The following is a 70,544-nucleotide window of genomic DNA, read 5'->3' as shown; positions in this document are numbered from 1 at the left end:
GCATAGAATTAGCAAAAAAAGGTAAATCTAAAAGACTGCCTTATTTTATTTTAAGAAAAAGAGGACTTCCGACGGAATGATTGACAGCATTGAGAAAGAGTTGATGGAAATGAATTTTCACAAAAAAACTAAGCATGAAGGCTAGACTAAATAACTTTTTTCTCATATGTCAGATCCTTGAAAATAGAAAAAAAAAATTCTGTGTAAGAAATAGTTTGCATTTTTCTTTTGAAAAGTACACATCACTGAGATTTTAGGAATAATTTTAATTTAGTTTAGTGTTTACCTGTTGTTTTTTTAATGGCAGAAACTCGGCTAGGACTAATTGATCACTACGGTTAATTAATGTAAAACGACTGAATCATAATCCTTTATTGCACTAAGTAGTCGTTTTGAACTTGTTTCTTGGCTATTAATGGATCAAACTACGTAACTAGTACACATTTTGTCTTTGTGCTCTTTTTAGAAGATAATTGCGAGAAATTACGATTGGTCCAGAAAAAAAAACATGCACTTTCCAATTTCTATAAGTCTATTGCTTGCAATATTTCCTGTAATAATACTAAACAGATAGATAATAGTTCTCAAAATCCTTTGTCAAACATTTAGAACATGCATAATTTCTGTCGCTTACCTAATATGTAATTAAAAAGGTAATATTCTTTTCTGTAATAGATTTCAATAGGATATTATATGCTTCCCATCTGGAAATTGCTATGATTTTGTTTCAATAATTGCTAGCTGTTGCTTTCATTTGACGAGGTGACTGAAGTCACTGCGTGGGTACAAGCGGAGCGGGACATAGAGCAGAGATCAGCACGACGAAGGTCCCGCACACTTTCAGCGTGCGACTTAAGTTGCACTTGTGTCGCTAGCGGCCGGAAACTATTCGCATCTCGCGAGGAGAAAGGTCTCGCGGTTCATAAAAATCACCAGCACTCTCTCCCTCTCTCCTGGTCGACCGAAGATCTCACATGTCGCCGCGCCGTCGCTCACCTACCAAATACCACGCCCAAACAGTTGAATACGCCTCGAATAGTTCCCAGAAAATTCCTATTTATTTACTGTTCACACGTTGCTATGTGCTGATTTTAACCTTGAAAAGTGCTGAGAAAAAAAAAACCACGCTCTTATAAACAACAACAACACCCACCTGATCAAAATGCGTAAGCCGTTGGTAAGCGTCGAATGTTTTACCCCATTCTATACAGATCCTCATCTCTCGAATATTCCACATACGAATATCGTTCATTGATGCTGGATACAATTCCTTGAATACCGTGCTCGGCTAAAAGAGATCAGATTCGGATAAGCTCAATAGTTGTCCAAGAAACAGCTACAGCAATGTGTTGATATAAACATGTCACAAGAAACTTTGATCCAATCAATTGTTTAAATAGAAGAATGGTCCAAGATTACAAATTATACATATATTTAAAAAATAACAATTGAAAATAAATAATCAGGAAAAAATAACTTGACCTAGTTTACTAAAGCTTTGTTCTCCTCGAACACTACGGAGTGGAATGATTTTTGAAAAATTAGCAGAAGTGTTAGTACCGTAAACACATATAAAAACAAGTATAAAGCATGAGCATGATATTTTAGAGACTTTTTTTTTCTAAAATTTTCAGTTTATTTCTCTTAATAACGAATTCCGACCCCATTTTTGGAACCCGAAATCAAAAAAGTAGTATTTCTGGATTTTTGAGTCACAGAGCCTCGATGCGCCAAAGATTATGTTAAAGAAAGCTCTATTTCGCTACACTCTGGAAATATTTGTGAGAGATATTGATTTCACACGAAACGAGTGAAAAGCCAAAGTTTATATGAGATTCTAAAGTGCATGCAAATAAATCCAGGGTACAATCCATTAACGGATTTGGAGTGGCTCAACGCGAAAACCACTGTAGGAGCATATGGAGATTTCCATATGGATAATCCGAAAAAATGTTACTCTTTCTGAAAACTCACATCGATCGTCAATTCTTGCGTTTCAAAGAGGAGACATGGTGAGGATAAAGCTTGTTGAACTGTAGACACATCCCGCATAATACATCTTCGTAATTCTTGACACAATCCTTCAACTTGAGTCAAATGTTCAACGATTTCCTGGAAAGAATCGCATAATTCAGTTATTTTAGTAAATTCTACTTAGTTACAAATTGTTGCTATTGATGATTATTTGATGCGAGAGTCAGCACTAATAAATCTAGTGGAAATGCATCTAAGAAATTCGCTTAGATCCAGAAGAAACAACGATTAATTAAAATTCCCTAGCTTCTATCGCTCTCGAGAAGTTTGCTCCAGATCATTCTTATACAACTCCAAGTCTCTGCGTGTCCATGAATTATGGGAGCGTATCAACTGTCTATTTTACAGGTGACTTTTCGCATCCAAAATCTATTATTTCCAAGAGATAGAGAGTCAGCATCGAAGAGACTCCATGTTTCTAAATATTTCACTCATCTTAAAGACTTTTACAAAAATATGATCAAACATTCGGGGAGAAAACGCTCACGCGCGAAGAAAAATGGAATCACTGGAAGAAAAATCAATTTTTTGTAGACCAACTAGGTTTTTAGGGAATCAATCGTCATGTTCTTGCTAGTCGATACAGTACAAAGTGATACCGTACTAAACAAAAGCGTGGGTAGAGTTGAGATTTCATATATATGTAATTTTTAATTTAGAATTAGAGCGACCAGAATATAAGCAAAATTGAGGTGGATGTAGCGCAGTTGGTAAGAGGTTCGGCTGCATGGGCACCGTCCATGGAACAAAATCCCTCTCTGGGCAAACCAATCCCTTCATCACTGCAGAGTCCAGAGTCCATAAAAAAAGTCAAATTCTTGTCTGGGAGATAGAGAAATACTAACTTGATGCTTTAGCCAACCGCCAAAATTCATTGTATAGGCCGGATGTGCGTTCATTACCCCCGATAACTCTGAATTGAGGTTGAACTCCTTGACTGATATCAAGCAGATTGATTGAACACTTCATTCTTTGTCTTTAGAAGCAAAAAATTTCCGAGGAATTAGGAATTAAAGAGACAAAGAAAAACCTGCAGAAAAACCAGGCGAATTTTATACTATGCTCACCGGATGTTTTTGATGTATGGAATTTATGCGGAACTCATAAGTAAGGAATTAGCGTAGGAGCTGCCACAATTTCCAGAAATATGTGTTTACACGAACATGGACATTCTAGAGAAAATATCCGGGATACCGCTACTGAACGTTCACCCAAGATAGCACTTCTGCTTAATGATACTGTGAATTTTACTTCAAAATACTTGGGGAATGTTATCGTAATATTTCTTTTTTTTTCTGTGCGCTTAAGCAGTCGAAGCGCTTGATTTACTGATAAACTTTCGGCAAAATAGTAGTGAAGCAGTAACAATAACATAGAGAATTGACTGTTACATCTTTAGAAAATCAATAGCTGGATATTACTACTAGTTTTGTTTTCCAAGCTTCTCAGTACAACTCACGATTGTGTCTACCTGATCTTGCATCCGATGCGGTGTGATCGCTTGATCCTCATCCGAACCGCTGCTCAATTTCGCTTTTTTTGTTGGACCTATTCGATCTCGATCGTTTTGAATAGCTGGGAATTAAAAAAAATCGTGCTAGTGAAAAAAAAATGGATGAAATTTTGTTGGAAAAAAAAATATTCGCTATATTCGATTAGAAATACCTTTTGCATCCATTCCAACTGCCAAACATTTGTTGAATCGACAATGTCGACATGCACATCGTATGTCTGAACAGAAAAAAAAAAACTATTGAAATGAAGAAAAATTCTTCCCTATCTGCTTCGTAAAGATGATCTGATCATAATCAGATGTCATTTCGTCAGAAATCATCAACTATCGCTAATGCATTTGGAAGTTTCTTTTGTGAAGACCATAATTTTTTCCCATTTTTTTTCATCTCGGTCTCGTTCGCTCATCATTCGAACAGATTTTTTTTTGCCGTTCTGTTTATGCAACGAGCGCTGGTGCCGCTAGTGCTGTGTATGTGTATGTGAGTGTGTGTGTGTGTGTGTGTGGTTGTTTACGCGGTGAACCGGTCACCTGATAACCCACAGCATAGAAAATGAAACTTGTCATTTCAATTAAGGCTATGATACGAGTATAGAATTTTGTATTATCACAATATTAACAATGCAAACAGTATAGTATCTTACAAAGTAACATTTAAGTGAACACATACGATTACTGTATTATATGTATGTATGTATGTATGTATGTTCATGATCGTTTCACTCTTTCAGCCGTCTCAATAACAATGCATTACGAGAATAATAAGTATTACTGGTAATTATACACCGAATACTACCATGAAAACAACACTTACTCTTGTTGACATCGCAATTTCCGTTATACTGACAGATGAACGTTTGCTCGCTGACGATAGTCCTTCGAAAGAAGGTCTTGCTGAAAAATGTATTCGATTCGAATAGCGATTAAACGAGTATTCGCTTGACTAAAATCCCCAGTTCACTTCCGTGGCGACGGTGATCTATGGTACTATTTCGTTCAACTCAGTACGTCACCAGCTGATTGTTGTTGTGTGCGAGCTCGCTGCCGGCAGCACGTTCAACGCGCGCTCATCGCCTCACGCACATCACTTCCCCCTCGATGCTACTCAAAGAAAAACAAAAAACAATCGATAAAATCGATAAGGGGGGAACATGCTATGATGAGAACGCGTCAATGCTTTGTTCGGAAAAAAACATGTGGAGAAGTCGAAGGGGTGAAGTAGAAGAAGTTTTTCGGGTGTTGGAAGTGATAATGTGAAGAGCAGCCAGACTCATAAATCGTTGGATAAACAACGGCGAATTGATTCAGTGTTTCTCTTCGAGGAATCTTTCAACGTTCTCAAGTGGCGCTGAATGAGCGTGCAGAGTTGAAAACATACGGCGGGAAAAAAAAAGAGGAACATCGCGGAAAACATCACTTCATAAATTCCAAACAACATCCAACGGAAATTACCATGTCTCTGCATCTGTTTACTTGACTTCCGCATAGATAGTAGTTACAAAAGCGAATAGCTTGCTGCTTACAGCTCCTGACTAATTATCCTCGAAGCCTACTCCCCTCATCAAGATGCGCTCATACATAGAAAATATCCCGCACACAAAACGCATGATTTCATGTGACGATAACACTAAGAACTTGTTTACGAGGTACGTAGTTATAGAGAGAGAGAGAGTAGTCGATGAGGAAGCAACGAATAAGACAGAAACACTCACCAGCCGTTACAACTTGCTACACCATAGTGATAACCAGTTGCAAGATCTGAGCACACAGCGCATAGCTCACCTTCCGGGACTTTCCGTCCTGAAAAGGAACAATGAAGGAAAGAGAGCTGATCATACCAGAATATGTCCCAAAAAATGCAGTTAATATATGCGAACCAACATGTTTTCACTTCATTCTTCAGGATTTAACCAGAACATTGCGGACTTACATAGTATTGACTACATATGCAGAAACGATCGTAAAAGAATCAAAAATGGATGGGAGTGGGGGGTGGGGGGGGGGGACAAAAGTAGACCAAAAGACTGAAATGTAACCTAAATTAACAAAACATTGTTGTTTGCTCCAACCAAGTCTCACTCAACAAAAACATAGTTGTTTATCCTAAGTAAGTCGATCAAGTCTTGCCAAAGCTTTAGAATATCCACAAGAATTTGTGGTCTCTTTAGAGGAAGGAAGAGGAATCATTAGCAGTTTCATATGGCTCTCATCTATGGAATAGATTAAAAGTCCGAATACTGCTTAGTGACCTTTCCTTCTATCATACACTAAAAGATAGTGTCCATAAAAATGAATACAGGCCACAAATTGTAGAAAACAGGGGAATTAGCGCAAAAATATACTCTAACAAGACTTACGTTGTGCCATTCGCTTGTAGGATGGTGAAGGTGCGAACGGCTTAATGTCGACGCCATTCTGCAGATTCGCGTACGACAGCTGATTCTGCAGTTGGTCGGCAAGGTTGCCATTTAAGGCAGCCATGCTATAATACATCATTCCCATTGTTTCGGGGAATTAATTGGGATCACGTCGTACAAAAAATAAATACATATGAATACTTAGTGAATTGTCAGCGAGGTAGATAGTAGGAAGTACGGTGGGAGGTAGTCAATGAGGATAATTTACGAGCGATAAGGTGCAATAGGCGGTACTTCAGAATATGACGCAATGCGGACACGATCAGCGTGACGAGCGAGTAGAGGAGGAACGAGGAGCGGACGAGTGCCTGCCGCGAGCACAACAAACGCCGCCTAGGTATGGAGCTAGAGGCGGGGCGAAGTCGGCGACGAGGCCACAAAATCGAGGACTGCCACTGCTGCTGCCGTCGCTGCTGCCGACATGTGCTGGGGCCGGATGCCTGGATGGCTGGCTGGCCGGCCGGCCGACTGGCTATAGAAGATACCAATTTGGGCTGTGGATTGCAAACACACAACAACAAACGCCTGCATCGCTTCACCAGCTTGACGATTTCCGCTCAGAATCCCCACAAATGAAATAACGCCTATCCTCACACAACGATCCGCCAAACATTTTCAGCGCATTCGGCTGACCAACGAATTCACAGATCGAGCGTTGCACGATTGCGTGTCGTCGCTGACTTCGAACTGCCGTGATCGAGACGCTCATGTTTCATGGAGAAGTGGGTTGGACGTACATAAAAGACTCAAAGAACGCGAAAGAGCACGAAATACGAGTGACCGGCACGAACGCGTGTACGGACACTCATCGCCGTAAAAATCATATAGGAAGGGAGAGGAAAAATGAAAAGGTTTTAAGATTACGAGTACAATGAAGTAATAGACTCTCGTCTACTACTGGAGAACTTAATTATACATTCTGTCTTCGAATGTCAGCCATGGTTCACTGAATATTTGTTCAGATATTTAAAAAAAGCTTCTATGTTGATGCATTCCCAGATGCAGAAAGCGGAGGGAACAGGCGAAAGAGTTCAAAACGACTAAATCAGAAGCAGGAACAAATGCATTTTTCTGGTTCGATATCTCTCATCGAGCATATGAGATCAGATAAACAACTGTCCATCTTTTCATTCTTTTTTCTTTTCAGAAAATTTAAAATATAATAAGGATTTGCAAAAAAAACACACACACACATAAGGCAACACACAATTTACTGAAGATGTATAGTAAGTATATGTAGTAGCAAAAATTAGAAAATGGAAATAGTTGATCCGAACGTTTCTGTGTACGTAGGAGCCTCAAGCGACTCTTCTATTTCATTCTTAACTCATATTGGGAAAAACACCATGAAATGATGAGCGATTATTAACGTGGCACCATATCCTCCGAATTAGGTCCGGATTTTCCATATACTCAGTGCATTAAAGCTTTAAAATGAAAAGAATCGTGTAAGAAAGGAAGACAAATATCCATCTCCCATCACTTCCGCATATAATTATCTCTACGACAACTTCAGAAACTGAATACGGATGATCCGCAAATGCAAATCCTTGATCAACAAAGAATCCTATCCCGTCAACAAATACAGGGGATAAAAGAGCGCACAGAATAACAAATAGAGATAGATGATGGAAGTTTTCACAATGATGTAACGGAAAGAATTTCTGGAAAGCGAAAAAAAACTGAGAAAAGGCTACTCTCAAATGTCTCAAATATCACAACGTTTCATTCAAAATTGTTACTTAGAACAACTACAACAGTAATTTGTTAATGAAAATTCCAACGAGTTAAGATGTTTTAAGCATTTACAAAGAGAACTGTACACTGACACTTTTTAACATCGGGACCCCAAACATTCACATAAATAAATATAATTATAGTAATTTTTAAAGTCCCCTAGCAATGCTGAAATATTTGTTTCTATCTATCTATCTCTAAAAATATCAGATCCGACGTAACAGAGGCGCATTGTCAGTAAATGCAAACAATAACCAATCAAATATTCATATTTTACATTAGAATCACATAAATATAATGGTATTGTTGGGAAATTGATGAAAAATTAGTGGAAGGAGAGTTAAAAAAGATGCGCAATCTCTGCCAGGTAGCAAACAAAATCATAGACGTAGAGAGTTCTTCTACACAGAGAGCGAAAATAAAGATAATTTTTTTTCTTCTCAAAGAAATAAAAATATGAAATGAAATGATGATGTCATAAGTTAAAAATGACTTGTATAATAACACTAGAATAAGTGGGATTAGACAGGAAAGAAAAACGGAAGAAATATCGAAAGCTAGACGATTTCACCATGCAATTTCAGCTGAATTACATCGAATTTCAACGGGAATAAATGTCAGAGTCATTGCTTTAAATTGCAGCTGTACTCTGATAGATAGGTATTATTTTACAAATGGATTAAAATATAACAGAAATGTAAGATCCTATTAAAAATGCGTTGAATTCCAGACATTTCTATTCTCGACGAAAACGACGCGATCTGAAAACGCGTTGCTGCAAAGAGAAAAACGAAGAATGTCCTTTTGCGCTTCCAAAAAAAAACGTCCTTCGACTTTATCGAATTCTTCGTAAACAGTACAGGATGTATTTAAATGTAAGAAAAGAGAAGAGATGAGCGCCAGTTGAAATTAAAAACTTAAATTCGGACAGTGAATGCCAAACTGAATGTTTTACTTGTTATTTAGGCCTCTAGTGTTCAGTGTTGTACCATTCGGTGCGATGGGGCCTACAGGTAGAGGAAAATCTTTCTATGCTACACAAATAAACGCTTTTCCAGGGCTTTCAGGTAAAAATAAAGGTAGATAAGTTCCTGGGAAAGGGTATCCGAATTACATCAATTACATAAGGTAAAATTGTGATGCTATCACAGAAAATATTCTCAGTTGATCTAATTCAAGTACATGCAGAAACTTAGGATTGAGCAGAATATTCACAATATTTTCTGGCTGAGGAGCAAAAACTATATTTATTTTCAAGGCAGATCACGAAACATTCACCAGGAACTGATAAGAAATTCACCGATCGAAACCACTTATCGCTATCTTCGCCCAAATGACAGAAAAATTATTCAGTTAAAGTGCCCTGACCATTTTTTTATTTCAAACTGACTTCAATGTGCATAGTAATGATCAGAAATAAAAGCCGAATTTTAAATAGGTAGTAGAAAAAAGGTTGATGGTTTCAGAGATTATTTGATGAATAAATCAAATAATTATAAACGATATTACAAAAGATCAGTGAGCTTTTTGTTGACGAAGAGCAACTTACGGTCATTTCTAATCTAGTACTCGCTCCTTGCAGTTCACTGATAATGGAATACGTATTTCAAAGATTAGCACACGCACAATGGACCATGCTAGTATGGAATACCGTAAAAAGTAAATAGTAAAAAGTTAAGTAAATACCGCAAGAATCGAAACATATCAAAAAAGAGAAACAAACAAAACAAGCATTTAAGTTTCAAAAAAGTTTGAAACACCACCACTATGAAGGTTTGAATGCTTTTCTTCTGGAACAAGTACACGTAAATTTAAATAGTAATGTTTTCAAACATCTACTTCTCCAAATATTTAAAGAAAAACTTATTTTTCCTTCATGATTCCCTAGCTTTCCAAAACAATAATCGATAAATTGTAGCATGGCGTGGATCGTAAAAACCAGGATTCGAAATCGATTATGTATTATGCACCTAATAGAACACCTAATAGAAGCATGCTCTACATTGCAACTATGTATTAGCTATCTACAAATAATCAAAAATTAATGGAAATTATATTAATGGACTGGAATCTCTGGAAATCATATATGCTAACAAAGTATTTAGGAACTTTGCCTTAAATAATTGCAAGCAACAAAATTAAAATAGTTTGGTGACAAGTACTAAATCAAATACAAATTCAAGAATTTGCAAAAACAATGACATTTTATTTAACCTTCAAACTGTTTCATTACAAACATTTTTAAGGAGCTGAGTTTACAAATACTAGGACGAGACTTGTCCAAAAATATCCACAATTCCAACAAGTCATTTTCTGGGTGAAACGCCGAAGCTTCACGGAAAATTGTTCTTAAAAAAAAGTATTTGCAAATGCCCCACAAAATTGTGCTTCACAGTTTTTTTTTTGAATTTACAACTTTTGCGAATACTTTCTACTTATTTTTAACGGATTTTTAACTAAATCTATGCAAAAACACTAACTTCTCGAAGGTAGCACCATTTTCGAGGGGAATTTTTGCGATATACAGACAAGTAAATACATATAAGCAAAGTAAGTAAATTAATATATATGTGTGAGTTGATGTACACGTATATACATCCAGTAGCAGTCACTGGAATGTAATAAGCTGTGAGCATTGAACGTATTATACGGATATTACTGCTCACGTTAAGTACGATTTGTTTTTTTTTTCGATATACCCATTATTAAAAGGATGAATATGAATCGAAAAAGAGACAACCTCATTAACGACCGACAAATCCAGTTTGCATGAAATGAAATTAGTACCAAAAATTTTCTCCAATTATCATAAAGTGCACAAACTTAACAAGAAATCAAAATAAAGATTGAAAGCAATTAAATAAAATGAAAAGATAACTTCTTTTCATCAGAGAACGATCAGAAAAGCGCTTTTCTATGTACATTGCTTACTATCAGTGCTAAGATTTGTTAAATAGCAGCATAACAGTGACGAGATGTTAGCTCCAAGAAAATTGTAATTCCATGAACCGTTTAATTCCACATCTATAGCTAAACAACTCCAAGAACATAATCAAACGTTGTCATTCTATAAAAGTTGGAAGGAAAAACGTACTCGCAACGAAAATTCTCTCAATTGACACATTCTCTCAAATAATTAGTTTTATAAGAGTGTCGAGGGAACCCAGTAATTGAACTTCGAATTAATAAGAATTATTTCGTCAAGAAAGAGATGTTGAACTATCCGAGCAAAATCCAATTTTCGGACACTGAAACTGTCACAATCCTAGCATGCTTTCCTCATTCTCCATGTATTTGCACATATAAAATGAGATCCTGACAGCTAAATAATGAACGATGGAAAGGACAGGATCGTTGAAAAAGACCAACGTCATCCAGAAAATGAAAACATAGATTTCATGGAAAAATTGCATCAATATGAGATTTCCTATAATCTCCAATGAACCAACTTACAGTAGGATTTAATAGGGACTAGTTTTGCTTGTAAATAGCAAGTGGGTCTAAAAAATGGCAAATTAGTTTCTAAAACTACGCACAGCCACTCACCACAATTACGACAAGTTTTCAGAAAACAAAGAAGAAAAAAATCACTGTGAAAAGTCACGCATTTGAATGCCAGTTTCATTGTTTATCAGACATTATCGGTGTCACCTTTGTGAGTGTAAAGAGAAGTACAAGCTTAGCGTAACGAAGAGTTACGCATCACCGTAAATGCAAGAAAAGGGACAAAAACGTTTAAGATAACGGTTTAAAAGAAAAAAGAAGCTTTCCAAGATCGAATCGATTGAATAAGAATATTACAGCATTGCAAAGGGAACGAGTTTTACAGGAAAAAAAAGAAAATCAATAGAGACGTGGATGACTCTCACAATAGTTCACATCTTTGCGCATACATCAAACAGGATGTGGAAACAACTAAATATTTCGTGGAATGGGTGCGAAGTGACGAGTGGAATGTGGTTAACCGAGAACAAGTTAAATGAGAAGTCAAATGTACGCGGTTTTCGAGAGTACCGCCGAATGAACAAGTATCGACTTTAGTAAAGTGAAGTAACGAGTCTCGAGTAAACTTTACTAAAGTAAAGCTTGCTTGATTACTCGATACTCGTTCATTCGGCGGTCCTCTCGAATACAGCCTGAATTTGACTCGTTACATAGCTCGTTCTCGAGAAACCACGTTCTATGCGTCATTTCACATCTATTTCACTGAATTTTCAAGGGCAAAATGCAAAATTATTAGTGTTAACTAAACAGTTTTTCTACTTGCGAGTAAACATTGAGAAGGTACTTGCGCTCTCGTAATATGCGCACCCGGAGCGAAGCAGACACTTTAAAGGACAAGTTAGAGGAAAAAGAATGTTCAAGTACCGTTTTGTGTTCGTTGCACCTGCAGCTGTTAGATGTAGACCACCATATGAAGCGAGCTGTGCGCATAAATGCGATAGCGGGAGCCAGTGTTCCGACCTCCTTCACTTTTGGACCGTTGACGAACAGATCCTCTTCACTTGAGCCGTACCTCATTAGTCAGACCCCCATTCACCTGAGGAATGCACGGATCCTCCCTCTCGCACCTATGAGTCTGCGTAGGGTGAAAATCAATCAAGAAATCATGTTGCAGATCATATAAGAAAATCAATAAACAATAACGCTTAAGCGATACTCGCACAAAGGCAAAATGTACAAATAATCTGTCAATTGCCGTCACATATCTAAGCCAAGCCACGAATCAAAAAGGAGTAGTCTTGTAAGAAAGAAAAGTTGAAAAAAACGGGTAGAAGGACAGAAAAAATAATTTTCCAGACCTGAGGTATATTAGCTTTCGATAAGACAGTGAATTAAACCGACACACTTGGATTTCATGTATTTTTAAATGGACAACATTCAAGTTAACGTGGAATTTGATTTGCCATTAATTCAATGAATATTAACACTATTTATTGTCTATGTGAAATTTATGCTGTTCATGCTTTAATTATGTTGACAAGTCCATTTTTTCAAGGAAAGGTCCCTCAACGATGACAAATACATGTTCGACGGGAGTTCAGAAAATTTAGTCAGAATAGAACAGTAGAAAATCAGAAGAAAGCCGAAAATAGTCTTTTTTTCTATAAAACAACGTTTTGCAGGATATCTTCTTATCGTTTTACAGGATATCTATCTTAACAAAGCAGATAGTGTAATATGAAAGGATTTCTAAAGATTTTGCGTTTTTAAAATCGTCGTCCCTTAAAAATTACGAACAAACAACTAGCAATGCAGAATGAAAAGTAGGTTTTTTTTTTGCCAAAATTGACATGTAAAAATGAAATTACACTGAGCAAACGTATACAAATGTGGCTTTATTATAGTTTGAAAAATAAATTGCGAACAGCTTCAAAAAACAAAAATGGAAAAATGCTTCAATGGAATCCACAATCCTATGGAAATTATATGTATCAAAATTATGAAATAAAAAGTACCGATAAAGACCATGAAATATTACAAGTTGAGGGTAAAAAAAAATTGGAGAGACATATTCTCTGGTAAATGACAACAAATGGTCACGGACTTCTCTTGCACTCTACAATTAGGTCAGCACGTCGTGGAATCGACGAAGCTATCGACATCAAATTATGGAAAAAGAAAATGAGAAAATACAGGGAATACTTTCCTTCAAGGAAGCACTTGTCATATAGGTATCCAGCAGAACTACTTGAAATAGAATAATCTATAACTAAAAGAGCGTTACAACAGAGAAATGATAGGAAACAAGAATGATACCCTCTCATTTCACTGACCAAAAATGAAATCCAGCCTCGCAGTTGTTTATCGGATGAACATGCGGATAACGTTAGAGGAACCCAACATCTCGACGTAATTAGAGCTAGTAGTATGGTCTAGATCCACATAACCATGAAACAGGGAATTTTCGAAGGTTTCGTCAACAATTTCAGTTAATAAGTAGCACTAATTCACATTTTTCTTGCACTATAACATAAACCGAACAATTCATCCATACAGAATGGGTAGAATTGAACGTAAAAAGAAGAGTTAAAAGAAGAGTTCCTTAAAAGTAATTAGTGCATGGTTTTCAACGTTATGGACACACCGAAACAAGAGATTTTGAAATTTTATCGTGCGAATAGAAATGTTCATTCTTAAAAGCATCATTCCACGAATCTGAGGCTGTAAGGATTTCAGGTGGCTTCAGGCGTTCTGGGGCACTATTTCTTACAAGGAGTCCGATTGGAGCGCACCAGCCTTGTGCGCCGCATCATTCGGGCCGTTTTTACGGGAATTAGGAAGAAATGGACGGAATCACCCTCTTCTCCATAATCTACTATTCCTTATAAGAATACTCCACCTGAAATCTGCCTCATCTCAGATTCGTGGGGTGATGCCTTTAACTGTTTGATCCCTACCACATACATATGCAACAATTAGAAGTTAAGACTTTAAAAAATGGATAAAAATGGTTGCAATATTAAATAATTAGTTATGAATCCTACAGATAAGATTAACAGAAAATGATGCATGAAATCACACAGAGGAAACGTTTGTTTGAAAGGTACATCTTACCGAACATTACTATTGCAATATTTAAAATGATAATTTTAATCATTGAAATCGGAAATGGTTTAAGAATTGACGCAATACTATGTTTACAGTAAAGTAGAATCGAATTGCTGAGTGATGTATGAAGTGCAACTCCTCAAAAAGAAGCCCCTCATTTCCAAATCTCTGTTATCTAGATGAGTTTTCCACTCGGAATGTATTTACATGAGCCTTCATAACTAATTTTATTCTGTTCTCAGCTTTTTTCCAGACGAGAGATTAATGCAGTATGTCACGTAGTTGCACATATGTTATATTCAAATAAGTTCGGCATTTTCTTGATGATAATCCACTAAGAGTCCCATTACGTGATCGGATTGTAAATGACAATGTGTGCAACGAAAATGCGAACGAGGAAGTGGAAAAAACGAAGTAGTGGAAAAAGTATGAATATCTAAGGATCAAACAGTTATACTTCTTTTTTTTTCTCGACGAACACTAACGACATTAAAGAGAACGTTCTAGAGTTTCAACCATTCGGAGCTTAATAAGAAAGCAATGAATCTGAAACCACACACAACCACATAAATATCGGAAGAAAAAACGGGAAGGACGCGGAAAAAAAGTAACAATTTGCTACTTCCGTCGACGTGAATATAAAAAAAAAACTCCTACATAAGCTGAGATTTCTGAGCAGACATGTTTCTGTTAAAAGAGTGTAGTGCAAAAAAGACAAAAATAGGATGAATTTCTGGATTCTTAGTTCCCAGCGTCTAGTAGTAGGAGTTTCCGTTGAATAACGTCAATTAAAGAATTCATTGCAAATAAGGATCTTTGCTCTAATATGCTCATGGCGTTGCCATTCCCTTCGAAAACATCGGGATTTCCGAGCAACAATGATAAGCAGAAAAGTAAATAGAAATAAAATGTAGTCGCCTATACATCAATACCTTTTTCTACAACAACTGTCGAACATACCAGTAAAAGATGTGATTAAGTAGCAAGGAAAATAAAAATGCCAACGTTTAATCAGGAATGTTTCTCACAAGAACTGTTATATCTACATAAATACATATGATTTGTATAGTACAACAAATGATCCATTGACATGTAATAAACGGCGATCTAGCTTGTTATTAAAAATCACTTTAAAAAAAGAATTTTAAAAAAATGAATTTGTTCAAAAATTAGAATGTGAAAAAGACTTCACGAAATGATTGATGAATGTTGCTACATATAATATACGCGACGAGTGTTGTTTACGTGTCTGAGAAAAAACCCCGACGAGCACGGACGAAGTGTTGTGCACATGTGTGTGTGTGTGTGTGCGCATTTCTTTATGCTATTGGTAAGTGGGGATCGTTGTGTTCAAACACAGTAACAAAGAATTGAGAAGAAAAAAAGTGTCAGAAGAAGAACAATATGTCAAATGTAACATATTGGTTAATGAACTATGAATATTACGGGACTAATCATTGCCGAGAGAGTGTTTACACCCGGCTGGCGCTTACTTATCGATTGCTGCGTCTATTCCGCACATACACCACATATTCACACACACACACACATACACACATACACACATAGACACGTACATACACATACACGCACACAGGCATACATAACGTATTGTCGTTCACCAGACATCGTTTAGGCATTGTGTCAGTTTACGGCAACAAGAACCGGAACTTGCAGAGTGCACAGCGTGAATCGCGTACGGGGCTTTTCTTATCCACATTTCATAGCACTTTGAAAGAATCGTCGCGACGGGCAGCGACTTCTTCAAATCAGTCGTGATCTCCACGATTTTGACCACGGCAAATTTGATCTCCAATTGGTAGGCGACCACCCACGTCGGGTAGATCATGATATTCTGATTTGATCTCTATTACCTATGCAAACAGAACAACAATACAATTTATATTCTCTATAAACATAGAATTGAGAAACGCTTGATGTGTGTCTTATACCAAATAGTGAGTAAAGTATTATTATACAAGTGTATAGCTCGGAAAGGCGAAAACAATGAATAAAAACAAAATATACTAATTTAAAGAAATTAGACATGTTTTAAAATCCGTAAAATGTTAATATGAGATTTTAAAGTATTGCAGAATTTCTGATATCGAATTAAATTCATTAAAATAAAAGGTAGTAGAGCTGCGCCGGTAAGGATAGAACTAGGCGTGACAAAGTTCTTCGATCGGTGAATGATGTCAGGAGAAGCCAGAGAACATGCAGAGACATATTGACAAAGAGCGGAAGATCGCTATATGCAAACATGACGACAAACACCCACACAATTATAGGGAATAGAGGATATTTCATTCAGTAAAAACTGTAGTAGTGTTCATCGCAATTGAATTCAAACAATGATCTTCTATCGTTTCTTGAAGGTATGTACGATAGAGGAATTCTAAATAATGTGATTGCAACGTGTAATGCATGGCAAGGCCAAACATCACATGCGCTGGGCACGTGTTGCTAACTATTGCAGGAGGCGGAGGGTGAAATGAGGGCAATAATGACGAATAGTCGAAGTGCTGAGGAATTTGACTATTCTCAACCCCAATGTCTTAGTAGGTATCAGGATAATGATTGAAAAGAACGAAAAAAACATGTTTCAAACGAATTATTGAAGTGAACAGCGCTACGTGTAGAAACAATAGTCCTATTACAGTTGGTTAAATCGCGGTTCACTCCTAAAAACTCAAAACGGAATTTTAAACCGTTCTACGATATCTTAATACGTGGCTACAATTTCAGACATCATTTAACATTGCGTGAAATCCATTGTTGAAATCCGTGAAGTCTATTGTTCTGGACACACCAGCGAATGAGTTTGTCACGCCCATAACGATGTTTACACAGTGATCGTCGTTTTCGCCAGAAAATGGACTTTAACTAGAATCCAGTCGAATGAATGTATTCTTATTACTTATGATATACTATACACATATTATTATACTATTTATTATGATACGCTATTACGTGAATACTAAATATACCGTACAGTTCACTCTGAATCTTAAATACAGAAATGAAATGTAAGCAGGAAATACATATTTCCTATTTCACTATTTCTAAAAAATCGACAGCATGAAGAAATGACCACTTTTCCATTAGCTTGTTAGATGTCAAAAGTATTTCTCGTAGAAAAATTCCGTTTTTTCCCAACGACAGATATGTAAAATGAACGGAATGGGCAAAACCCAAAATTTGCTAGATTTTAATCCGAAATTTTACACCTAAGACTATGCAGAATCCAAAAATTTTTATTTTCAACTGTTTCTTTGGAAGAACTACCCAAAGGACGTTGAAAAAAATACGAAAAATACGCCTAAACTTCAAGCATACTGAAAAATGTTTTACAAAAAACTAAAAACAACCAAATTTCTTACTACAATATTATGATCAGAAAAGTGAACTCAAATTAGGAGGAAAATTTCTTAGTACGTGTAGTTTTGTGAACATTATTGCAAGCACTCGTTTTTATGATAAACGAGTCTTCACGCACAAAGATCTCTCCAGGAGAACAAATTTCATACCTATTCTATTCTTCTATTCTGGAATTCTGGAAGTTCTCCTATCAAAATTAATACAAACACCTTTCAAACAATGCAATTAAGTCTATTTAATGTGGTAGATCAGAAATAATCGCTAAACGTAACGGAAAACCTATCATTTCAAAAAAGTAGACTCCCGATGCATTTGTGCACTTTGTGCTATGCCTCAGCTATTCATTTCAAGCTACCTAAAAATTCATGTCCACGATCGATAATCCCGACTCCTAAAGTCCAAGCTCATTGAGAGCAAATGGGAGGCACATGAAAAGAGTTGCGAACACAGAGAAACCTCGCGGAGTTTCAACAGGGACAAGGACGAGGGCAAGTGAAAAGGAGGCAAAGAGGAGAGACCACACTGTTAAACTGCAGTATTGGCCCTCGTCGAAAAACATTATGATCTTTGATGAAAAAGTGAGGACTATGCTAGTTGAAATATCAACTTTATAAACTACTAAAATATGGAAATGAACAAGGATTTATATGAAATATGCAATAATTTAATAGTTTTGAAAACGAGGTCACTATCAGGATTCATAAGACGCAAAGTTAGCTGGCCACGCCCTCACTGTTAGCATCTCTGGTACAAGAAAGCAAAGTTAGTAATTCAGAAACAATAGAAAAAATAGATAAGCAAACCTTGTCTTCACTGATCTACGAATCCAAAATACTGTTATCATGAGTGATAATGTCGAGTCCTGTCTGTAACAGGGGAGAGTGAGGCGCTAAATAAAATATAAAACAATTTAAAATGATTCTATAGTACATAGTAATGCTTAGTGTGCGAATTAATCGATTAAAATTATAGGCAAGCGTAGGAAAAAAGAAAAAAATCTGTTCGCGTTTTTTTTTTTGAGACGCAATTATTATTAACAAGTGAGTTTCAAATTTGAATTACAATTTCAATCAACTTTGATTTGCACATGTGTTCATTTCTAATCTTTTTCGTCTTATTCGTGACACAATTTGTGGACATACTCAACATTTGAGACAGACAGTGCTGGATGAACGCCCTGCATTCAGCGAATAGACTGAAATATTTATCATTTATTCCTCATTTTTCCCGTGGAGAAGCCAAACAATTATGTTAATCGAGAAAACTTTGTTTTCCAGGAAAATTAGCATTCAGCGAATATGTTCCAAGTCAATTTGTATACTTCAATATCATGAGAAATTAATGCCAAAATGTCTGAAAACGTGATTTTTGGGTCCAGGAGTTGCGGTACATCCATCTCCAACAACACAGGTTTTTTGCACAAACTATAACTTCAGCAAATGGTTTTCTTTTACTGATGAAAAAGACGTTATGGATATCAAAAAGAAAAAAAAATAAAGCGATTGAAAAGACCGCCAGATGAGCTGAATTTTGTTATTGTAAAAAAAAATAATCAAAATTTACCGTTATTTCAAACCGAATTTGCCTACCTGTACGATACAACTTATTTGGCATTACCATCCCATACGAATTTCTACAATTCGTCCACAATTAGCGACCCAAAATTCCAGGCGCGAAGAATTTCAGTTTAGAAAAATTCACTTCAATATCCTAAACAAGCATAGCTTTTTAGAAATGTAAGAGCTATAGATCCTAGGAGATTGTTTTTTCTTTCATCAAAAAAGCAAGCATTTGGAAAAAAAAAAACTAAGATCGAAATTCAGGTCACATTATAATGAACCACAAAACTAACATTTTCGCGTGAAAAAACAACATCTTCTCTATGGATTCTAATAATTCCAGTAAACCAGTTTAGTAATGCAATTCAGTTACAATGAGAGTGCTATCACGAATCGTCAGATATTAGGGTACAAGAAAAAACTATAAAAGAAATTTTCTAGCGAATACTGTGACGGAATAGTGAACACAATTCAAAAGCAAGTTTGTAGTAGTTCTGAGGAAGCTGCCAATTTTTGTCTACCGTTTTCTCTAATTTTCCGATTGCATTACTTCTTAGTTTTTCCCAAAAATCGATTCATTTCCCACCAACTGAATCGCGTCGGTCGCGAGACAATTTGTGGCTTCATTTCAGCTTCGATATCCTTCTTTTCCTAAGCTTCACTTAGAAGAGATAATCAGAGGAGAAGAAAAGTTCTTGAAAAATGAGAAGGGTGGACATTATTGCGGATGAGTGGTTTGCTCGGAGACTTACCGTGCAATTATAACCGACGTCACGTTCGACATCGCTAAGGGAGAATGTTACTGCCGTCAGTTTTGTTGTAGAACAGGTGGAAACAGAAAAAAGAGGGAGACGGCGTATCACGTCCTCAAGATCGCAGCAACAGTATTTTGTGGTCGTCCTTCTTCTCCGCTCTCTCACTGCGTCCTTTCAAAACTCTCACCCCAACATTGACAATAAAACACGCATGACAAGCACCTTAGACGTTCGTAGAAATGTACATGATATCTCTTTACAATAAGATATCAAATAGGATTTTACTTTAGCATTTGCAGCAATATGGTTTATTGTTTTATTAATGTTACTTTCGATTGGCGTTTCCTAGGATTTTTGCAGGAACGTGGTACTAATTGAATCACAATCTCGGGAATTAAGACACACATAGAAGTGTAAAATGTTCCTGGACAACATCGCGCATGGTTCTGTTAGCCAAAAAGAACAGATGTGAGACTTATTAACCTACTACATCTAAAATAAACAATTTATGTACATACCTCCGTGACAATCATTTCTCGTTCACTTTATTTTCTTCTATCAAACAGGTCTTTCGAATAACTACCACTGAATGAAAGAATCTGATAGATCCAGTATTCAAATTAGTCGAATAAGTTGTTACTTGAATAGCAGGATATTCCAGTTTCCACTAACTACTTCAGGAAAACGTTTTCATTTGGAAACTTTTTACGGGACGTTAAGCACTCTACTTGAAAAGTGTCTTCTTCGGATCTAATAATAAAGTATGTTTCTTTCTTCTTGAAGCCAGAGACGGCTAAAGTCGACAAAAAAAATCAAAGGAAAAAAAAACAAAGGTTTTTGCAAAGTCCCTTTGAAGCTCGGGTTGAAAAATGATGCGAGTTCTAGCTTTCTCTTCCTTCAGGCAATAAATCTTTACCACAATTACTAATGATAAGTTGAAATATACAATGATTAAGTCTTAGGCCGTAGATATAATTCTAACCACTGGTCTTCGTTCTCCTCAAATTTACGACTTCAAGCGATGCTGATTAAGGCTTTTGCTAAAAATTCATCCGTATCACCAAACAACAACAAGATTTGGATGCACTATAGCAAACAAACAGGGCAAATCCATCTATCCGAAACTTTACGAGAGAGAAATTGGATTGGAGGTCTACATGCACATCTTTGTTCGCCAAAGAAATACATCGAACTCGCGACTATTATCTATGACTTTATATGATATAAACGAAATCGTCGAAGAAAGTTCCCGGCAAAATATGCACAAATCACAGTCACAAAATAAATGTAACCATGACATGGAACAATGCTGTGAATGTAAATAGAGGAACATCCACTTACACATAAAAACAACCAGCCAAGAAATAAGGAACATAACAATTGTTCATCAAAAACCTAAAGAATGCATGCATCATGATACTGTAGCCAAAATCTCGCCTAAATTTAGCGCTAGAAACTACTAAGACTATAGTTCTGCGAGGATACTTTCTTTCCGATGAAAATCCACACGTAGGAGTGGCTATATTTCTATTTGTATATACAGAAAAAACATAGTAACCGGTCTAAAGTTCACTGAGTGAGAAAATTTGATATATTAAAAAGGAAAGAAACACATACAAAGTGAATGAAAGAATGTTCTTAACTAAAAAAAAAACACAGAAATCAGCGAATATTAACAAGATGACGAGTACTCTTCAGTGGCTTTCCTCATCAAGAATTCGTATGATTCTTCGAATGTTTCCGATGAATCCACCGAGGCCAAATAAACGTGAAATCTGGTCAGAAAGAGTTAAGAATGGTGAAGAAAAAAGAACTATAAAAAGATGAAACTGGATACCTGTAGGCAATATCCTCATATGGGGATATGGCAGACAGCAAGCAACTAGCTACAGCTCGGTCATCTCTGGATGAAATTGGTTTTGTTTGTAGACGTGAAATTACTTGCTGTGCAAACACCATCATTGACGAAAGACGCTGACTGTCTCTCATTCGTTCGAAAAACTGAAAGTAATTACAATTTCCTATTTTGTGGATATAGGCAACAGAAACAAAAAGCTAATTTACAATTTTTCACTATTACCTTTAGTGTATCATACGTTACACAGAATCTCCACAAATTTAATTTCTTTAATTTCTACAGAGATCTTAGAGCGAATTTTCACTAGAAGAGGTTTGCAAGAAAACAAACGCGCCGGTTAGAAACCGATCGCTTACGAGATCTACAGATGTGCACAAAGTCTTTTCCTCGAAATGATTAGGACTCGATAAGAATCTCTTCCATCCACAGAAATCCACGTGACAATACCCTGCTCCACGAAAAAACGGCCTCTTTAGCGGCAGATGTGAGGTTCAATTGCGCCTTAAGAGGTTCCACTCTGTTCATCTCACAAATCCATGCAAACGGTGAGTTCTTTTTCGTCTTTCAGACGTCACGGAAGTAATAAAATGTGTGAATATGTGCAGAGTAGAATAAAAATACAATCTGTCAGTCCCAAAGCCATGCTCGTTAAAGTCACATTTTCCTCAGATGATGCCATGAGAACAGCACTTGTATTTGATGTGATTTATGTAATGAACGTTTTCCTACACTACGTATTCTGAATCTCCGTAAATAGAAGGCGAACTCTGTGGTGCAGCTGCAAATAACAAATTTGTACTCATTTTCAACTGCTTCCAATTTAATTCAGCTCCTTTTGACTATTTAATCTGTAACTTGTTAACTCACTACACAATGTTTTATAAAGAGCCACCCTTGCTATATACCACGTAGCCAAAATTCTACTGAGCACCGTTCCTTCTTCTTTTTGTTTTATGGGACAACTATTGACATTTACAAATAAACAAATAAACTTCACAGTATTAAATCGCAACGGGGTTTTTTTTTATCTGAATTTGTTTACTATTTTACAGCTATATGTTTTTTTTTCAACCTATACAAAAATGGAATAGCAAACTGTCAGTAACATCAGTGAAGGAATGACTAAAACTGAAAAAACATGCTAATTTCTGAACGAAAATCGGAAACTTCGTCTAGAAAAAAAAATGAAGCCAATTTAAAACAAAAAAAAATTTAAAAAAAGAAAATTAAGTACATGCCGCTTCATAAGTCGAACATGACGCGCTTCTGGAGAATGAATTGTTAGTGCATTTTATTAAACTAGCTGGAGATGCTATTCTAATGCAATTTTTTGTTTTTTTTAACCATATTTAGAGTATTTTACCTCTAAGAAAAAATCAACCTACTGCATCATAAACTACTCTAAGTCGGCATACTATGACCAGAAAAGTAGAGGCCTATACAAAACCCTATCTGAAAAATTCGCGAGCTAGTGTATCAGTCGTTTATTCCTTTGTTCCTGAACTAACCAAATTTTCTACGCGATCTATGGATTTTTAGCTCTTTGCACTCCGGTCTTGTCTGGCCCATGGAACACTAGCAACTTCAGCACTTTTTCCTTACGGCCCTAGGACCTTAGGACTAGGGTTAAAACCAACCCTAGTCCTAAGCTCGATTTCTTATCCTTAACAGAAAATACAGCTATTTCAATACTATATATTTCTTGTAAACACCATTACCAACACCAAAAGCAAAAATGTGGTACTAGCTAATTTTAATTTGTAAAATAGTAACAAAAAAAAAGTTTACATTTTGAAATTTCTCAAAGTATGATATTTTTGGAAGCAGTCACCCATATACTTTCGAGGTTTCCCAGGACAAGTACCACAAAACTCGCTAGTCTTGCGCCGTTTTCCGTTTTCTTGTCTGTTTGAACATACGACACAGTCTCTTTTCTTTCCTTTCCGTAATATGTGAGAAAAAAGTAAAAAAAGCAAAAATGTGACGCTGAAAACCGCAGGAACGATCGGATTTTACTTCTTTTATCTGGAAGTGTTGAAATAAGCTGAACAAGTGACAACAAGACGGTGGATCTAAAGTACATATTTTCAATGTGGCTCGTACGGCAACAACGGAGTACAAAGGGATAGATTTTAGGCAATCATTTCCCATTATTTTCTCTACGCTTTTTTTTTTTTGCAAATATGTATACCTAACGGCTGCACTACAATTCACAACTATTCATTAAATGCGTGATAAACAAAAGTGCAGTGCAAAAGTCCTTTCTTCTAAATGCAGGTTTTCAAGTACATTTCTGTGAAAACAATGATGAATATGATTGGATCTACAGCACTGAAAATCGACTATCAGACATAACATAGGGGAATCCATCTGTATTTCGTTTCAGAATACTTCTGAACTCACAGCAGATGAGAGCAATCAAATCATGAACTCATGAACACCGATTTGTTCTCGGAAATCTAAATTTTCATTAGTAGTCTACCTAAATATTTCACCCAGTGAGTTGCGCAAGGGAACTCAAGTGACTCTACAGAGAGAAAACATTGGGACACGTGGTAGGATTAATCTAGGCAAACGTAGTCTTAAAAAACCACAAATGTAAACCGGTAATTATATTTATAATTTAATATTTTACAAAAAGATAAAATATAGAATGTTCAAATGTGAAGATGTAAATAAGAAAGTAAATAAGAATAAAAAAGAAATAATGAAAAAGAAATTAAAGCTTTCTGTTGAGAAGATGGGTTTTTTTACGCTGAACAACTGCTGCAGAGCTTAAATTAACTGTTCACTTGCAAAACATCAAAGCAGCAAAAGCCTTGAAAAACATATTCTTTAGCGTCAGTGCAGCAGCTCAAGGTGTTATCAGTAAGCTGCAAACGTCCCATTTAAGATAAAGCACAAAGAAATGAAATATCTCACCTCAAACATCATTCGCAGCGATTGACAGATGTGGTTCGGATAATTACCTGTTTTTAGAGGGGCACAAAAATCTAATATTACACTAAGTACACGTTCTTCAGGATAAAGACGAAGTAGAACAGACGGTAGTACAAAACTTATCAAATCGGCATCACGTACATCACATCGCCGATATCTGCAATTGCAGCGATTGAAACAACAATCTCAAATAGAGAATTTTAATTCGTACGTACACACTATACAACTCCTCCAAGATTGGTTCAAATTTCTGAGCACTTGCCCTTCGTGGATCAGCTTCTTCTGAACACATTACATTTTTAAATTTCGAACAAGTCACAGTTAATCTTTGGATTGATTTCGGACTTACGTCTAAAGACACAAACTATGAGAACGCGTAGCGCATATTGAAAAGTGGAAGAGATCGTTGCATATGATTTAAGACAACCTGAGAAAAAAGTGTTAGTTGAAGGACCTACTTCTACCTGGTAAAATAATAACGAACCATGGACTAATTGAAGGAACTGCGGCAAATAACTGGCACTATGTAGTGCAAGCGCTTCGATACCACTAGTAACAACCGGTAAGAGATATGGTGGTAAATTCATCACAGTAAAAGTTTCACAGGTTCGCTGAAATATTAAATAAAAAGGTCCAAAAATTTACAATAGTAATAGCAACAGTACGAAAGTGAGCCTAGACTTGAAAAGACAGCCCAATTAAATTAAAACGTGATCTATGTGCATTCGTCTAGTCTAGCACAGTAAAATCATTGAAGTCAAACGTTTGAGAAAAAAAAAGACAGTCTAAAAATGGTAGGCACACGCGAATAAAAATTTTAAAAAGAAAGGTTGGAAAAGGGAAAACTAGAAATCACCTGAATCAACGTGTTTTTGAATGAGACTTGTAGCGGTTCTTCCATAATTCGAAATGATACAGCCCACAAAAGATTGGAATACTCAAGCGATGCTGGTATGCTGTAGTACTTTGTTATTACGAGTATAAATTCTACCAGTTGTTCGGACTCACTCCATTACGTTAATTGGATCAGTCACAGAAAGCTGCTTTTTTGTTTCTTCTAATAAAAACCCGGTCACGTATTGGACGACAGGTTTTAACGGGTCCAACGTCATGGATTGTAAGAGGTAGATAAATCCGTGCAATGTGGCTTCGCGAACAAAAGGTGACCAAAAAGTTAAGCCGTACTCAACCTATAAGGATGTGTTTAGTGGGAAAAAATGTCTTAAGTAAAGAGAAAATTAGAAATTTACCCATGTAAGAATCTGTTTCGCCATGTCAGCTTCTGTCATACCTCTTGATGCATTTTCTAAACCAATAACTGTTACCGATTTCAGCAGACTATAAATTACATAGCCGATATCGGGATGACCTGTGAGGAAGCCTAAAAAGTTAGATTTAGTGCAGCGCTTTCAGATGGGAAAAAAGATTTGACAAGATAAATACCTCCTCGAAACACATTCCTCATTTGAACGTATAAGAACTCGTATGAGGCTGAGTCATCGAATAAATCAGATAGTATTGCCATCTGAACTTTAGTTATTTCTCGAATTCACAACGGGAATAACGATAAAAACTGCAGACCGATTTAACTGTAGACGACAACAATGGTAAAGGAAGGTGCTGTAGGCCCCGAGCGAACCAATGTGAATAGTTCTCAAACAGCGCTCGCACTGATGAAGCTGTATCAAGCTCACATGTAGTTTTTAGAAGATATTCTGACAGTGAAATACGCATTTTCTGAAATGAGAATGATAGAATTAAGAGTGTGCTGAGAGTTGAGGTGGAGTTGTCATTGAAAAAAGGGAAGTTACTCACAATGAAGTTTAAAAAAAACAATTAAAAACTGATAGCTACAGAATTACTGTCATCTAAGAAAACAGCTTGTGAAACATACCGGACTATCTGTTTTACCCAATTGCTGAGGGTTCTCCTCGTTCAGTACTCCAGTCAAAGTCCATAACGACAGAGCGGACAACTGACCAAATCCATATTCTTCTCCCTGGAATACATAGCCTGAGGTCACAGTAGATTCAAGAATGTTATCTAACCTTGTAATTGAGCCGTTCTAGATTTCTGCGGTACACCTGCAATGGTTCTTGATCACGAGTCAAACGTGATTTCAGCCAGCACAGTATTTGCATGGATCTGAACGTCAGCAAGATAGCAATGAATCTGCACATCATTTCAAATAACTTACTTCGACTGATAGAATGGTTCATTTCGCTCGCGATGTTTAATGATAAAACGACCCGTTGGTGGATTACCAGGTTCAGGATAGAGAAGACTACATATAAGAATATCCGTAAGAACAGAAACCGCAAGACTACTGGCTAGAATTTGCTCAGCAAGGTTCTGGAAGAATATGAAGCTGAACAAGTGTTGTGTAGATAATATGTAGTTGAAAATATAACCTACCGCTGAGCTATCCGAGGTGAGCTCGTTGCCCGTCGGAGTTGATGAAAGCACACCAAAAAGTGACATCCAGAAGTCTTCAAACTGCTGACGAGAAATCCAACCAAGCCTGAACAGTCTTGGAAGCTACGTAAAAGTGTACAATTTCATAAAAATTACCAATTAATCCTCCACGTAAAATCATTGAGAATGTCCATGTTGGACAAAAGATGGATGTTCACCAATGGTACGTGTATTGCATTTTCTCGCAATTCAATCCGAAGCTTCCAGTTCATCCTTTAAAAAATGAATAACAAAAAAGAAATTGATAACCGCTAAGATACGGTTGTTAAAAACATGCAGGAGTTCACTAATGTCGAAGTTCTTTGGTTCACCCGAAATTCATAACTAAACTCACTTTAAAGCAGTATATGGGACTATTGCTAGACGATGCAGCACCGGATGTCGTAAAAGCACTTAAATCAACAACCATTGACATTTGTTCTCTCCTTTTCATGCAAAGAACTTACCTCTACAAAATTTCTCAAGATGTTGTAGATCTTTGGAGACTTGAGGTCGGTATATATGACAAATATTATGCACATCATTGAATAGTGTACCTATGAACCCTGAAAAGAACGCTACAGAATATGAATGGAATATTAGAGAAGAAGTAGATTCAAAACTCACCGTCCAAACCGCCAAAATCATCGAAATCTGATGAAGAAACAACATTGTTACCCGTTACTATGCTAATTTTATCAATAACTGATGAGTGGTCAAACTTCCATGGCTGTTTCTAAAAAAAGTGCATTCTGTCGAAGAATAATAGCCGTGGGCACAGGGAAAACTAACCCCTCCAAGAAGCAGAAGGATTGTTTCAAGAACTTTTTTAATACTCAGAATACCATAGTAAATATCTCTTGAAAATATTTCTCTCGTTGATTTGTGTTCCAGTAAAAAAATCAACCCATCACAGGTAGCTCGCATATTACAAGCAGGAAGAGTCTGAACGAGGAAAAGAGGCATAAACACGACAAGACTTCAATTGAACTTTGAAAAAATTTCCTCACCATTTCCTCTGCAGCAAAGTCTAACAAGGCGACTAATTCATTAGAGGTGAAATCGCCCCACGCCAGATCATGAGCATTCTAAACTAACGTATTATGGACATCCACAAAAAGTTTGGTGTCGACTGAAGAAGAAAATGAACGAATTCAAAAGAAAACAGCAAAAAATGGTCAAATATATGAGAATTACCAGCTTAGGCAGGCGCGATAGCACAAAAACCTTTAGACGTAACGCATTTTTGTCAATTTCTCCTTCAAATTCGACGAGGTCGTAGACAATGTCTAGGACTTCTTGTGCTTTTGAAACTGCAGTCTTGTATGCATCAGGAAACGCTTAACAAACATGAATCTTTTCAAGAAGCGGAAACAAACACATACAACACCAACCCATCTGCGAAACGAGCCCTGCTGACATAGAGTTCAGAAGATGTCCAAGGAAACATTCGCGTCTATCGTCAGTCTGAGACACGAACTGATGATGACAGCGCAAATTTCTTCAGCATAGATAAAAACTGCACTCACAATGCACTCATACACATAATAAATATCCGGTGACTCTAATGACAGCAATGTACGAAACACTCTTGGATGCCTGCACCATAACGATCCTATGAACATTGTCCTGCAGAACTCTACAAGAGGAGTTTCTGTTAGCAAAGCAGGTGTTGGAGGTAAGCTAAAAAAAAACGAATCAAAAGTTATACAGTGGTGCCTACGAATTTTGATGAGAAACCACCCACTCGTCCTCCGAATCTTCTAAATCCAGATCATCTGGTGATGGTGAAAATGAGTCAACCAGCCTTATTACATATCTAAAGTCCCTCACAATAAACTCCAATGAAGAAGACTTTGTCTTTAAAGGCATCACCCCACGAATCTGAGGTGGTGCAGATTTCAGGTGGAGTATTCGCATACAGGATGGGAGACTACGGAGAGGGGGTGATTCCGTCCGTTTCTTCCTAATTGCCGTAAAAAAACGGCCCGGAAGATACGGCTTCATTCGTTTTGGCGCACCATTTTGCACAAGAGGTTCGATTGGAGCGCGCCAGTCTTGTGCGGCGCCGCATCTTCCGGGCCGTTTTTTACGGCAGTTAGCAAGAAATGTACGGAATAACCTCCCTCTCCGTAGTCTCCCATCCCGTATACGAATACTCCACCTGAAATTCTGCACCATCTCAGATTCGTGGGTTGATGCCTTTAAAGGTATCACGGCATCATCCCACGAATCTGGAGTGGTACGGATTTCAGGTGGAGTATTTTTATATAGTAGATTATGGAGAGGGGGTGATTCCGTCCATTTCTTCCTAACTGCCGTAAAAAACGGCAAGAATGCGGCGCGTGCACAAGGCTGGCGCGCTCCAATCAAACTCGTTGTAGGAAATAGCGCACCGGAACGCTTGAAGCCGTATCTTCCGGGCCGTTTTTTACGGCAATTAGGAAGAAATGGACGGAATTACCCTTCTCTCTATAATCTACGATCCCGTATACGAATACTCCACCTGAAATCCGTACCAGCTCAGATTCGTGGGTGATGAGTTTAAAGCAAACTCACTCCGTGCACTGATCAAAATCTATATATTTGTCCGCTGGCTCATCACAGAGATGCATTAACTGCAGCCATTGAGACAAAAGAGCAGGTTGGGTGGCGACAAGAGGACGAATTGGGAGCGAGTCGGCTTTCTTAAGACGAGCCTGTAGACCAGCACAAAGTTTCGGATAGCTTTCTGTAAGAAAAAGAGTCGAGAGCATGTAGACAGCCCAAAATGCATAAAAACGGGTTGCAAACGGTGTTCACACACACATGTAAACACACACCGAAGCGTGCTTCACTGCGTCAGGTTGCAGATGCAATTCACGGAGCAAGCAAAATCAGGTCCACAAACCTGCTTTAATCAAGTTAACCACTGTCTGAAGAAGGAAAAGTGTGTACTCCACTACTATGCCATCACTTTTCGCCGCAACTAGTGAACTTGACAAAAGAAGGTAGTAAATACTGCTGAAATCAGAATGAATTCTCATGTTATCTAGAACATGAATTAAATACGAAGTATTACGAACCCCACAAGCCATTCTAATGGTTCTTCCATCATTTGCTCAATCCGCATGAGTAACTTCTCCTCAGCCACATTGTTAAAAATGGAGAAAAGCAGAGGAACACTTCGTTTAAGCTTCACATTTAAAGTAATTCCCTTAAAAAGAAGCCATATATATATAGTTGTAGCTGTAAAAAAGTGACCAGCAACCTCATTATCGATAGAATTTTGGAATAGCTGGAAAACGCTATCTACAGGTCGATACATAGCTGGAACCATGCACGCAAGTGTCGTTACTACCGCAAAAACTGAGTGGTTCAGCGCCGAGTCAGAGGATTCCATCGAAAATTCGGAGTAAGCAGCGAAGAAATCTATTGACGTGGAGGACCATCTATAAATAAACCAACATCACTTGACACTCATAAAAGTAGTGGAAAGTAACTTCTATAGGTTGCGACGATGGCAACAAACTGAAAACAAAACAAAGAATAACACTGAAACTGAAAAAAAAACCTTAGACATCTTATCATTCTACATATTTCATTTACAAGCGAAAAGGGGTAATCAATGATGATTACTCCCAAACTCGAATTCCGAAATGCCCGCGAATTGAAACAAACTGTGGGCGAATTCGAACGCATCATACTAAAGATATTGAAAAGGCAGTGCCGGATGAGATAAAGTGCAACCGTAGTCTGCCAACAGAGTTTACGGCTTCGCGTAAGGCGCTTTTTGGCATCTCCAGAAGTTTGATAACTAACGACCCCGGATTCCACCTGTCAGAAAACGGGACCAGTTGTTATTAAGCCCGGCCCAACCCAAACACTGATGGGAATCTTACGCACGGAGTAGCATTGTAAAAATGACAGCACACACCGATTTTCGTCGCTTCTCGAAGCATGTAGAAACAGAGTCCACAGCAGTAGCGTGCGTTGACTACTCATCTTGAACAAACTTTTTGATTTGTTTTGAAAAGCCGAATAAATCACTTGAGGATCAGAACGCTGTACGAACAACATTTCCAGCAGTATTACCTCGACAGCAGAGAGAACTGAAAAGTCCTTTATGGATCGAGAAGACTTCTGAAGCATTGGCTTCTTGCTAGCAACCTACTTTCATTTACATTGCTTTGGACAGCTTTTTCAATGAGCTCAACAGCAACTCGAGAAACCTGATCATATTTTATGACGGTAGTTCTTGCCAACACAATAAGATATAGTGCTATCTAAAAACAGAATAAACGTTCATGTAAATATATAATCGGGGAAAAAAAGCTCTTCAGAAAATGAAATGAGGTCTAGTCTACAGATTATTAGCTTTTACTCATTTGAACGTTAAATCTACCTCAGTTAATAACTCTTTGTTGCCTGTGCCTGGATCATACAATTGGGTGGTAACTGATTCAAACAGCACTTTCTTAGGGTCAGCCATCGCATAAATGATACCATCTCGAGGTAATTCGCACATCACTCCAAGTATCTCGAAATCACGAAATGAAAAGTATGGTCGGTGATTTTTTAAAAGAAATCATTGCAAAATGAGACGTTTTTAACAGCAGAAGCACTAGTCAAACTCACAGCACGTTTGCATGGAATGGATTGAAATGCTCCGTAGATCTGCAGCAAGACTGTCACAAATCCTTCAAATAGCTCAAGCGCTGGAGTGATTTCGTTGGGAGGCGGATTGTGCACTTTTGACAGCATGTCTGTCTTAAGCCAACCAAGGCTCCTAGAATATGTTTGTGAAATGGTGAAATGAAGCGCAGAAAGCGATATCACCTCAGCACAAAAGTATCCATGTACTCCTTTCGACTAACAAATGCAGAAAACAACGTGAATTCATTCGCATAACGAAGATACAGCATCTCGGCTTCATCTCAAAAGAAGTGTTTCGATGAAGAATTCAGCTGAATTTTCCATAAATCCAGGTTCTTATGTCGGAACTAAGAAAATAAATATTGCATAAACTAACTCAATGGAGGAAGAGGATCCTTCATTTTCATGGATTGTAGAATGTCCAAGTTGATATTAGCTGTGTTTTTTCCGAAAACAACTTTGAATAACTGATGAAGTAGTTTTGTACAACCATCTGGACAGACTTCCAAAGTCACCTGAGGCTTTCAGTTTACAACCATACTACTTAAATCTCCTTTAAAACTTAGAATGTTTAAAAAAGATAATAACTTCACATAAAATTAACTGGATAGTTAGTTCCAACCTTAACATAGAGCAGAATTTCTTGCAGCAGTGGACGCAACTGGGAAAACGTCAACATTTCACACATTGTTCCTAAGCAGTCCAGAGCCGCATGAAGTAAGAGGGCAAATCTCGATTCACATTCGCCATCGAGTCTTTCCTACAATGCACTTCATTGCTAAGAAGAGTTTTTTGCAGTTTGAAAGAAAGAAGCTCACCAAGAAATTCCTATGGGCCCCTTCAACACTGTGGAATATTTGTTTTACAGTGGGACATTCGAGGTAGCTGGTCTGAAGAGTCGGATGAATACTTGTTCCTAGTAGCCTTGAGATATCGGCGATACGTGAAGGAGAAATCTTCTTCGTTGGCAGAGGTGAAAGTGTCGGACGAGACAAAATGGATGTTGAGGATTGTGATATCACCGAACGATATTCCGCAATTAATGAGTAATACATGTTCAGCACTCTGAAAAAGATTTTAAGAAATTAAGAAAAATTACGATGCAACCGGTTTAGAAAAATTTTTATTATCTACAACAATGCACCACGAAATTTTCTGCCAATTCAAAAACGAACATAGGAAACGTTTTCAGCACTGCAGCTACCCTTTTTTTTAGCTCGTTGCAAAAATTAGTGGTTCGAAAAAGTAAAATTATGCGTAATTACAATTATAATTATATATAGTACTTCTCTTTAGGAGAGGCCAAACGGACACATGTGGGGCAACTTTCTGCAATTTTGAATAGAACACAACTGAAATGGGCGGGGATCAGATGAACCTCAGCTTAACACCGCAGTGATCCACAAATTTACCCATCCACAAATACTGCATTTGTAAGCATGCTTGATACAGACTACAGATAAGACTTTAAAAAAAACTGCACATTTGAACAAAAATGGATGACGTAGTGGACAACATCAGTTCTATGGGGACTACCAAATCAGAAGATATTCTGTAGGGTAAGAAACACTGAAATCACGTACGAAGTGGATATAATAAATGTAGTACCTTAAGGGCATCAACAAAAGTCGATCAAGAAGAAGTTGATCTGGTAGACGTGGTAACGTTAAACGATCAACAGTGGCTTGCTCTTGGACCACGTTCATCATGTAACTTTCGCAGTGAGCTAAAACACTAACGTAACTAAGCTACGTCATTTAGAAGTAAAAGAGAATGTTCTACTACCTGCAAATAGAGCAGCTATGACTCTAAGGCCTGCAGAGAGTTTGTGAGTGGAATTGAGATTTAACTCGCATAGTTCTAAGACAGTGGAGAGGAAACCGGTTGTTGTCGACGGCTGTCTGTAAGAAATCCACTTTAATGGAGTTTCGGTTCCTTCTACAAAATACCTTCTTTTTCTACGATGACCGCACAGTTCCACCATATAATTATTTCAAATCTATTTATGTTATTTATTTTTATTTATTTATCTTATATGTTTATTTATGTTTATAAATCTCATATTCGATGTTCACGCACTATTAACTTGTTGCAGAGCAACCTCAGAATGGTGCCAATGCGATCACCAGACTATTTTGCACGGAATTATAAAAAAAGCGTGTTAACTGAGGCTCACTTGCTTAAACAATCCCAGGAATCGTGATACACTGAAGGTGGAAATGCCTTTAACAAGGCCTCCAGTGTAAAACAAAAGCCAGCCTGAATAACAATGCGTAAATCACATTACACAATACTGAATGAGTAGAAGGAAGAAATGCAACGTACCGATCGCTTCAGCACATTAGTAGTAAGATAATCAGATAATTCACTCAAAATCTCCTCCAAGTTCGATTCAACAACAAAATCAGGGGATTCTCCCCGAAATCGATATTCATTGGGCATATTCAGCACCTTCAACTTCCTTCACAGTTATGAACTACCAAAGCACGGTTCACAAAAGAAAGGAAAATTCACACAAAAGAGGAAAAATGAGCAGGGGTGTGCTCAGCAGAGTACAGAAGAGAAGAAAATTACAAAAAAAAAGCGATAACTACAATACCAAAAAATCAGAGAGAATATACTCACCGCTGGTAGAGATTCCTTTTCGAAAGAGATTAGATCATCTGGAACCCGAGCAGCGAATACTCCAGAATACTCAGTAAAGTCAGAATTTTTTACCAACCTTAAATAATCATATAAAAATGAAGATTAGAAGTTAAGCAAAGAAGAAACTCACTGCTCTAGCCCATTAAGCGCAGCTTGCGCAACTTTACTGTCATCAGAAAACAAAAGATCAAAATAAGCGTTGAGACACTGATACTGCCACTCGTTTCTTATAGAAGAACTCATCAAACTCCATTTCAGCGAACTTAAAAACTCTGCGCAAGTAACCTATAAGGTAAAGGAAAAAAGAGTAAGAGTAAAAATCAAAAAACAGCAAACATCAGCAAGTTGAAAAAACCTACCTTCAACAAAAAGAATGTCGACGACACCTCAACGGTTGCTAGATGAAGAGCTTCTGGAAGAATTCCAAGGGCACTGAGGATATGCTGTTGACCAATAGCCGCCTGCAGCACCGACCGTTTTCTTATAGGTTGGAAGGCTCTCATTACACGTCGATAATTATGAGAGTTGTCTAAAGAAAAAGGAAATGGAGAAGAGTTTGACTTGCGTCGTTATCAAAGAAGGAAGCCTATAACCCAGAAAAAGAACTGAAAGCTAAAGAAAAGTGAAAATATGGGACAACACCCCAAAGATAGCGTAAACACTGTTGATAAGTGTGGTTTTACCCGAAGGTTCAGCCGATTCAGGACAAATAATAGAGGAAGATTTCATTTTCGCGACCTCATCTGCAAAAAAAAAATCCAAAGATAAGAGCGTAAAAAGGGATAGTGCGGCTGAAATTTTCAAACATGATTTAACTAATCATTGGCATTTTGATTTTCCCATAGAAGTTGAATAACATCTTGTTAGTTTTTCTTTTCGCTACTACGTGTCATTAAAAAAAATGACTTGAACGGGAAATATATTTATAGAATTGAAGATATAAAACTCTCACCACCGATGCCAGTATCGTACTTGTCCAGGCTAAAAAGGAAAGCGACGGTTGAAGCACACAACTGGTCGTCGTCGTGTAAAATAAATCGCGAAACTTCGGTCAAATTCTGCTCGAAATCGCCTAAAACAAACTCACTGCACAGGATGCTTCATTTAATGACAGAACTCATAAGAATTACCAAACAGTAATGTTGTTTTGGAAAGATTCTCGTGCTTTGTAATTGTTGTTATACAATTCAAAGCTAGAATCTTGTGCGATATCCGTACATCGCGATCACTCTTCAGCCCCTTCAATCCAGCCAGTAAAAACCGTTTTCCAAGCATAGCTGCCGTGTAGACAAAACAATTAGCGGAATTGTCGCCTGAAACTCATAGAAAACATGAGAATTTACTGATAACCTTTAAATGGACAATTTCAAGAGAACTCACAAACGTCTCGAGGGAGATGTTTGAGAATTCCGAGAGATTCGTCAGGAGAACCAAATGGTTGTTGTGAGGTCGAAACCGCATCAATTCCAAACTTGTCTCCCTTAGTAACCTCTTCGTATAAATCAGCATGGATAAGAGGATCAATAATCTCATCCTCAATTGTAGGTGTCTGAAATTAAAATGGGAGACTGAACAGAGTGATCCCAAATACAGCTGTCGAACATGATCACATTCTCAGGTCTCATTTGAAAAAGTCAGTAGAATGCCACTCAATCAGGGAGACAAACAATAATCGTGTTTAAGAAAACAATACAACAGCAAAGATGTAAAAATCAACAACTCACAGAATTCCCACTTGTTGACGGGTCTGAAGTACGTTCGGGTAACAGTAACGGAGCATTGAAGTCGCATATATCAACACTGGGCTCTGCCACATCAAGCATGGATCCAAGGGAAGAAGGTGGGAGCGAGGATTCAATCCCTGAAAATCAAAACATAAAAATGGCGCCAATCTTTGTAGTCTTAATTCTAGACAACTACATACCAGGTATAGGTGAACCACTTCGAGAAGGACGATCAACACTTGAAAGTTTTGATAGAAATGATGGAGCTACGTCAAAATTTAAAGGCAAAAAATCCCGTAACCAACTGAAATAATTAAATCTAAAAGTCGTCACCAGAAAATTTGTTGAAGAATCGTAACTCACGGAAGCGGGTTGGTCATGATTTTTTCCAGAAGTTCGATACTAGGAACGATAACCTCACTAAATGTAGAATAGAGACAACACAAGACACTACATATGACCTGAAACCAGCACAGGTTCAGAAGAAATTTGCCTGAAAATCCAAGATCTTTTATATATGTTTACAATTTTGATATTATCCTGTGTAACGGAACATCCTGGCTCAGAAAGAAGTGGCCAAATAGCCTTCAATGTGTTCAGTGAACCAATAAGTCGAGTGCGATTAGAGACATCATCAGCATCTCGAACGTTCACCATACATCTGAGGAAAGCCTGAAACAAAAAAAAAGACGGATAGCAAGGAAAAAAAAAATCAAAAGAAGGCTTTGCGAATTACTTTGTTCATCACTGATGGATAATATGTAGCGATTTGAGCAATAACTGTAACGGCAGCTCGATTTGCAGTTCCATTCAATTCGAGGTTGTCTGCAGCAGCACAGTAAAGGTCCTAGAATACCGTTCAGATTAGTTCAATAACATCCACTTAGAAAAACTCTACGAGCATTCTTTAGAAGAAAAAAAGGAGGAATGTGAACGATAGAAAATAAAGAAAACCAGTGAAGAAATATCTTCCTGCCACCCATAACTAATAATATCTCTGCTTCTTGTTCTTGAACGCGTAGTTGGGAAGGAAAAAAGAGACACTAATCAGGAAATCTTGGTCACCAAAACTGCATGCATTCCGTTTACCAAGAAGGAAAAGAAAGGAAGCTGCATGCATTCCGTTTACCAAGAAGTAGAAAAGTTAATGACCGCATGTACCGTCCTCAGAAAGCCGGAAAAAGGGAAAACTCCGCAGCACTTGGTTCCCTAGCAATATTCCTCTCCGAAGAATGTAGATATCTCCAACAAAGTTTCAATGAAACATCGAAGAAGTCAACCTCACCACCTTTAACTGTAAATCTTCTTGACGTCTGCTTTGAAATATTGTTGGAAGAAAGAGAGTGAAACGAAAAAGACACAAGTAAAAAGTAACAGGAAAACAAATTGTAACAGGATTTACTAACAAAAGCTTTCTCCGAGTGTTGACTTCTCATTCTTGGGCCAAGCGTATCAAAAAGTAAACCAGAATAGGAAATTATTGCGCTTTGAATGGCTTCTTCTGGCCTTTTCATCAATGCTGTCAGTGCCGAAAGGATGTGAACTCCGTAACTCCTAAACGTATAATCGCGACAATGTAAATACCGAAAGAAAAATGAAAAAACTCAAACTCACACGACGCGATTACATTTACTGAAGTGAACGAGGTGAGCTAAACGTCGGAGAGCACACACCACCGATCTAGCAGCGTTAGTGCGTCCGATCTCGGTAATAAGTAGTACCAGTACTCGAGAATGATAAAAGCCAAGCAGAAGACTCTAAATTGAACAAAGAATCCGCTAGAACTATTGAAGAAAAGCTACAATACAAGATGTAGTGGAAAAAAGTTACCCTTAACACAGCGTCCAAGGATTCCTCAGCGTATGTTCGAATATCCTGATCAACATGATTCACCATTCTAAAGATCATTTCAACACCTTTTGCAAGGAGATCGCCATAGCGACGATCTGCCTGGAAAATGTCCGCAATTTAATTGACTTTCAAAAATACAAGCAACTAGAAGTAGTAAAAAAATCGCATAGAATGTAATAATAAAAGTGTACCTTATAAAGGTTGTTGAAGTCGTTCGCAACAATGATGCTTCTGATTTCTGTACAAGCATTTCGTTCTTTATCATAAGAAACAGTCTTCCTGCAAAACTCTAGAAATAATTGGTAAACAGTAACTTTTACCCTTGAAAATGATTCATATAGTTTAGCAAAAATATTGCAAAATATTGCACATCATCTTCAATCAACTCGGGTATGTAATGATATTTACTGTAAAACCACAAACGATATACGTATGTTTCTCTTTTTTTCATTTCTTCTTAGTAATGTTAAATAAAAACATAGCAAGGGAGATTAACTGTCATTTAAATACAGTACGGTAATAAATACTTGGTCTCACAGTGTACAGTCCTCTTCAAACCAAACTAATTATTCAACAGCTTTATCTTACTAGAAAAAAACCGCTCTACGGACAACTGGATCAGGGTTGGATATGCCGGTATATATGTGCGAGGATAAAGGCAATTAGGTATGTTTACTCAGTGAACCGCTGGGTTCCGAAACGGAGTGCCGTTGCACTGAGTTTGCGTCAGAAAATCAACCAAACGATATTGTTTCACAAGGTTAAAAAGGCACCGATGGTCTTAATTCCATCGTATTCATCCTCCTAATGGGAAGTATATTCGATGAGGGACCAAGTCTTCTGAAAATGTAACCGTCCAGTGCGAATCAATAATTCATCTTCTTTTATTAGTAACCTCTTCTCCATGGAACTAATGACTCCACACATACAATGACTTCAATGCATCCCTGCAAGACCCGAAGGATTTCTACGTTTTTGAATTTTCTTGGAGAAGACCGAATGCTGTATAGAATTACCACCATTTGGAAAAACCAATCCTCCACCCACAGGCGCAAAAATCTAGATTTTTAAGGTTATAGACTCCTAAGCACGTTAAGAATGGCGCCACCCCTTCCCTAGAATTCTTTTAGTGTTCTGCTGAAAGGATCGTTTAGGTCCGGAGGCACCTTTCAGACGTGATCGTTTCAAATGAACCAAACTCTCATCACATTAGTATATAAAAGAAAGGACCAAAAGCATTTCGCAGGATGATTTAACTTTGACTTTTACTTTAAAGAATGTAATGACATACTTGCTAGATGGAATAAGATCATTTGCCTTCAGAGCAGCTTCTAAAGTATTGATCGCTCTTTCTAGCCGTTCAACTTTGGCCGCAGCCATCCGTATAGGGCTCCAAAGGAGCAGCGAGGTTGAGCTAAACTCCAGAAGTAGGCGATTATGAAGCAGCTCTTACCGACTGATACCACGAGGATACAGATAAAATGCAGCAGAAAACCATGAACAAGAGAAGGTAACAACGAGGTGAGAAGAATGTGGCAAATCGTTGGAACTCCTGCGATTATTTTGTTATGTATTGTGGTAATATGTGTAATCACGTACGAGACATTCGATAACGCGGCATCTGGACAAAGGCGAGTGGCAACTCGTGGGTATATGCCGCCGGGGTTTTCTTTTTGAGGTTGTTTGGGAGTGTTAGGAAGTTAGTTTTCGAGTATAACCGAGGAGGATTGTGTTGTTGTTGTTTTAGAGAGGAAAATACAACGATCGCTTCTGGAAACAGAAGAAAATCTTTAGTTAAAATATTTGGTTTTGGGGCAAATCAACTGTTGGTTTTCTGGACACGACACATTATTGTGTACATTTTTTGTTGTGATAGTGTTTAAGGATAATGAAGTCCAAACAATTAAAGCAGCGAACAGAGAATCAAGATTAATTTGGCGCTGGACAAAATACGTGGCAATTATTAAATATTGGACATTTTTATCTTTTTTCCATCCCTGCAAATTTGGAATCTTCGCGCAAAATTGCGGATCGCTTTTTTTGGCGTCGAAAATAATCATTCGATCATGTATTATTAACCGAAACTGATGTTTTACAATTTTATCAATGTATGGAAAGATTTCCTTCTTTTTGTCTGGACGAAACTGTTAGAGCGATCTCCACCTTCATTCATTACGATTAGTTGAAACTATATTCCTTACTTAGGACCGCTTCTTCTCCAGCTGCTACCTCACCTCATTTTCTTTAGATGACAGTTAGATGAGTTTAGCCATAATCCTCGAAGATACGGGAATTTCCTTTAGCATTCACATTTGCTTTGGATTTTTCTATCCATCAGAGAAGTTGACCAATTTTACTTACGAAAGCAAAATAATCAGCAAAACACCAAAATCATGGATATTTCATAGCAAAATCACCTCATAGCTTCTTTTCTTCTCAATTTATTTGAGATCTTTAATCGTTTTGGAATATTTGTACTATTTCCAGATACCTGTGCTACTAGGAGAGCAACTGAAACTAATCTTTCAATTTCCTTTAGATGACAGCTTAGCCATTTCAGGTTTCCTTGGATATTTTGGTAGCAGTCGATTATACCACAGCACCTGGCTGATGTAAAAGGAATAATTTGTTCAGAATAATAAGAAATATTTGTTTAGAATTGTAGGACTTTCGCGGTAGAATACAGGAGCACGAAAGTTTCGTAGTGTGGAAAGAAAGAGAGCATTCCATAGTGCTGAGATTCAGAATATAATTTATTTTTCGCTAAAGTTGATCAATTCCAAAGGAGTCAGAGCATCCATGAGGTTGCGTTCAAATTGAGAGCATAACTATTAGAATAACCTACTATTCTATTATGTTTTGATTTATTTTTTTTCGACTACTTAATCCTCTGGAAACTGTTGATGGAGCAACTGTGTGTAGGATTTTTATGCACTTATTATCATCCAATCCACCACAGATGATTTTGTGTTTGGTGAAAAGAAACCAAAAAGGAAGGAGTTCCTTGATTATATCGCAATGTAATCGATATAAAATGAGATTTTCTCCAATATTTCGCTCTTGAGGTCTGGATTTTTCCTCGAACAAAAAAGAACGTTTAAATCGAAGGATACAATTGTTCCGCCCATTCGTTAATTAGAAGTTCTATTATGGTGCCGTCCCAAATAAGCGATGTTATAACCAATTAAATTTTGTTGTAGTGTATTTTATTGTTGTTTTGTTGTTGTTCTACTTGTATGTTCTTCACTTTCTTTTGCACACATATTATGCATTCTTTATTAGTGATATCCCTGATATCCCGCGTCATTGACTACGTCTAGAAATAATGCAATAATAACAATAATATGTAATATGTGTACATAAAGATCAAATAAAACATTTTGTTATGCAGTAGCCATCATTCGCTCTTCGAGACCGATTGCTGTATTTTGTTGGAAGAATTTGGTGAGATAGATCGCCTCCATTAAGTTCACCACAAGCCGTTCACTAAAAATCCACAATTATAAAGGGATTGAAAATATGTTGAGTTGAATGAGTTGAACAGTTTGCTGACCTTGATTTGTGTTCATCATCCCTTTCCGGCATAAATTCCACGATTTCAGTTGCAACCAATTTTGAGAGATCCAATGTTAGAAGCGCTCGTAAAAATTCATTCGCGTTTATACCGTTCTCTTCGGGAGTGCCGACAGCCGGAGCATCACTAACGTCGAAACCATCAATATCAATCGATATTCCAAAACCGATTGTGTTCCTGAATAGATGAGATGAACATTCTTCATGGACTATTTAATTACCGTTTTTTTCGCATCATATGATCGTTCCACGTATGTTGTAGAACAATTTCGGTTCGTTCGGAAAACCAAAAAATGCAGAGATACGGAGAATGGGGCAAAAATAGAATTATCGCGTGATGGCGACGAAATGAAGAACAGAGTGGAACAAGTTCGTTGAATGTTTGTTTTTAGATAAACAAAAATCAATGTTTTTGGATACGAAGTGATTTTTCCAACGAACAAAAAGAATTTCTTCGCTACTGTGTATCATCTACAAAAGGAAAAGAGGATTTAGCCAGTTGAAGGACACCGCTAGAATTTTCGGGATATTTAGGGATAAAAACCCTTATTATGACCAACCTTGTTACTAAATATTGTGCTTCTTGCATAACTTCAGCGATACCACGTCGATCCACCTCATCCATATAGAAAATTCGTACACCAAGTTTTTCAAGAAGTTCCTAAAAATGATCTTTCGATAATCGAATCATTCGATCCTATTCTTATCGCGTTGTAACACTATTGATATCAAAACGTTATTGTAATATCGAGTAACGATGTCGTTGAAAGACACCAGAACAGCACGATAATTGTTGGCCGCTCGGTTGGTAACAGGATGATTTTTAAAGGTTACTTTACAGTGCAGGCGAAACTTACAAAATTTTTACATCACTTACTTGTTCTCCTGGTTCATAACTTCGTATTCCGACCATACACATATTATGTGGGAGAATTTTAGGCATACCATCACCGAGTCTAGTCAGATTTTTATCACCAAATCCAAGTAAATGTGCAACAGGCATTCCATGAATATTTCCGCTAGGAGTAGTGCTTGGTGTGTGAGCATCCTAGAAGAGAAGATTATACTTTTAAAGTATGGTTTAACACAAAATTCTATGGTATTACTGTATTACAACTATACTAGTCAAGAAGTTACCCTTCCTCCAGTGCTCCGCATCTGTCTTGTAATTCAAAAATGAAAATTTCTACGTACATTTTTAAGAACTTTTCTGTTTCGTTTTTTTTTTACCGGAATGAGGCGAAGTGGACCCTTGGTAAAAATTCTCTTTCCAATTATTTGCAACGGACAGCTGTTTTCAGGTACTGTTTCTTCAATGAACAACGCAATTAAGTGGAAACCGATAGAGTTTGCACATCCATCTGCAAAGACCGTAATCCAACAAATTTCAACGCCATGTGATAGTTAAAAAAATGATTTGGTACAAGTGTAATCTTTTATTGAATCCCGAATTGGTTGAAAAGAGAAATAGCTGGGAATCGCCATGAAAAACCTTTTCGTTGTATGTACAGCATAATAGATGGTCTTCGAATTGATTAATTTTATTCTGGAAGACCTTCATTAGCGTACTCCTATGGGATTAGCGGCAGCAATGAAAAGATTTTCAATAACCTCTCTGGAAAATTCCCAAGTGTATCCATATTTGAAATGGTGAAGATTAGCTTATCTCTGCATTCAAAAATGTAGCAGATATTAGTGAAATATTATTGTCCAGGATATCTGCACTCTGTTGTCGCATAGTAAATCCACAAAGTATTTAGTTAAAGCGTATAACTAAAGTATTTAGTTAACGCGTATAGCTAAGCATTTTCAGTTTGATGATCCCAAATTCTCTTCCATATTCATGTCTTTACCAATTATTATGTGCAGGCTCAATACTTTGTTGCAAAAATATCCTTAGTTCGCATAGGAACAATTATATGCGCCGAACATGTGGTGAGGAATAATCACCATAAGTTTTTTTTTATCGACATTTTATTGGGAATAGGAAGTCAACGCCAATGGTGATTCATCTGCTTTATGTGTTTCTGGAAGGTTCTAGTGTTTTTTCCTAAATTATGCAACATCCAATGGCTCAGACCTGACTGTGCTAATAGTTTCACTTTTTCCTAACAATATTGGAATGAAAATCTAATAGAATAGAAGTTTTAGGATTATTTAAGCGTATGAACTTGTTCCTGATTCAGGAGAAGCAGTACTAACTCTATAGCTAAAGATCCAGGAATGGGAATAGGTAGTACGATTTCATTTTCTCGAAAAATACTACTAGGAAACTTTTGTGATGTAACATTGAAAATGTGTTAAAGTCAATTTAATAATGGAAATAAATGTAACTCTCTACTTATAGATTTTCTGTAATTCCTCGTTCGATTTATTAATAATGAACTATTAGTGTAATTGACACCCTTCTGCTCAATTCAGGGTAAAGAAAATCCAAAAGAGTACCTAAGTTAAGTAACTATGCTTCCGGAAGAGATATATTCGAAATTATCTGTTAAAAGATGCATTCGAAATTATCTGTTGAAAGATCCTATCATTACTTTTACCATATTGTCAATTCCGCAGTTTTGAACCACTTCATCTACGGATTTCGGAAGATAACCTAAACTCTCTGAACATTTACCATGTGGGCGTCAACCCAGATGAGTCCCAGATCACCATCCTGTCGAAGTGCTGAAGCTACACCACTCCACGTTCCCATAGCACAACTGTGATCACCTCCAAGCACCAGGAGTTCTTCCTTATTCTCGATCACTTTTCTTGCGTGGAAAGCGAGTTCTTCGCATGTCTGAAATAGATTTTTTAATGCACTGGCTTTGGACGTTTCACTGTTGAGATTCGGTACTGTAGCTTCACCTAGAGCGACCAGATGGATGTCAATGGCCGGCTTGACTTGACCCTCTTGGACCTCCTGCTAGAAACAGGGTCTCAAGAATAACTCATCACTATTTTTTTTTTACTGAAATAGAATCCAACCGCACCTTGGTAACACCAGCTAGCGCATCAAAATGTCGTCCAGTTGTGACCTCTTCCACGATCTTATTCCATCGTATCGGGACTCGGACTTGTTCAAGAAATTTTGAGCTTTGTAGAGTTTTTACAGCATGTTCACAACCAAGATGTCTGTAAAAGAAGGATCGTTGATAGCAGAGCGTATTCTAGTGGGATTTTTTTTTCCTTTTATTCGAAAGATTAGAGAAAGAAAAGCAAATTTTTCAATTATTGTTATTTCATAGAAGATTATGTTTAGCTTTCGATTACGTAGAATGATTTTGAAGAATTAAACTTCGTGTTATGGTCGGAAGTATGCCCTATTGCATCATGATTCATTAGAAATGCAGTTTTAACTAGACACAAGCACTTTTATTTACTACGACTAGTGGTTCCGCCTATAAATTACAAAAAAAACTTTGATCTACTAAACCCCACGAGAGATGCAAGTAGAGATCAAAAATACTCCTACGATGATCGTTAATGTGAAAGTTCTGAAAAGATTGTGTCATGAGTTCTCTAGCAAACAATTAATCCAGAAGAAATCCAGAAGGAATCCTAGCTACTCGATTCGAGAAAGTTCCACAAAGTAATTTGTAATTAGGCGCTTAACGTCACTACTAAGTATGCGGTGCATCTATGAATAACAGAATAAAATTGCAGTGAATTGCGCTCACCGTCCTCCATTCCCGTTAGCACATCCGACGGCCGTAACAAATTGTTGAGCGAGTCGTACTGTCCTCTTCATTATGAATTATATTATAATTTGTATCTGAAATGAAGAAATGAGTAGAAGGCTTCGGCTATGAAATAGAGAGAATGAAAATGTTCGAGGAGGGAAGATATGAAGATTTATCTGGATGTCTAAAGAGGATGTATGACGAACACAGGTTTGCGGCTACTGTATGCACAGGACTGAGAGCGCGATGGCGAGATAGTCATATTAAACGGTGGTCCCCACCCCCACCCCACGTGGTCACGCCTACATCGAAGGGCTATCCTGATCGGAAAACTGCCGCTATCGGCATGTGTTGATGTAGCGACCACCCCATATGTCGACGAAATATCCTTCCGTTCAAAGACGAGAAAAGCATCGTTCGACTATTATAGAACGTTGATAAAGCGTTAGATAGAGAAAACTGATCAGGCTACTTATTATCAGTGATTAGCTGCTATAATATCAGACATTTGTTTTGACAGAGAAGGAAAATATTGAAAAAAAAAATCCCGGAAAAGTCCGTAGATAACGAATCATAAAACCGATTTTATTGTCAACGTTACGTAAGCGGAAATGAGACCACATATTAACGACCATATATTCTTTTCCTCCTTACCAACTTTAATTTGGACTCATTTATCTTCTATGAAATTCTAATAGCCTCTATTCCAAGCTCACCTCTTGACAAAATGAAGTTCAAATGAGAAATTTTGGCTTAATCAGCAACTTTTAGAACATATTTTAATTACTCCTCTGAAAAGCAAAAATTGAATTTGTGATTATCCGGGTGGAGTTATGATTCACGAAAATATCACGCATAAAAATTCGTTTTTTTTTCTCTCTTCTACGAAAAAAATAATGGATCAATGCCACAAATAAGAGCATTTCAAAATTTGGCTCTTTTAGGACGTTCGAAATGTGAATCGACATTTGCAAAACTCCATTATTGTTGCCATATTTCATATGATTAATGCCTTTTTCGAACTGATGTATTCAATACGATTCTTTGTTAAGTTTTGGTTTTTTTTTCCCGAAAGCACGTGTATTGGACTGTCATGTACGAAACAACGAACGATCGAACAATTTTACCGGACTTCAAATCTTTGTATGCTCTCTGTGTTGCCAGAAATCAGAAAATTATGAGAGAAGAAGAGAAGATGTTGGTAATTCTATCTTTTTTATTATTTATTTATTTTGTATTTCAGCCATTCTATTGATATCCTTACCTAATACCAGCTCTCGTTAATACACATTGTAACTAATTATATAAATGCTTCTCACTGCCACTCTGTGGGATTTTAAAAAATCTAAATGTAAATTAAATATTAAAACATAACTCCTTCTCAAAATTTGAAAAGTGCAGAAAGCAGTTAAAATATTAAAAAAAAACAAAATAAAAAAACATAGCATTAAAAAATATGATCACAAGGATTTTTTTGCTTATTTTGAACGATTCTCTTCGTTTGCAATAAGTATGCGGACGTAGATATTCTTACTCTATTTTTAAGATGCTTCAGATAATTTGGAAAGATACAGCCGCGATAGGAGGAAGCCTCTGGTCAAAAGAAAAACAACTAAGCCAGGAAAAGAGCTAGTCAAAGTTATAATCTCTTAGAACCATAAAGCTAACGCTAGTTGTGAAGCTATTTTTTTTAATTCGTTTTAAATCCTTTAAAGGAGAAGAATAATGATTTTGGCTCTTTTTTTTAAAGAAAGTTCTAGAATAATACAACGATGTTCGTGCCTATCTCATCGATCATTCCAGTGCTATTCTAAACAGAAGTTATCGGTTCTTTTTTTTCCCCCGATAAATGATAACAACTTCTTTGCGTTTTTTTTTTCTTCGAAGAATTACTCACCACTAGTCTCATAAAGTTCCATCATTACATTTCTCATCATTTCTCATTTCTTTCTTTGTTTTCAACAAATGCAGTTGATAATCAGAATCGATGGCGTTTTTTTTTTATACCAAGAATAATTGCAGTGTCTCTGCTGCAAATGCATTCATCGTGTAAATTTACAAAGGTGCAACCACATTGCAGCAGTAATCGAACGGAGAAAAAAAGAAAATTGTACTCTCCATTGGATTCTTTTACAGCTGCCATTGTTCTCTGTCGGGAATACATCCGCGAAAGTTTCAACTTATCCTATTTCTGTCATTGAATGTCTACCAATGTGGCTAAGGATCGGTTTTTTTTTCGTGATTCTTTATATAAACTTAATAAACAATGATTTGTGGAAATCCACATACGTAACTCTATATTTCTCGTCCACACATCCAATCATAAAATGTCTTTTTTTTCTAACATTTAAAGTAATTTCAATTTTGAACATTTCAGAAAAGAAAAAGAAGAATTTCAGAAAAAAAAACTCAGAAAAACTATTTTTAAATCTGTAAGGTTATTCGATCTTTCGATTCTTCATCATAGTTCATGAGTCTTCTTTAAATAGAAAAGCACTTGATTACATCATAGCTTTATATTTATTGCCCTTTCTGTTATGATAACATCCAGAGATCAAACACTCTTCCTTGTTATTTTATGTTATCGCTTTTCCCATTTTTTCTGTATTACCTCTAATTCCATTTCCGTCTCTTTTCAGACATAAGAATACAAATTTCTGGATTTTACTGTTTAGAAATATGATAGAATTTGTCTTATATGTATGCTCTTTTAACTAGTCGACTATTGGAAGCTATTCATTTCTGGATAAATTCAGTTTCTTACAAAAAGTAATTTGCTGTTAAACGTTGTGAATTGTCATTGACATCGTTACATTTTCCATTATCGATTTATGCCAATGACTGTTCTTTTTAGTGTAAATTTTCGATTTGATAAAGGTCTTTCGCACCACATATAATAACGTCCGTATTCGCTGATCATAAGATCAACGTTCAAACCACGAGACGATCGTCACGCGGGGATCCAAACAACACGTGGTGTAATTAGGTCGGGGGATCCCCCTTTGACCAATGTCCAGGTGCCAATCGTCTTTTAAAGATGCATTCCCCGCATAAGAGGTCTGAGGGTACACCATAACAGGTCACTCACTCATTATATTGCGTAATTTTCGTGGAACAGAGAGGGAGCGGAGGAGGAGAGAAAGAGGTTGGACATTGTATGAGACAGTTGTGTAAACAATCATCCCAAAATTTTAAATATATGCTGAAAACGAGAACCAATGAAGGCCATTGTCATCTTCTCGGGAAAGAATAAGTGTCTAAGATTGAAGGATCAAATTCTCTAAAGTGTTGTGAACATGTTTTGACCTACAAATCAATGATAGTTCTTCAGAACAGACCTCCCCGGTGTCGTACGTATTTCCAATGGCTGTGGCGATAGTTATTGACGGTTTTTCATTCCGTAAAGCTCTCTACAATTTGTAGATGGATTTTTTTTAATAATTCACTCAATTCTGTGATATTTTCTCCTAATTGTTTATTAGGGAATTCTAGTCAATTTTTCTTGAGATTCATAAGGAAATTGGCGGGTAGATTCAAAAGATCTAACATTTTCCGTATTTATGACAGCCGCTTCATAATTTCTTTGATAACACGAATCTAAAAGAATTCTGGATCTGAGTATTGCCCATGTTCGACTGTGTTTGAATCTTAGCATGTTGAAACGTAGTTTTAAATTGATTTTCTTGAGCTGTAGCCAAGCTTGGTATTGATCGTCTTTATTAACAACGGCTAACGTTTCGCCGTTATCGCCTTCGTTAGAGCCTGGTAAACTCAAAGCCATTAGTGATTTATCCTCACAAGCGCCTCTGAGGCCTTTTCCACGCTCTGACAAAGGCGATAACGCCGAAACGTTAGCCGTTATTAATAAAGACGATCAATACCAATCTTGGCTACAGCTCAAGAAAATCAATTTAAAATTCTGGATCTCTTTTTCTTCTGATAATATTAGTCTATTACTGTTTTTTCCTTAAGAGCTGCTTCTTTAGGTTAATCCAACACCGTTCTTTCTCACCATTACGTGTATCCTTAATAACCCACACGTTTCATTCAAATTTATCCGAAAACTCAATAAGAATAGATATAATTTCAGATTTTCAATGAAAAAAGAAAGGACACAGCACATAAACATCAATTTTAGAATTATAAGGTGTCTGTAGATGTTCTAGCAGATTTTTCTAAAGATATGGAGGGAATGAATCAAAAAATGTTTCCTTGAAATAATTGCATGAATGGTTTTGAGGCAGAGAAGAAGAAGATCCAGAAATTCCGTACTCTATCCATTAATTGAGTGGCAGTTAAGTAGAATTCATCCATAGATTGCAATGTTATTACGAACAGAACTCATTTTCACTCTTAGTGTAATTCACTGAGTGCCGTTTCTTACTTCGTATTTTAGTTGAGAAATTGAGTAGGAGGATCCTGGATGGTATTCGTTTTCTTGGGAAACCAACATGTTTCGCTCGACTTGATTCTATCACCACTTTACTGTTCCGAGGTTGATTACGTGGGAACTGTTAACAATAAAAACAACAAAAGTCAACACTATCGAAAACGACCTCATTCTTATTCAAATAATTCTGTCATCCACGCAAATATTGAACCGTTTGACTGCTGTTATTAATGAGTGACCCTTTTTTCTCCTTAAAATGATAGGTTTGTTTGAATCTTGAAGTTTGCATGTATTTTCCTTTTCGCATGTCATCGACCTGATCGCACGTGAGATTTCAAGTGCGAAATTCTTTAGAATGAAAAAAAAAGCAAATGCGCGAGAATTCAATGTTTCAAATGTTTTTTCTTTTCGTTTAGACGATTTAAACTCGATACGTTCACAGATGAAAACGTGAGCAAATAAGAGAAGTCATGAATCTTCAAATATCTTTTGTTTTTGCTTCACAGTGACAAACATTTTATATGTCATGCTCAGAGCTTACTGTTCGACGAACGAAGTATTGAAGTTTTCTATTTGTTTCATTTATTCCATTTTCGTCTATTTTTTTTCCACCATCTAAACTTTCTTACCGATTTAGAACATCTCACTCAATCATGAATCACCTTATCAGCTAATATGAAAAAAAAAGAAGTTCTAAAGAACATTCTTCAGAAGAGGAAGATTTTTTTCATCATGAAGCAAGAGTTCTGAAAATTAATTTACCAAATGGTTTCTGAAAAACTATGGATCATGTAAGGTTAACAAAGTTAGTAACAGATTTGCTGAAATGTTCTTTGCTATTTTCCTACAGTAATTCTGGATCATTCTCTAGTTTATAGCCCATTTTATAGGAAGGGACGCTTATCATCAACGATGAAAAGTGCATCGATCCTTCCATATCGGTCGCGTCCTTCCACTTAACCATATGTAACGTCAGGAAAAGCAACAAAAAGAGAAGTCCTCTCCATTTAAAAAATAAAATAGAATTTCTTAAGGTCTTTTAACTGATTCTCAAGGATAACTGTGATCTTTTTTTGGTGATGGCGGCTTAAAAATCATCAGTTTTTAACATTTTGCTGGGAATCTTCGCCTTCATTGACGTCATACGTTCCCACAGGTCAATCTCTATCCTTAATGTTTTCTTTTTTTCTTTAAAATTAATGTTGTTTGTAAGTATTGTCAGGTCGCTTTTGATATATAGAGTGTTGCTGGAGCGAGATTATTGATGTCCCATTAAAAATTCGAAATGTCGGACACCTCATAGAACGATCGAATGGAAAAATTAAAGAGAAAAAAAACATATGCGACACCATTTGGATTAGATGATTTCGCATTTTACTCTATTAACCAAGGATTTAAGCTAGTCGTTCCTACTTAATTTGTTTGGATAGCTCTAGTCCACCATTCAGTGATCTATATCCATGACAATAAGGAACACACTCTTCACGGATATAACTGCTCCTTATTCTCCTTACGCTTAATTTATGGAAATCAATTAAAACCTGTATCATTATTAGCATCATACTTTATTCCAGATGTTCAGAAAGTTGATTATGATAATGGATGGACATTGAGGGAAGAAGACACTAGGGTAGATGTAACATACAGGAGTTGTTTTGTGGAACGGACTAGCTATCAAGGGCTACAACTTAAAAAACAGCTGATTTTGTGTAATATTATGACGTTCTAATATACGATAACCGTACCTATTCATGGTCAATATCATCACGTTTCACGTTATGGAAATTTGATGACGTACACATCACGTGCATGTAGGTGATGACGTTAATTCTTTTGATCGCGCACTTCACCACGTGGTGCTACGGATGTGTGTGTGGGTGGGTTCGTTTGAACATTAAGTATTTTTGCAGCTGCTAATTAGTCCCGAACAATTTGTGGATATTTCGTTTTTTAGCGTGGATGAGAGTTGAACGAACGTTCTCTTTGAACAAATAATCGTTTTGTGGAAATTTTTACGGAGTGACGTCAATGAAATGAGGTTTATGCTTCATCACGGAGCACAAAATATACTTTCATGCTGATGCAGACACCGAGATTTGCGTTGAAGAGCTTTTTTCCGCACTTTCTCCTGGATAATGGAAGGAAGAATGATAGAATCCTCGCTTATGTATTCAACAAATTCGAACGTTTGTGTCATAATTGTGACGATACAAAAAAAAGATGAACCGACTAGATTTGTCATATGTGACACGTAAATTAACAGAACAGTACATCAACGATAACAATACATTCGCATTTTGAAAGTTGATCGAAAATATGAAACACCACGTGGTATGGAAAGGGAAAATCGTCCTAACTTCTGTATCAAAATATGTCCATAGAAAGAAATCTCTTTGTATTTACAAAATTTTCTTCTCCTTCAATTAATGATGGTCTCATCATGTAGGTGTACATGTGAAAATTACGTGATAGTAATTCATTTCAAAAAGATGAAACTTCCTCAAAATTTTTCGCAACAACCCAATCTTTGACAGAGAAGAAAAATGAATAAAAGAAAAAATGAATGAAATAATATTAAGGATCTGATTGATTCGGTAAAAAAAAAACCCATCACAAATTGAAAGTGAATCGTCACTATGATAACAACATAAAATCAAACACTCACTGTCATTTTAAGAACAGATAAAACAGTATACTATTAAATTCTACCAATAATAATTATACCAACTATTAAATTCTACTATCGAACTCTTCCACAAAATCCTCACAAATCTAGTTGAGTTAGAATTTCGAGAAAAAAAAGGCAAAAAAAGAGTTGAAGACATAGAGTAAATATCAAAAATTAAATTTAGCGAAAATATGTACGAGCACGAATCGAGAAAAACATAGAATGGTCCAGCCAAGTGTAGTAAAGGAGGGCAAAAAGTCGTGGAACGATCAATACGAATATCCTTGCACCTCCTCGTTTAGCACTAAGAGGATAATCTTCGTTTTACGGACCAACGGTCACGCCACTGATCTTCGATGCATCTGGAATTTTCTGAAAGAAAACCATGATAAACAGATGACATTCGAAAAAAATACGAATATTAAAGATAATTCGGAGAACGACGAACACAGAGATTGATTGCTCGCGAAAATTAACTAAAAATCACCTATGATTTCAAAATATTGAGCGATTCGTCAAAATCGATGCATCTGATAAGTGGAAAGCACAGATGAACTCAGTTTAAATCACTTCAATAAGCCAAAACCGCTTCCACTGACTAATCCAAGCATTTCTTTTATGAGGATTTAAATTTTGCAATATTCCAGCGTTACATCCATGTTCTACATCTTAAATTATCATGAAAGAAGTCTCATTGACCTTAACGTCGCCTATTCCTCTCTCTCATGGCTGAAAGTGCGTCAAAGTTGCTCATATTTTAAAGCTTAAGAATAAGGAAAATTAAATTTATATTTATAATGAATAGCCCATCGAAATAAGGAAAAAAAAACTTGAAGTAATCCAATAAAATCAACAGGACAGTGAAAACTGCTACAAAAAATACACATAGAGCGGAAAAATCAATCACTATATTGATAGTAGGGTCAAAAAGACATGAAGCACGGTGCAGTTGCGTAAGTGGTTGCGCTCGAAGCGGTGCTGGAGCGTACGGTTGGGATCGGGTGGGGACCCTAGCTACCACCGATCATTGCTGCAGTTCGCGACGGTCCCATCTCGATTTCAACCGCGGTCTCCACTGCGCCGTTTCGAGCGCAACAGCTTACGCAACTGCGCTGCGCTTCATTTCGTTTTGATCCGACTATAAGTTTCGCAATTTTGGATGAGAAATTCGATAACTGTGATAAGGGCATTGTTCAAATATTCCTTGGAAGAGATACAAAAATAAATAGAAAAAAAGAAACGTAAGCATGGATGCGATAGAGAGAAACCGGGCTCTTCTTTGGTGAGGGGCACCTGGCTCATTGGTGCAGTTCAAGTGATGAGGATCCCTTCGGTGTCCGTCCAGAAGTGAAGGGGTCCCTTCGCCAACCATCCAAAAAAGAGAAGGGGTCGGAGCAGCGGCTCCTACTATCGTATATATGAGCGCGAGAAGAGAAAACTATTTCTAAAATAAAGCTAGGGAAATTCTAGGATGTACATTTTGAAGCTGACGTATTTCCGTATAATGACGTTCGAAAACTATACGAATAGCAAAGATGACTCGGAAAACGACGAGCATAGAGTTAGGATCTTCGAGAAAGTGAAATAAAAATCACCTATGCTCTTAAAAGATCAAATATTCTGGAGGAATAAGTGGTTTTGGTAAGTGGAAAGTCCAGAAGAAAAATGAAATGGGAAAAAGGAGAAAAATAAGCTTGATTTGAATTACTTAAGGGGACATTTACATTTAGAAGTAATATCCTAGGTCCTATTACTAACCTCAATCACATAATACTTACTGAGCTCCCTACAGAAAAAAAAAAAACATTGGGTCCCTAAATCATCTCTTCGCTCCTAGATAAAACGAATTTAATAAGTTGCCTATATTTTCCCAAATCCTAAAATCAAAAATTAAAAAAAAAGAAACAAATTAAGAAAATCTAGTGTTAAGATATTGTATTGTTATAAATAAGCAGCATGTGCTACTTCAGGTCATTCCAGGAAAACCATCAAACTACTACTGTTGATTCCATTATTTCTTTTGTCCTGATGAAAACAAACGTCAAATTAATGTCGTTCCCAATTCATTGTGCTCCATATACCTCGGAAAATCTACTGGATATTTTTTCGAAACGTATTCGATAATAATATGGCCGTATCGCCAAAATTCGTGGTCGGGGAAGTCCAAGATTGAAATAGCACTGAGAATCGAAGTTTGTCAGTCAAGAGCAGTCCCTATATTTTAGGCACAGGATTCTCTCAAACGCGGATAGTTAGCTTGTATGGATTATGCTTACGAAAGATCCACATAAACGAGTTCTTCAACATTACTGCATAAGAATTTGATAAGAGAATGATAGAGTTAATATTGTTTTATATAATTGTAAATATGAAAATTTCTCACGAATAATTATCAGTAACAGAAGAAATTTCCTTCCTCCTTCACCAGAAAAAAGGAAAAATCATAACTACATAAAAAAAAGTTATTTGAAATACGCCTGGCAATAATGGCACGGTGGTCTTGCCTAGTCCTGTGGAAATCGATATCGATCCACCATGCCCACCCTTAGTCGGACAGTTTGACCTGCCACTGAACTGTCCCAGTGCTATCTGCTACCTATTCCTGACCTATTTTTTTTTCAACAAATAATTCTTCTACTATTCCTTCTCATGGATTCTTCTGAAACAAATCCACAACAACTAATTAAAACCGCCACTGGATCACAACAAATACCAAAACCAAAACCTTTCGGAGCTCGAGGATTTCCGCCTGGTCCGCCAATGATTCCTGTACATATTCAGTGTACAGCTATGGAAAGAGTGACAGATTGTAAGTTTTATGAGTAGTTTCTGGAAGTAGTCCATTAATATTTACGCAACACAATTTCTTTTCAGGGTTTAGACGTAATGAAGAGTGGAAAAGAAAGGAGATGACGAATGCTGGAAAATTCGAGTCAGATGATCTTCATTCAGAAACACCACACGCTTGAGGTGTCTCTTTTTACGAGAGTACAAACAATCCCGGGAGATGTTCCAGCAAATGTAATGTTTACCGAAATTTGCATATAACTTGTATTTGTATGTAATCATTGTTGATTATGTCACTTACTTGTGCTATAACCTCATCGTGTATCTCATGAAAAAAAGAATAAAATTCATATTAAAAAGCTCAATGATCCATAGAAAAGCGAGAGACAGACGGTAAACAAAAATCCAGAACGAGTGTAGTGACTCTACTGATAGAACAATTGTTAAATTGTGGATGGTTGGTCATTTACAAATACTCGTATTCATTTACAAATTGAGATATCCTGTTTTCAATTACCATATGGATTCGAGGATCATTTCCTCTTGTGTCCTTCCTTTATGTAATAGTTACCGAAGAAATTGATAGGTTTCGAAAGCGATGAAGTCGCACAAATCCTTGACAATTATGATGTTGAGATCAATATGGATCTACGATATCCATGTTACTCATTCAATAATATATTTGAGAATTATTTTTGTAAAGTTTAATTGTGCCAATACTCATTTATACTATTACCTCCCAGTGAACAAAAATAAATAAGTTTTAGCAAAAATTCGAAACTGTAGAGTGGAAAAAACAAGTAGCTAAGTCAATGGACTCATGGTGTTCCCAAAATATCTGAGTAAAAAAATTTGAGTATATGAATTTCGTAGGAAAAAAGAAACTTAATTACTGAACCGAAATCGATTGCTAATGCAATAAAAAATGAAAATTATTAACCAATCTGCAGATGATAATACTGGTACCTATACAGAAAATGTATCGAAGGAGAAAAATTAGGAAGAAAAATTAGTACAAATGCACCTGGTACCCAATTGAATCCGTGTGGATAAGCGTTCGATAGATCCTGAGGTCAACATCGATCCATTTTTGACTACACACCCAAAGAAATTTCCGGTGAAATTTCTATGAGGCTAAAAAAAGTGGCAGAAACCCCATTTTTCCTGAATACAAAGATTACAAGAATTTTTAGAAGTTTGAGGAACTAAAATTTAAAAACCACGCTGTCTCAGAGGAGGTTTTGTGACCTTTATGTTCAGGAAAATTGACGTTGTTACTCTATTTGACTATAACGAAAAGAATTTCTGGTGAAATCGTTGTGTAGCGAGGTAGAAGGAAAAGTAGCGACAACCTCATTTTTCCTGAATACAAAAGTTACAACACTGTATTGAAAACCCTGAGTAGTACAGTTTAATTTACATTAGCGAAACATCATGTAAAAATGGCTATGGATGGAAAAAAGGGCAGTCGGACACTCTCGCACATCCACTTTTCGGATAGAATCTATGGAGACCATTTGGACTGCAGTGGTGTTCAGTGGATTGAGATCCTCACTTATCGTTGGAAAGAAGTTTCCCTCTACCCTCTCAAACAACGTAGCTTTCGCATTAACCACAGCTTCTCATTTTCAGATTCACTGGACCACCTATCACTCGAAAATCTTGGTGCTCCCCAGTGTTAAATCTATGGATCCCACAAAATGACTAATCAATGATGCACCTCCATTCCGCTTTGGTGTTTCAGTTCTCAGGATTTGAAACTTCCAAGTTCGACCTTCTTTGAATCTTGATTGTGTACTACTTTTTAAGCAGAACCAAGATTGTTATTGATCTTTATTCTGATTTGAAAGTATTAAAATATTATTTTTTTTACGATATCCAGTAAAACTTGTTAGAAGTGAGGATGATTGAAAAGATACCGGCGAATGCAAATTCTTCTACTATTACATTTCGGTCTTCCTCGAGAGTTAGTTGATATCCTAGGAAAGCTGGAAGGAAAAAAAACTCACGGGAAAAAAGAAATCGATGAAAGTGTAACTAGAAAACAATATCGGGAATTAGAGTGTTAAAGTGAAATTAGAGTGTCCAACCTAACCTTGTTAAAACTCATAGGCGGTTGTGAACCTCGAAGTTGCCTCGAAGGCCGGTAGATACCAGCCGATTGTGAGCAAATGCTCAGTCATTAATCGCCATTATAAATTATTAGAGCCTTATATACAATTGTTACTTCGAGCACTTGTAACTTCACGGTAAATTATGTAGTTTCCCCGCCCTCATTTTTTTTTGTTGAAAAACTGGCGTCCTTCCAAGAAAAAAGTGCAATGGAACCCGCTAGGGAGAAAAAACATCCCCATTTCCCCGTGACCGCAAGAAAACCATCAGTAACAGTACCTTTATGGGAAATCAGGTAATTCTCTCAGATCCCAGATACAAAGGAATTGACCCAAGCTTAATATAGAGAGCAAAATTCGAACACTTTTTTTTAAATGGCCCACTTTGGTGGTCATACATCAACATCACGCTGGCAGTAAGAAAACTCACACCACACATACTAAAAATATTTCAATCTGTCACGTAGAAGATGAAAAAATAACAAAAGAAACACACTAGAACAATGAAAAAACTTTACTAAACCATAAAAAATTCCCTAGAGGTGGTGTGTAGACATAATCGTATCATAGAATTTTATTGATCAACATATGGAGTGAGTCCTGTGAGGAAAATTTACCACCAACGCGACCTTTAACTTGTTCAAATGATACAGTTCGTTTAGTTCGGCCGGTGTTTTTTTTCCCATCAAAGTCTTTTTTGTTTCCTATAGGTGCTGTGGCAGTCAGTGTGTATTTGAGTTAATTTATGTATTTTAGGGTTAAAATGAGTGATGAACCTCCGGAAAGTTATGGGCAAGTATTTTGTAGTGGACGTCAGCCGTTTCATGAGGATCGGTGCCTTGTTTGCCAGGTCGAAAAGATTCACAACAATTCAGCATTCACACTAACGGAATATGGTCGCTTGTTGTATGCGAGAAAAGTTAAATCCTCTTGTCTTCCTGGTGAGAAGCCCTTTTCCTCCTATTCCCCTTACCTTCCTGAAGGGGAAACTATCCAGCCTTATTACAGTTTTCTGCCAGCGGAACCTGTGAGGATCCCTGAAAGTGAGTGAATTAGGTTATTTACTTGGTACGTTGAATGTTGACAATAGATTTCGATTCTTTAGCAGTCGAGAAATTAAACGAACCCAGAAACGATTTCAATGAGATCCACCATGGTTTTTCTAAGAAGAAGATGGGGAAGAAGTTCAGAGTTTCCTGGAGATGGCTCACTATCTACAAGAAAGTGGTGAAGCAGAAATTGAAGAAAACAACCAAAAAACGTTCGCTTATAGAACGTGTGGGAGGAAACGTCCACAAAAAGTTGATTGGTATGAAGAAATCTTTCAGGATGAAGTTTCAGCGTACGAAATAGGTGCTGTTCATCGTACGATATGCTGTTGAGATATTTCTGCTGTGAATATTCCAGTGTTCTTTTTGTTCTGGAATTAATTTAAATATGAGAAGTTATTTAGCGATGAATTATCTTGTTTTCATAGAATATAGAAGTTGTAAACTTTCATGGATATTCTAGGATTTTTCAATGTAAGTACAACAATTTGTGGGCAGATCTCTTGCCGTTATTGCATTTGTCTTTCGTTATTATGGAGTGTCTTTAATAAAGTTTAAAGCGAAGTATGAAATTTAAGAAAGTGGGAATCCGATTTTATTCCTTTTACCTCTTGGATCGTATTTTGTGTATATGTACGCTGTTGCAGAATAATCTTTAAGTTTTCTATGAGTTGGTAATTCAAAGTTGGTGGTCTCACTTCCCCAACCAACACCAACAGTAGTGAACTTTATGCACGTTGAATTTGTTTGATTTCTTGTACAATCTCCATAAACTTTCAAATGTTAGTCGTTTTTCTTTCCAGAAATGTCTGCTATATTTATGTGCTTTTTTGGCTCTTTTTTTGCTCTTTTTCACAAATCTATGTACTTTTGAGTAATGTTCTTCTATTCAGGACGACTAACATTCAACTGTTTGGTCCAAAACGCTTGACGTATGCGCTAACTTCATTCCCGAAATCCAGACACACAACGAATGATTTTGAGGTACGTAGGTTCACATTCTTCTTTAGCTAACACTGATTGACAATGTGCCAGTGTTTCTTCAAATTGCACTTGTTTCCCTTTCAAGGAAAAATTGGGTCTTTTATTTGACTTTCTTTATGTTTATTCCCCGAAAATAAGAGACATATGGCGCGATTGTCCGTAAAAAATAAGCAACCCGACATCCAGTATTTTGCCATTCTTTTAACCGTAGTAGTTTTGTGTCTTTATATAGCGAGAAAATTTATTTTATATTCTAATTTCTAAAAGACCTTCTAGAACATCCACTATTCTTATTTTCAATGTAATAAAGCTTATCAGGAGAAATTAAACATTTTCTCTATTCATTTGCGCTTTTAAATTCCCATCTAACTCAACTAAGGATTTTTTCTATAAAAATAATCGTCAAAAATCGACACAATCTTCACCAAGGGAATGTCCGCACCCACATTATTGTCATGACATCAACATTTTGATACTCGTTTACTTATTGAATCGTAAATAGATGGATGTCAAGGAAAGCTAGATAATCAGATAGTTAATTCGGTCTGTCCACGTTCCAATTTCCTTCGTTAACTCAATTCGCACTCAAAATTGATGGCACGGGGGGCCGAAGCCAATTACGCGTAGCTCTACCGCTGACTGGCAACATTTTCATACAATGTTTGATAATTTAATTACAATGTGAATAGGAGTAAGAATAATGAACTACGATCAAGCTTCACGTCGTATTTATGGGAAACACATCGATTTCTGGATGTGTCTACGATTAGAGCGATTCCTGTTCTCTGTATAGTATTCATTTTGAGAAAAAAAATAACAAAAGGAATGAGACGTTTTGAGTTACATAAACATTAAAATTGAATGCTTATGTACTATAGAAAGATTGAGAAATTACGCTCTCATTCCTCATAACTAGTATTGAGGCAAACAATGGGTCTCACTCAATGAAGTTCCTCCATCCATTCATTTTTATTCATCTGAAGTGGGTGTTTGAAGTTTGCGGTTCACTCCGGTATACATTTTTTTTGTGGATAAAATAGATAAAGAAAAGGATTATGCTGGGAAACTTTCGAATGAAAGAACCAAGGGAATTAAAATAAATATAACATGCAGTTATAGAATACATAATTTTTTTAATCTGATTTTGATTTCTACGTGAAATTATATAACTTCGTCTTATGTGACCCTTTTTGGTATTAATCTATATACTCAACTATTTTTATTAGAAAGTCCGATTTTGACAAAGTATTTTTTGGGAATAAAATTAAGCTCTCTATTATTATATGAAATATGTACTCAAACTATTTTTTCATTTCCACGGTATATACTGTGTAACTACAAGTAAGTTACTATGAAAACAATACGAGTTACTATGAGAACAATATAGAATAAACGATTTTTTAACATTTTACATTAAAACCACAGTCCCCTGCTATGTATATGAATGCTGAATATTCGAATAAACGATTCCATTCGAAAGAAAAATTGTTCGAAATTCGAACAGCTAACTACAAATTGAGTTCTTCCTTAGAGTATGAGTTGTATATTATCATTCTCCTCAAATCAGCACATTCTTTACATCTGACTCATTTTATTTTGGATTGAATGAATTTTTGGAATTTCTGGGATTTGGATGTTTCTTGGAATTGATCGGGTGTGTTATCATGGATTCTTTGCAAATCATTGAAAAAAAAATCTCATCTCTGATAAAGAATTCTTTATTCTCATAAAGCTTTTCAAAAACGGATAAATAGTTAAAGATAAATACTTCTCTTTTTTCCTGTTATTATTTTGATATTCCTAATGTTTTGTTTAATTGTTTACAAATCTAATTTAACCAGATGCAGACGTAATCACAATCATGTCTAAAGTCACGTTTTTTTCTTCATCCATGAGACAAGCTTTTGTACCGTGAGCTTGATAGAATTTTTGTTTTGTCGGGATCATGATCATGATTGCTCCGGATCTAGCAATTTATAGAGCAGATTACGTCAACTTTTGTTTATTGAATTAGCTAAAAGTGAAGTGAAGATCCTGAAGTGAAGGTGGCAGAACAGTGTTAGAATGGCTTCAATATACTCAATAAAATTGCTAAGCAAGATTTATTTGTACCTCGTAGTAACACTAGTACAATTTTTAAATGTAGAAGTAAACATCAACCTTGAAAAAGTTCAAGGATGTTTTATTTCTAGAGAGTAGCAAAGTAATCGTATGAGTAAATTTGTTAATTCTTAAATTTGCTTCTTTTCTGCTCCTGAACAAGTCTTTGAGTTTCTTGAGATTATGGTATTTGTAGTAATTTCGTAATTGTTGCTGACTTAGGGATGCACGGGAGCCTTGAAGATACTGTCATGAAGTTAAAGATTTAAAAAAAAATTAACAAAAATTAATTTAATTTTCTTTCAGATTTCTTGTTTGTCTTGATGAAATGAAAATTTTCCCTCAATTCGAGAGTAAGTTCTTTGATTGAATGTTGAAGGTGTTAATGTGATTCTGGAAAGGACAGGTAATTAGTTTCATCTGTCCGTAGGAATGTGTGGAGATTTGAAATGTGTTTACAACTCTCTGATAGCAACTGTCCTTATTCTCGTACGACCAAATGACCATTACACAGCTGTAATGTTTTGGAATAGTCCCCGTTGACGCTAATAACACTCACATCACTCGAATTTTCCTCAACCGACTACGTGGACCACCTCATGCCCCGCCTTCACATCTATTCCATATTTTCAGTCCACTACTGTGCTCCCGCCAATATTAGAATTTTTCCTTTTTTCAGGATGTGAATAATGCTCAAGGAAAAGCACCCATTAATATATTTCCATGGATTAAGTGCCTCTCAATTACGCGCTGCTCGTTTAATTACACTACTCTTGTTCTTCTTCATTATTTTCCGCTATTTTCTAGTGAATATTTTCGTAAGTTTTTTTTTTGTCTTATCAGCAAACCTCCGACTACCACTTTTTCCCATATCGACCACGTCAGCTGATTCATTTCTTTCTAGTCAAAGTTTTTTTTTCAGTTGAAGATTGACGAATGTTCGTGTATAGATTCTTCTGGAAGACTTCATGATTTTTGCTATAGGTCAATAGGTAACTCATCTGTTCGTGGTCGAAAGTTCTCCTGTGATCATTTGGAACATTTGAGACATTTAGGTGACGTTTTCAGTTTAGTCTAATTATTTTTCCTAACTATTTCATGCTGTTATCTGTTATGTCCATGGTTATCCCTCCCCCCCACAAAAAAAGAAAGACTTTTCTGAAGATGATTTTCCTCTTATTATACGTTAACATCAATTCTCCGAAAAGATCCAAGGATACTTTTCAATCTGAAAATGTCTTAGTAACATGGACTACGTTTTATTCGATGTCCTTATCTTGTCCGTTTCTTAAATGTATGGAAAATGTGTTTTGGCGGCTTTATTGCGTTTGTTGAGTATATTGGCCCGAAAAAAACCTTTCTATAGCATTCCTTTCTAACATTAACGCTAACAAAAACCTAATTAAATTTTTCTCCCCAATTTCTGAAGACGCTGCCGTAACGAGAAGACTCTCTAGTCGCTAGTGTTCCACACGCCAATATTGTCCCGCTGAGCAAACGTTGACAAATTCAATTAAATCATCGAAATCTCGCACATTTTCAGGATTACTAGACATTTTCTCATCCACAAATATTAGCGATGATTTGAATCCAGTATTTATCACAGCATTTTCACAATCACATTTTATGGAAGGTAAACGAATGGTACGTTTTTGTTTCTGACTCAATTTGTGAGGCTAAGTTTACCGAGCGTAAGTAAGTAGAGCCTTCCCATTATCCTTCATCTTTCGTCTGGCTCTTTAATTAAGCAGCTTCAGGAGCTTTTCGTTTAGGTTGCCAGCATTCGAGCATTTTATAAAACTGCAAACATTGTCGTTTATGACATTGGCTTATCAAAGAAAGGTGTTGTACGAGTAAAAAGATGGTGTCATGTGGAGTATCGTCGCTTTAATTTTGAGGATTATCCTAGTTATTTTCGACAACTACACACGTTTCGATGGAAACCAATTGTGATCGCAGTAAGTCTACCTTCCGTTCTAAATCGCTCAATATTCTTTTGTAAATTTGGGTCGCTAAAAACTCCAGTCTCCAGTGATTCGCCTTTATCCGTAACTCCATAAAGAGAATGGACCTTCGTAAAGTGAATTGCCCTTCAAGTTTCCCTCAATCACTTGAGATTCTTATTCCAGCGAAATCTTCTTAAACCTTAATAGGACCTTAGGGTAGGATCAAGCGGGGTGGAACTGAATAAGAAGTTGCGTTTGAAGTGCCACGGTGGGACCTTTACTCATCTCCAAAGTCCTACTAGTGAGGGTCCCGCATCTATCGTAACCGCATGCGAAATCCACCAATTTTCATGTCGTTTTGACACGTCTATAGTTTCTTTTTTGGGGATTTCTCTTTGGAAGTGTTCTATTTCTAACAACTTAAAAAAATCACTTTTGAAAGCACTAACTTTTCCCTTCATGTTTCTTGTTTTAAATTTTTAGAGTTGAAAGGTTCCTTAATTAATTTTAAAAATTAATCATGTTTTGTAAGGAATATAAATCCGCCACAGTAACAGTAACACAGTATCCGTGTGACAACAGATGCGTTGCGATTTATTTCGGACTTGGTGTACTGCGGCTTTTACACGTCCCTTCTCATCAATGTGACCTCCGGTGGAGGCTTTGATGCTAGCAGTACAGTACTCGATATCTCACTAGATTTATTGTATTACTGTATTTCACCAATTACGAAAGATCTGGTAGTTTGTTATGAATGGGTGGTTCAAACCAACCAAAACTAACAAATATGAAATGTACAAGTTGACAATTATAGAAAATATGGGATCTAATGCAAAGGATATATAACGTAGGAAAAACACAAATATATAATATGAATTGTACCAGTACACAAATAGAAATTATCTTTGTTAAACTATTTCACGATGTTGATGAACTGCATTTATTAATGAGGATATTTTCGGAGGTCACACAACAACGTGAAGATGTTTGGTTGTTTGTATGACTACATCTAAGACCAGTATACATTTCTAAGTAATATTATAGATTTCTATATTGGGAAAGTCATTTATTTTTTACATACATTTTTTTCTGTTTTTTATAGCTTTTTATTCTTGTTGCACTATGAAGATGCACTTATGCATAAGGACTCTGACGAGCTGCATAATTAAATGAGAGCCACAGATGCAATAGCCGGAGCCGGTGCTCCGACCCTATTCACTTCCGGACGCTTGGCGAAAGGACACTATTTATTTTTGGAAGGGACCCACATCACCATTGGATCGTCGGTGGGCGGAAGGAACCCTTAACTTTTAAACGGTTGGGAAAGAATCCTCATCACCTGAGTTGCACCCCATAAGCTGGACTCCCTTCACCTGAGGAGGGTCCGGCTCCTCCCTGTCGCACCTACGATGAGAACTTCCGGAAAGACTAGGATAAAAGGAATAGGATAAAGCTAGTAGAGAGAGACTTATTCGGCAATTCATGCATGCATTAACAGATGATTGGCATCCTACACCTTCCGATTAAGTATTCCCAAGTTATCCATGAGATATGAGACCATGTTGTGGTTTGTAATGATTCCGATGTTATTTTAGGAAGCCCTCAGAGATTTTGGAGTTATATGGTACATGGATACATCTGTTATCGTAAGAAAAGGTGATCTACGACATATTTATGCCTTGTTAAAATGCCGTCAGAAGCCTCGAATTAGGTAGATTTTCAGTTTTTTTTTTACTTTCCATCCTCATTCTATTGGATCCTTTTTGAAATGTACGAAAAATCGGTAGAGGGGCTAATTTTGTTAGCTGAACTGGTTAGTTTGGCGTGGAATTTTTTTTGCTAGTCTCATTTGAGATCTCTGGATGATATCCGTTCTTATGATGGGAATAAAAACATAAAAAGTTGACTATGACGAATCTCATACGTTATTATAGGTTCAGGTGTTTAAAATAAAAGTTCAAATACAAGCAGTATAACTATTGTATACTCATATGAACTACTTTTACATTTCTTGTCTAATTCGGAGATGTTTAGTTTCCCCGTTCCTTCCGTGGAAGAACGGGATACACGCGAAATTCAGCGGCGAATTACTCCTCCATGGGACACTATTCAGTGGACAGCTAACCTACAGGAATGTATGAAGGTAGCGAATTTTCTAATTTTTAAATTCTACACTATGTTGAATCCACGAACTTTGGAAATACTAGTTTTGAGATTGAATGAAGTAGTATTTAGGATAGAGGAACGATTTTGAGTAACAATACCAACAATACCTTTTTTGTTTAGTACAGGTAACACTAAGTAACCTGAAAAATTTGAAAACATTTATAATCTATTATTTTTTCTTATGTATTGAATTCTTCAAATATTCCTCTTCATCGGTTTGCCTTGACTTCAAGTATTCTCATTTGTTTTTTTTTTGAAGAAAATTTTATAATGAAATATTGATTAGGTAAGTAAGAAATATTGATTAGTACTGAATTCACGTTTCTGCAATTTTTCGTTCGATTTCATTACGGAATCAGGTTCTTTTTCGTTTGATTTGTAATATTCAGATGGACCACCTCATTTCCCCCTTTAGCCTTCAAAAATAGACCTTTAACAAACCACCACAAATAATTATTTATTTTTCAGTCCACTTATCTATTGCATAGCTTCACAGGCCATGGAATCTATGCAGCTACTGATCCATGCAAGTTTTGTTTGCCTTTCGATCCCTATGATTAAATACTGTTGTTTTTTTTTATTGCTCTTCTTAGACATATTTTATTATCGGTATTTCAGCGTTATATTCATATTTCCCCGTCTTCTTCGAAGAATTACGAAAGCCGAAAGCAAAAATGTATGAAGCTGGATTAGTACTTGCTATGAGAACTCGCGAAACTATGGAAAAAATTGTGAAATGGTGAGAATGTGTTTTTTTTAATGTAAACTATAATATATATATATATATATATATTATGCTGTATGCACGCAGAAATAGCGCAAGTCATTAGATGCACTGGAGAAAGTTTGTTTTTTTTTGTGATTTTATCGGGTAGTTTTCAAGCACATTGACTGCAGATGGGCGAACGGATGCGTCGCGTGCATCCACTTAAACATAAGTTTCTCTGACCAAACGTTGATATTCATTTTTAAGTGAGAAAGTAGGCAATCTACATTGGCGAAAAAAATGAGTGTGGTGCTGAACAATGTGGATTTATTGTGTTAGAATTAGTTTTCTCCAGTCCCTATTGTCACGTATCCATTGGAAATTTGTCTTAGCCTCCGTGTACGGGATGTTTTGTTAAGAGTTCTAGTTGTACGTAAAACACTCCTTAAATTACAGGAGTGTATTATGCGCATTGGAAGAAAATTGCATGGGAACACGAATAATTCCGAATACTTGTGAATTCACTAATGGTGATCGATATTCCTCTTTTGCTCATTGTCACAGGTTAGTCCGTTTTATGGTTTTTTTCTTTTGAAACTCCTTAGGATTAGTCTCAGGATGTTCACAGGACTATTTCACGTATAAACATTACCGGATGTTTACAGGTACGATCAATCAGTGGTGAATGTTTTGCTTGCCGACGCTTACTACTATGATCGACATTATTATACGAGTGAAATTACGGACTTTTTTCAAATTCAACGTTTTATTTCACGTTCTGTAAAAAATCGTGAACTAAGATGTATCTAGATACTTTTTGATGATTCTCTTACATTAATACTGGTGAAAATTTGATTGTATCTATCTATAGTTTGCAGATAAAGAAGGAATTAATACACGTTGTTTATAAAAATTTTATAATTATTGCTGACATGTCAATACAACAGGACTTATACACTGATGTTAACATTATATTTTGAAAGTGTCTCAAACTTCTCTAATGACTAGCTATCTAAATTCTCCGATTTAAGGATTGCTTCAAAAATCCATCCGGTAATCGTGGTTTTAATCCCTTAATGACTAAACGATTTCCTAATCCTTGAGCAAAATATGACTGGAGGCGGATAATTTTCGTATATTCTCTGATTAGTCCTTTTTTTGACTAGTTCTCACCATAATTTACAAGTATTTGGTGGATTCATTGGTGAACCTGGATGACATTCGAATGCTTTTGCGAATTCTGGTTGATTAGACAATACCACGTTCACCCTGTACATATCCGGAGGATGTACATCAGTGGCAAGCTTGTTCAGTAATGTAGCACGACGAGTACTTCCACACCAAATCTAGAACACAAAGAAAAATCCAATAAAATCTTTCGAGATTTCGTGTAAATTGGAAATTTTGACGCACAAAAGCGTAGTTCATGAAGAAATACTGCATTTGGGTGAAATCTTCTAATCCAGCAACGGTGAATGGATCATTGGAACGAGATGCGAGCCGAGCAGCTGCCTAAATTTATAAATTTCATAAATATCTCTCAAAAATTACAGTACAATTTAGCAAACCTTTATCGCTGCTCGCATTCCACCATTGTCAGCAATGTTTTCGCCTTCAGTTCGTCTACCGTCAATCTAATGCCGTTGTTATTGGTCAATTAGGATGATAAAGTTTTAGGCTTTTTAGTTTTCTTTTAAAGCGCATGTGGATTTAAAGTCACTGGACATGCTCACCCGTACGTTAAGGTCGCCCACAAAAATACTTCCGTATTGGTCATCGAAGCATTGTTTTTTCCATTCGAAATTTTTATACGTTTGATCGTCCCACCAATTATTTTTGTTCCCCACTTCATCGTATGATGCACCTTTAAAGTCGTTTTGTAGTGATTGAACTATGGAATTTTGTTATAAAACAATTCAGATGTGTGTAGTACCGCTGTCATCAAATCCATGCGTAATTTCATGCCCAGCAACCACACCAATAGCTCCATAGTTCATAATCCTGAAATTTGTACCGATATTTAACAATGAGCGACAACCTGGTTGTAATTTTACTAATCAGTCTAAAGGCGCTAACAATTATGTTGTACCGCGCTGCCGCAACGCATGCTCGACATGCGGCGCGGCAAGGTCGCAGATGCGCATGCGTAAATTGTTCCTATTGGAAATCACGGCTTTGGTGCCCATAGTATCGGTATAATAACGTTATTGAGTTGAGAAGGACCGAGTGAAGAATAAAACTTTCACGTTAACAGCTAAATCCTCTCCTCTTTCACGTTTTTTTTCATGTAGGAAACTCATATCCGGGAATATGAGCGCTACTACGCTAAAAATTGATTACACCGTCACTCGAAGACAAAATGAAATCAGAGGTCTATAGTAGATAGTAAAAAAAAACAGCTCTTCAACTACATTTTCGTGGCTTTTCACAAGCATTCTGTTTTACATTGGAGGAAAAATTCGAATTTCACAAGTATCTTCTCTTACATTGGAGGAAAATTATTAAAATTATAAGGAAAACTATGTTAGTAGTTTCTTACCTGGGCAGAGAAACATTGAAAAATGGTGATTGTAACATGCCAGCCATGATAGCTTAAAACAACAAAATTGATGAAATAAAATTTTCAAATTCGTTCGTGCGAGAATAGTTCCCCAAGAGATGTTTCCTGAGACGAAAAAAGTAGGAGCACGGAGTTTTAAGCTAAGTGATGAATGAGAAAAGCTGGACAAAAGAAATTGAGCAAAAGTATACGAAAATCGGTTGCACCGTCTTTGAAGAGGAAATGAAAAATAAAAAAGAGAGATATATTTCCACAGAGAAGTGCACAGATAACAACGCTTCGTTTTTTCTTGAGAAATATTCCAAAAATCTGCCCTCTATTGCCGTTATCCTCCTTGGTTATGAAATAATGCTGACGCTCATTCCTGGTACACCTTTCCGGGAAGTATTCCCGCACTTATATGTGTGCCCACATTTACCTACCAATATGATTTTGACTTCCGTCATAAAATGCGTTCACATCTACCACGGAGGTGTCGAATGTGTCACGAGTGTTCAACTTTTCCAACTTTAGAAACGCACGTTTCTGGAGCCATAGTTCCATGGTCATTACGATATCATAATAATTGTTTTCCGCATTAAAATTGAGCTGAATTGTTGAGTTTGTAATTTACAAAATATTCGCTTCATTTTGGATATTTTGAAGTGTGAACATACCTCGGCATATTTACTGTTTCTGATCGTTTCATTAAAAATCGTTCTGTCATAGGCGATAAAGTCACGAATAGCGTTTGCATGAAATTATTATTTAAGTTTTAGCTATCATATCAAAAATTGTGTCACCATTTAGGTTCCTAAGAGTTTTTCTTCTTAATTATTTACAAATATTATTTCATACGTACCTTTATTCTCGCTCGATTTTTTGTCTTCTCGTCCATCCATTCGTTTTCACTTAACATTTCCAGAAAAGCACTTCTGACGTCTTCGATTAGCTCTTTTACGTTGAAAACTGCAAAAAAGGTTAAACTAGGTCATTAAAAAGTATTCATTGTTTATATGGAAAAGAAATTAAAAACAAATACCGCTGTCAAAGTTGAAATGTTGCTCCAGGTACTGTTTTCCTGCTAAATCATGGAACATAGTCAATGTTAAAGCGACACACTCATCCGTTCGATCTCTGCCCTGCACTCCGTATACTTGCGCAGTGAACTCCTGAATATTTTAGAGATAATTTATGAGAAGAAAAAAATAGTTAATCCGAAAGAAATCCTAGTAGGTTTGATTTTCATGTGGAAACACTTAAGAAGAACCCCAAATCACCTCCATAAGCATTTGAAACTTCTCGCCAAGAAATTCACTGAAGTGAAAGATGACCTGCAAAACTGGGTATGTAGGATCTATGTCGTTATTTTTCTCCAAGTTCTTGGAATAAATCCAACTAACCTTCCAATCAAGGTAATCCGAAAGTGTTTGTGGATCTATGTTTAAAAGAAACTCTTCCAATCTTCGAATGGTGAGGATTTGTGACAATCGGACCTGCCTCTTTGCTAACCTATACTGAAGACGTCGTGGTATGAATGCGGAAATGTAGCGAATCCAGTCGACCTGTAGTAAAAATTGTTTTATATGTAAATATAAGGAATTGTTGAAAACGAATGGTTGGCTGCAGATAGTATGAAAACTTTCAGGAAAAAGAGAAAATTGTGTGATTATCATCGAAAATTTTTTGGATTGGAGTGATTCGCTCCAATCTGACTTTGGAAGAAATTCTAACGTCAAATGATTATCTCCAAGTTAGATTTTTCTGAACGTGACGTAGAGAAAAAAAATCACCTAAC

The 70,544-nt window shown here is 36.6% G+C and overlaps 7 protein-coding genes across 14 annotated transcripts in view; 3 read left to right on the top strand and 4 right to left on the bottom strand.

The window, feature by feature from the left end:
* RB195_025855 (uncharacterized protein) overlaps positions 1-6,049 on the bottom strand; it is a gene marked incomplete at both ends in the record, with an annotated part of 8,819 nt that extends 2,770 nt beyond the window's left edge. Inside the window, 7 exons of one of the 3 annotated variants that reach the window (XM_064214172.1) lie at positions 1,154-1,288; positions 1,975-2,112; positions 3,506-3,609; positions 3,700-3,765; positions 4,362-4,441; positions 5,260-5,347; positions 5,905-6,049. In XM_064214172.1, coding sequence (XP_064070053.1) covers positions 1,154-1,288; positions 1,975-2,112; positions 3,506-3,609; positions 3,700-3,765; positions 4,362-4,441; positions 5,260-5,347; positions 5,905-6,049 — 756 coding nt within the window. Of the gene's footprint in view, positions 1-1,153; positions 1,289-1,974; positions 2,113-3,493; positions 3,610-3,699; positions 3,766-4,361; positions 4,442-5,259; positions 5,348-5,904 lie in introns of all 3 variants that reach the window. The other 2 variants (XM_064214174.1, XM_064214173.1) reach the window with 2 other exon arrangements.
* Positions 6,050-6,206: 157 nt separating this feature from the next.
* Positions 6,207-6,545, top strand: RB195_025854 (uncharacterized protein; the record flags this gene model as incomplete). Its single annotated transcript, XM_064214171.1, has 1 exon — positions 6,207-6,545. The coding sequence occupies one exon, from the start codon at positions 6,207-6,209 to the stop codon at positions 6,543-6,545; it is 339 nt and encodes a 112-aa protein (XP_064070052.1).
* Positions 6,546-21,620: 15,075 nt separating this feature from the next.
* Positions 21,621-39,436, bottom strand: RB195_025853 (uncharacterized protein; the record flags this gene model as incomplete). The annotated part of the gene is made up of 57 exons (XM_013454033.2): positions 21,621-21,723; positions 21,786-21,949; positions 24,729-24,903; positions 24,962-25,028; positions 25,096-25,173; positions 25,231-25,357; positions 25,603-25,702; positions 25,755-25,936; positions 25,997-26,127; positions 26,190-26,271; positions 26,328-26,483; positions 26,641-26,745; positions 26,795-26,891; positions 26,944-27,098; positions 27,162-27,267; positions 27,318-27,434; positions 27,556-27,613; positions 27,668-27,766; positions 27,828-27,936; positions 27,993-28,145; positions 28,211-28,288; positions 28,398-28,540; positions 28,595-28,667; positions 28,730-28,883; positions 28,948-29,019; positions 29,760-29,931; positions 30,091-30,203; positions 30,266-30,396; positions 30,451-30,631; positions 31,117-31,291; positions 31,354-31,465; positions 31,585-31,719; positions 31,818-31,968; positions 32,019-32,115; positions 32,212-32,350; positions 32,458-32,595; positions 32,654-32,900; positions 33,444-33,561; positions 33,621-33,736; positions 34,012-34,094; positions 34,161-34,286; positions 34,461-34,557; positions 34,612-34,766; positions 34,841-35,010; positions 35,434-35,553; positions 35,612-35,794; positions 35,862-36,030; positions 36,206-36,342; positions 36,406-36,509; positions 36,569-36,666; positions 36,731-36,877; positions 36,942-37,052; positions 37,612-37,759; positions 37,820-37,962; positions 38,036-38,155; positions 38,248-38,335; positions 39,348-39,436. 57 exons carry the CDS (start codon positions 39,434-39,436, stop codon positions 21,621-21,623), a joined length of 7,197 nt encoding a protein of 2,398 aa, XP_013309487.2.
* A 2,003-nt stretch (positions 39,437-41,439) lies between these two features.
* RB195_025852 (uncharacterized protein) lies at positions 41,440-45,368 on the bottom strand (the record flags this gene model as incomplete). 3 transcript variants are annotated; one of them, XM_013454031.2, is made up of 7 exons in its annotated part: positions 41,440-41,542; positions 41,610-41,807; positions 42,190-42,290; positions 42,507-42,677; positions 44,253-44,417; positions 44,611-44,752; positions 45,298-45,368. In XM_013454031.2, the coding sequence occupies 7 exons, from the start codon at positions 45,366-45,368 to the stop codon at positions 41,440-41,442; spliced, it is 951 nt and encodes a 316-aa protein (XP_013309485.2). The 3 variants fall into 3 exon arrangements, with proteins under 3 accessions (XP_013309485.2, XP_064070051.1, XP_064070050.1); XM_064214170.1 differs by lacking the exons at positions 44,611-44,752; positions 45,298-45,368 and having other exon boundaries at positions 44,253-44,330; XM_064214169.1 differs by lacking the exons at positions 41,440-41,542; positions 41,610-41,807; positions 42,190-42,290; positions 42,507-42,677 and adding an exon at positions 44,486-44,543 and having other exon boundaries at positions 44,371-44,417.
* Positions 45,369-55,007: 9,639 nt separating this feature from the next.
* RB195_025851 (uncharacterized protein) lies at positions 55,008-55,327 on the top strand (the record flags this gene model as incomplete). Its single annotated transcript, XM_064214168.1, has 2 exons — positions 55,008-55,167; positions 55,233-55,327. 2 exons carry the CDS (start codon positions 55,008-55,010, stop codon positions 55,325-55,327), a joined length of 255 nt encoding a protein of 84 aa, XP_064070049.1.
* Positions 55,328-57,466: 2,139 nt separating this feature from the next.
* RB195_025850 (uncharacterized protein) lies at positions 57,467-67,017 on the top strand (the record flags this gene model as incomplete). Of its 3 annotated transcripts, XM_064214167.1 has the most annotated exons (14): positions 57,467-57,552; positions 58,013-58,299; positions 58,362-58,565; positions 62,197-62,207; positions 62,312-62,444; positions 62,933-63,033; positions 63,162-63,347; positions 63,868-63,945; positions 64,931-65,046; positions 65,370-65,478; positions 65,970-66,027; positions 66,120-66,240; positions 66,664-66,771; positions 66,873-67,017. In XM_064214167.1, the coding sequence occupies 14 exons, from the start codon at positions 57,467-57,469 to the stop codon at positions 67,015-67,017; spliced, it is 1,743 nt and encodes a 580-aa protein (XP_064070047.1). The 3 variants fall into 3 exon arrangements, with proteins under 3 accessions (XP_064070047.1, XP_064070046.1, XP_064070048.1); XM_064214166.1 differs by lacking the exon at positions 63,868-63,945; XM_064214165.1 differs by lacking the exons at positions 57,467-57,552; positions 62,197-62,207; positions 63,868-63,945 and adding an exon at positions 59,199-59,289 and having other exon boundaries at positions 58,020-58,299; positions 58,362-58,557.
* A 359-nt stretch (positions 67,018-67,376) lies between these two features.
* RB195_025849 (uncharacterized protein) overlaps positions 67,377-70,544 on the bottom strand; it is a gene marked incomplete at both ends in the record, with an annotated part of 11,847 nt that continues 8,679 nt past the window's right edge. Inside the window, 12 exons of one of the 2 annotated variants that reach the window (XM_064214164.1) lie at positions 67,377-67,553; positions 67,621-67,719; positions 67,776-67,841; positions 67,941-68,071; positions 68,141-68,208; positions 68,747-68,798; positions 69,190-69,355; positions 69,424-69,466; positions 69,664-69,715; positions 69,789-69,918; positions 70,027-70,080; positions 70,150-70,311. In XM_064214164.1, the coding sequence (XP_064070045.1) occupies positions 67,377-67,553; positions 67,621-67,719; positions 67,776-67,841; positions 67,941-68,071; positions 68,141-68,208; positions 68,747-68,798; positions 69,190-69,355; positions 69,424-69,466; positions 69,664-69,715; positions 69,789-69,918; positions 70,027-70,080; positions 70,150-70,311 (1,200 nt within the window). Of the gene's footprint in view, positions 67,554-67,620; positions 67,720-67,775; positions 67,842-67,940; positions 68,072-68,140; positions 68,209-68,746; positions 68,799-69,189; positions 69,356-69,423; positions 69,467-69,608; positions 69,716-69,788; positions 69,919-70,026; positions 70,081-70,149; positions 70,312-70,544 lie in introns of both variants that reach the window. The other variant, XM_064214163.1, reaches the window with a different exon arrangement.

The sequence above is a fragment of the Necator americanus genome, chromosome X, assembly GCF_031761385.1.
Source record: "Necator americanus strain Aroian chromosome X, whole genome shotgun sequence".
Lineage (NCBI taxonomy): Eukaryota > Metazoa > Nematoda > Chromadorea > Rhabditida > Ancylostomatidae > Necator > Necator americanus.
The sequence above is the reverse complement of the archived record's forward strand: the minus strand, read 5'-3'. Positions and strand labels throughout refer to the sequence as shown.